The sequence below is a fragment of the Bos grunniens genome, chromosome 24 (assembly GCF_055505025.1).
Source record: "Bos grunniens cultivar Pamir isolate PY7600 chromosome 24, Bosgru_T2T1.0, whole genome shotgun sequence".
NCBI classification, from domain to species: domain Eukaryota; kingdom Metazoa; phylum Chordata; class Mammalia; order Artiodactyla; family Bovidae; genus Bos; species Bos grunniens.
This window is the reverse complement of record NC_141188.1, coordinates 37,410,849-37,482,937: the sequence shown is the minus strand read 5'-3', so window position 1 is coordinate 37,482,937 and position 72,089 is coordinate 37,410,849. Positions and strand designations below refer to the sequence as shown.

The 72,089-nt window shown below is 40.0% G+C and overlaps 1 pseudogene across 1 annotated transcript in view; it reads left to right on the top strand.

The window, feature by feature from the left end:
- Nucleotides 1-194, top strand: part of LOC147346077 (elongation factor 1-alpha 1 pseudogene) — a 1,756-nt pseudogene extending 1,562 nt beyond the window's left edge. The window contains exon 2 of the transcript XR_015153485.1: nucleotides 1-194. This exon is cut by the window's left edge and continues 1,496 nt beyond it. The product of XR_015153485.1 is annotated as an elongation factor 1-alpha 1 pseudogene (transcript).
- Nucleotides 195-72,089: the final 71,895 nt, after the last annotated feature.

Below are 72,089 nucleotides of genomic sequence, written 5' to 3'. Positions count from 1 at the left end.
GGTTAATGATAACAATGCATCCTAAAACCTTCAGAAGGAAAGGAGAACGTTTTTGTGGACCATATGTTTTGTGTGTGGCAATTTAAGTTATTAGTTTTTAAAGTCAGTACTTTTTAATGAAAACAACTTGACCAAAAATCTGTCACAGAATTTGAGACCCATTAAAAAAAGTTTAATGAGAAAAAAAAAAATAATAAAAATCAGAAAATTAAATCACAGAGGTAATCATTCCAGGATCACACAAATTAGAGGACGCTTGAGTTTCAACAAAAGCCTTTCTGATCTTAAATGCTTTTTATCTAATCTCATAAATAGTAAAAACTGTTTACTCTTTTTTTATTCATAAACAGTAAAAACTAAACTAGTGTTTTTATAATTTAAGTTTAACTTGAATTTAGACAGGTAAGAAATCTTTTCTAAAAGATTTGTAAATATTTTTCACTTATATACTTCTAAGTCACAATCACTCTTATCTCAACAGCTCAAAATTAGTATTCAAAGTGATCTTAATTATACTTTTTAAGCCCCATGCAAAAACCTGGGGAAAACTCTCTCCTAGGCATGGCAGTGGGTGAAAACAATCTCTCCCCTTAGGAAGCAAACAAATCTGAATGCAACAGAAGAAAGTTTTATAATAAAAACAGAAAACCAAAACCTGTAGCTGTCAGCCAAGAGAAAATTCCACAGGGACATCCTTTAATAAGAGCAGAGCTCCTAAAACAGAACAGAAGAGCAAAGACCTTGGCGTCAGATGAACCTGGGTTTAAATGCACGCTATGCCATCTAATACTCATGTCTGCTTGGGCAAGTCATCTTTTTAATGAAGATATATATAGTCTATATTCTATTGTATTAGTTTTGTATCGCTGCTGTAACAAATTACCACAAATTTGGCTGTTCAAAACAGCACAAATTTAATCTCACAGTTCTTGAAGTCAGAGCCTGAAGCAGCTCTCACTGGACTAAAATAAGATGTTATTAGGGCTGCTTTCTTTTTTTTTTTTTTTTTTTGGAGCTTTAGGATGAGTCCATTTCCTTGCCTTTTCTAGTTTCCGGAGACTGCCAGAATTCCTCGGCTTGAAGCCACGTCCATCTTCCAAGCCAGCAGTGACTGGTCGAGTCTCTCTCTCTGCATCGCTCTGACACTGGCTTTGCTGCCTCCCTCCTCCACATTTAAGGATCCACGGGATTGAGCCCACCTGGATAAACCAGAATAATCTATATTTTAAAGTCACCAGATTAGCAAACTTTATTCTATCTTCAACCTCACTTCCCCTTTGCCATGTAATAACCATTCACAGTTTCCAGAAGATACAAAAATTAAGGGGCAGAGGCACATCAGAGAGAGGTCTAGGATACTGTCTAGCATCCTAGAGTCCTTCCTACTTTGACATGTGTTTTTCAGCCAGAACAACAGACAGGATCTCTAAAGAAACCACACAGAGTGGGGAGCACTTAGGTATGAAAGATCTCCATTTTATACCCCCAGATAGTTGTATGACATTCATAGGGAGCCATGTCTGTTAAATTCATGGATAGTTGGTTGGGGTGCTTTGTTTGTTTCAGAATACATCTAAAGAGTCAGTCACTTTTTAATTTGTCCAAAAATTAAATGTAGATGATCTATTATGTATTCTGGGTTTTACTGGGAAAATATAAGAAATCCTCTGGTGGTTTAGTCTGCTAAGTCATGTCCAACTCTTGAGACCCCTTGAACTGTATGTAGCCTGCCAGTCTCCTCTGTCCATGGGATTTGCCAGGCAAAAATACTGGAGTGGGTTGCCATTTCCTTCTGCAAGAAATCCTCTAGAGTCTGACAAAGCAGAATTCTTTCAGAGGTGTCACTGGGATCAAAACGCCTAGGTTTTCATTTCAGTTACTAGTAAATGATAAGAATGTCTCTAAGTGTTAATTTCCTAGTCTGCAAAATAGAGATACTGTGTTGCATGAGTACTATAAGGGTAGAAATGATCCTAAGTTGCCTAATACCATTTTCAGCACAATAAGTGGCAAGCATTGCTGTATCCTAGATATTTCTACTCAATGACACAGTCTGAATTGACTTTAGTTTTATTAACTCAATTTAGCCATACTTAAGTTCAAAGCCAGGCTTCCTTGGTGGCTCAGTGGTAAAGAATCCACCTACCAATGCAGGAGACACAGGCCCAATCCCTGGGTCTAGAAGATCTCCTGGAAAAGGAAATGGCAACCCACTCCAGTATTCTTGCCTGGGAAATTCCATGGACAGAGGAGCTTGGCAGGCTACAGTCCATGGAGTCGCAAAAGAGTTGGGCAAGACTTAGCGACTAAACAACAACAAGTTCAAAGCCTCTAGGAACAAAGTCTTCATGTTTCTTAGGGGAATAAACTCCTTCTCCTCCTCTAGAATTTACTTTCTGTTCTGAGGAACGGGATGCCAATACCAGCAACTATATTGATACGGAACAAAAGTGGTGATTTATCCATGACGTTCTTCAAAACTGGCCTGGTGCTCCTTTTCCAAAGTCCTGCTGTTGAAAGGACTCCAAGCGTTCATTCATTGTGTTGCACCACAGCTCATTTTTCTTGAGCCATAGATGAGCTTAACACAATTTTCTTACAATGCCTTGTATAACCACAGTACCCCAAATCCAGCTTTCTTCTATCAGATAAGATCAGATCAGTCGCTCAGTTGTGTCCAACTCTTTGCGACCCCATGAATCGCAGCACTCCAGGCCTCCCTGTCCATCACCAACTCCTGGAGTTCACTCAGACTCACATCCATCAAGTCAGTGATGCCATCTAGCCATCTCATCCTCTGTCTTCCCCTTCTCTTCCTGCCCCCAATCCCTCCCAGCATCAGAGTCTTTTCCAATGAGTCAACTCTTCGCATGAGGTGGCCAAAGTACTGGAGTTTCAGCTTAAGCATCATTCCTTCCAAAGAAATCCCAGGGCTGATCTCCTTTAGAATGGACTGGTTGCATGTTCCAAAACTGGCCTACCTTGAGACTTCCTTATAATTTTTCTGGGATGATTCTTGTATCTAGATAACTAAAGTTACTTACCTGAATAACATTAGTCTCAAAACTGTTAGAAGAGGGAATGAAAGTCAGTGAAATAGTAAGACAGGTAAATATTAATAATACAGTAAATTCTCAAATAGTAACAAATGTGAAGACATTTATTATTTTCTGCTCCCCTTTTCTGACACAGAAATAACTCCCTCAATGTACCAGTCATCGTATCAGACCCTTTGGTCACACACTTGTTTAGAGCTGGAATTTGACCAAAGTCAAGCCAATCAAATTTCCAACATAACCACTAATCTGAAGTTTTCATGGCCATATATGAGCCACAGGCCACTGCCAAATGACTAATCTAGATCCCTCATCAGTCAAATTCCCAGAAAGAGAATATTATTGTCCATTATCAAGTAAATGCATCAAGTGGCCTGGGGTCAGGTGTCCATTATTCACTGTTGAGTTGAACAGTGAAATTGCAAAAAGAACCAGGAGTTGCCAAAAAATAAAGAGAGAGAGACAGAGAGATCCTTTAGAACTGTAATCCAAAAATTGAATGAATAAACAGGATTAAATAACTGGATTAAATTAAATAAATGGATCTAAATAGAAAGTGTAGCTCCCACAGTGGTTTGAAGTTGACTGATACTGCTTAAAATAAAAGGATGATCAAAGGTCCTTTGAGTTTTTGTAACATAGCATGACCATGGCTATGAATTACTTGAAAGTAAACTAAGGATCCTCATTCCCAGGCACCAGGCTATGCCAGAAGAATTTCCTAAAGGAGATGTCTTTCATGTGATACTTCCAGCAAAACATTCCCTGCCAATAATGGTTGGTTTTCCATGACAGTTACCTCACCCATTCCACAGGTGCATAGACAGAGGATAGCAGATGACTGAGGGTAGAAAGCCACCAGCAAGGACAGGGAAGCCCTTGCTATAAAACCATAAGAGGAAGGTCCTTAACGACCAGCAAAGACCTGGCTTTGACCACAAAGGGTCTACAGTAAGAACAATAAAGTCCCTACAATTTGCGTAGCAACAGGAACCTCAATTCTCTAGAGGTTAACAGCCAGAGTTTTTGAAGAAGTAGATCAAGACATTGCAGAATGGATCCAGAAATTAGGTTAAAGGAGCACTCCAGAGAACTGAGCCAACAGAATAACATGTGCTATATTAGGGATGACTGGCTACTTCTGGTCAGTGAGAAGATGCCAATTTTCCATATATAAAAAAGGTTTTGATGGTTTAAAAAGCTCACAATGAAAGCAAAAGGCATGTAGATAGCTGTATCTTCTTTGTAAACATTAGCTATAACATCCCACAAATTGTGTGAATCAAGAAATTCTCTTACAACCCCTTTTACTAGAAAGTACTGCCTTAAGTATCTTGTTAGTATTGTAGAACCTAAAATAGCTAAAATCTAAGTGGACCTGACCAGCAATATCCTTCCTCTATTGGTGATCATGCAAAAAAATGAATAATCCTAATTGATTGTCTCCTTGCTCCGACCTCCGGGGTTGAAAAGATAGGTTAAAATTTGATGAGGGAAGACCTATGTAAGATCTTACCATACACACCCAAATGATAATAAGAGAGGGGGCAGGAGGAAACTGGGAGGTTTCAAATATATTTATAACATGATGGTAGTGATGGTTTCATATACTTATCCCCAAACTCAAGCTGTATATGTTAAATATGCATGCCTTCTGGAGTGTCAATCATATCTCAATAAAGTGGGTTTTAAAAAAAGAAGAATCATCCAGGAAATGTTTTGTCTCTCTTCCTGGTAACTTATAATTTCTTTTAGCAGTTTTTTTCAGCTGGGATATTTAAGTAACAGGAAAAGTTGCTTGTTGCCTTATAGTGACTTCTATGAAATTCTATGAAATGCAACATTGCCATGAAATGCATCATTTATAACCTTGGATAGACAGCTTTTTGACTACATTGTGTGCTACAGTCCTAAGAAAAGATTTTTTTTAAAAATTAGCTCTGATGGGTGTGGTAAAGCCACTATCTAATGAATATATCAGCCATTGCTGCTGAGAAACCGTTTATTGTAGATCTAGCCAATCTGTGTATGCATATGAAGCAGAACATGTAAATGAATTGTTTAACTATTTTCAGATAACTTCCTACCACCTTTATCCCAACACATTCCTCTTCAAGCTTGTTTTATTAATAAGCATACTTTATAGAATGCCTTAGCATGGCTAAGGAATGAGAGACATGGGGTGGAAAGATGGCAGGGAAGATATTGCTAATACAAGCTGAATACATAAATTCATTAATCACACAGACCACACTCTATTATTCAGCAGCTGACATTACAGTGCGAGATTAGTTCAGCCCCTGGCTCCTGCTCCTATCAACTCAATACATATTTATCAAGGCCTTACTCTCACCAAGCTATCACTCTGCTGAGAGGCTGCAGAGAAGAAAGAGAGGGAGGGAAAAAGGGAGAGAGGGGGTTAGGCACTGCCCAAGGAATACTGCCCTAACTTAGTTAGGAAGATGCGACACACATATGGGAAACAACCAAAGATCACTACTTCAGTATTGCTATGTTCTTTCTTCTCTGCCCAATAATTATTTAGGGGGATTCATTGTCTACCATTGGCTTCCCAGGTGGCTCAGTGGTAAAGAATCTGCCTGCCAATGCAGGAGATGCAGGAGACATGGGTTCAATCCCTGGGTCGGGAAGACCCCTGAGTATTAAGTGGCAACCCACTCCAGTATTCTTGCCTGGGAAATCCCATGGACAGAGGGGTCTGGCAGGCTTCAGTCCATGGGGTCTCAAAGAGTCAGACATGACATGCTTTAGTGACTGAGCATGCCCGCACAATTGGCTACCATTACTACTACCATAAGGTATTTTAGAGAATAGGGACTCAGGTCAGTTATTTTCTCTTATTTAATAGATCAGGGAAAAAGCCTTAATAGGAGAGGAGGGGGAGAAACTAAAATTATTGGTAGAAAAAAAGTATGAGGTTATTATACTTTATCTATCATATTGGTAGAAAGAAAGCATGAATGTCATTTTCTGTGTCATAACAGTTCCATATTATCACAGAAAATCAAATAGCTTTATTGGGTACTATAAAATTAAAATATTCTATGTAAAATATAATATATAGATATTGTTCTATATATATATAAAGATATATATATATATATAAAGAGATATATGTAAAAGTCTCTTTTCAAGGTCCTAGTTTTCTTGAATAATTAAACTGAGTTACATATTTAGGATATAATAAACCCAAAGTCTTTAGTATTAGGCAGAACTTAATTTGAGTACTAATTCCCTAAAATCCTTACTTATGACTCATGTAATCAAGGGGAGATAATTTAACTTCTCTGTGCTTTGATTTCCTCTCTATCAAGTAAAGCTGCTGCTGCTAAGTCACTTCAGTCATGTCCGACTCTGTGCGACCCCATAGACAGCAGCCCACCAGACTCCCCCGTCCCTGGGATTCTCCAGGCAAGAACACTGGAGTGGGTTGCCATTTCCTTCTCCAATGCAGGAAAGTGAAAAGTGAAAATGAAGTTGCTCAGTTGTGTCCGACTCTTAGTGACCCCATGGTTCACAGCCTACCAGGCTCCTCGGTCCATGGGATTTTCCAGGCAAGAACACTGGAGTGGGTTGCCATTGCCTTCTCCACAAATAAAGCTAACTATAGCCAATTTGAAGGAAATGATGAAGATTAAGTGATATAGATAATTTCACCTAGTACAGAGCCAGGTTCATAACAAGTAATTAATAATGCCAGCTTCCCATCCCTGTAAGCATAGAAGTAAGCACACATATGATCTAAAGCTTCAAAAGAGAAATATCCAAAAATGGAAATTGTATGTTGTGAAAATTAATAGAACACAACTGCATTTAACTGAAAATATCAGTTATACCTCCTCTGCTTTCCAATCAGCAGATGCAGGTTTGATCCTTGGTTGGGGAACTAAGATCCCACATGCCAAGCAGTGCAGTCAAAAAAATAATAATAATAAAATAAAGTAAAAATTAAAAAAATAAAATACCATCATGAAGCAAGCATTCAAATTTAGTGAACATGACTAGGGAGTTGGTACTTAGCATAGACCTCTGTAAGAGTACTTTCTACTCTCTTTCTGTAATTAATTGTATGCATATCTGTCCACCTGAGGTGAGGAGCCGACTCATTAGAAAAGATCCTGATGCTGGGAAAGATTGAAGGCAGAGAAGGGGACAACAGAAGACAAGATGGTTGGATGGCATCACTGACTCAATGGACATGAGTTTGAGCAAGCTCCAGGAGATGGTGAAGGACAGGGAAGCTTGGATGCTGCAGTCCATGGGGTCACAAAGAGTCAGACATGACTGAGCAACTGAACTACAACAACATATCTGTCCCATCTTGCAAGGACTTCAATGAGGTCAACATGCAAATCTTATATATAACATCACCTTGTTAAATGACTGTGGGCACGTGTGAATGAACAAGTGCCTAAGAACCAGGATATAGCAATTCTGAAACCTTCTCTGTATGAATAAAATGCACATGAATAATATACAATGACAGCCTATGAACTTACTACCTAATCACAAAAATGAAGTAAAAGACATCTCAGTCATGAGGAAAATTCTTGTGTTAAAATATTAAGAGGGAAAAATAAATCTTGTATATGTGGAATAGTCACTGTTGAATTTTTTTACTATATAGTGAAGAAAAAGAAACACAAAAAAATGTTAATGGTCAAGATCAGTGCCATTGCCTTCTCCAACTGGTTTTTAAAGGACACTTTCAATGCTCATCAAATTTTGATCACTCTTGATTTGACCCTGAAATTCTTCTCACAGTACTCATTTCTCCTGGACCATCTGCCTTATTCATTTATTCAATCAACATATATTACTTAAGTGTCTTCCACGTGCCAAGCATCCAGCTAGACACCGGATACACAGAAGGGAATGAGATGGGCCAAATCCCCACCCTCACTGATCACTCCAGGAAGACAGGCATTTAGGGAGGGTGCTGAGGATTACTGAGCCCACGTGCCTCGACTACTGAAGCCTGTGTGCCCCAGAGTCCTGTACTCCACAACTAGAGAAGCCACTGCATTGAGAAACCCACACGTTGCAACTAGAGAAAACCTACACACAGAACAAAACCTCAACGCAGCTAAAAGTTAACTAATTAAAAGAAAAATAGTTTGCAACCTTCTAGATTTAAAAAACAAAACAAAAGAAAACAAAAACGGGAGAAGGGGAGGGCCACGTTAACTTCATATTTCCAATCCTCCGCTCACCCGAGCCAGAAAATTTACATTCCTCTACATTTCTCTCCCTCATCCTCCATATCTACAGGTCACTGAGTGCAATTTTAACACCTCATCTCTCAAAACTCTTCATCCCGCCCATCTTACAGTCAGAGCTCAATCCAAGGTCCTCTTTTAAAAACTGTTGGTGTGACAAATTTTGTGTATATATTTTGCCCCAGTTTTTTTAAAGAGACAAAATGAGAAGCTAGTAAGCCAATACTTTTAAAGTAGGAAGCAAGACAGAAGTATTGCCAAAGACCTGGGAGAAATTTCTGCCAGAAAAAATAACCATGAAGGAAAGCGTATATGGCAACGAGCGTTAACACCTGGTCATGTCCCCATGGCGCCACCCTGCATGTTGAAGACTGCTAACTGGGAACACCTGTGTCTCCTTGCTTACGAGCTTTTTCTAGCCATGAGAGCATCGCCACCTGTTCCTGAGCAAGCTGTAAGAGTTAATGTCCCAGGAAGCAGGGGCTTCCCTGGTGGCTCAGTGGTAAAGAATCTGCCTGCAATGCATGAGATGTGGGTTTGTATCCCCAAGTTGGGAAGATCCCCTGAAGGAAGGTATAACAACTTACTCCAGTATTTTGCCTGGAGAACTCCAAGGACAGAGCAGCATGGCGGGCTATAGTCCACAGGGTCGCAAGGGTCAGACACAACTTAATGAGTAAGCCACCAGCACCCAGGAAGAAGCCTTCAGCCACATCTGGATGAAGATAAACCTCAGCTTCCTTGCCCCTCTGTAAAGGTGGCTCTGAGGTGTGTTCTACATGCAGCCCAGATATCCTTGGTAGGATCAGGCTGCAATCAGACACCCAGTAATTTGCTAATAACACACCAGGGGCTTCCTTCTCTTCTTTCTCATTCCCCTGTTCCTTGGAATAACCTCCCAAATAAACCACATACATTTCAAGTCCTTCTCTGAAGGTCTCCTTCTGGATAAATCCAAACGAAGACAATAAAAATACAAGGTTCTGAGTAAAGTTCCCCTCACCCACAGAACAGGTAGGAAAAACACCATGGGAAACATATTCCTTTTAGTATCCAAAGAGCCAGAGTTGGAGAAAAATTAAATGATATGACACAAAATGACTTTAATACTTTGACTATACATTTAAGTAAACAACATATCAAATCATGAAGCTTAGAAGAGAGCTTTGCCATATCTTTGTTTAATAAATAGATGACTAGCTTATCCTAATGCTGAATTTATAACTCTACTGATGTAACTTCACGGAATATCTCTTCTTTTGCAGATCCCTTTGTAAACAGCTGCATAATGACAAGACACCACTGCAGCATACTTTAAAGCTTTCCTTACTTTATGTGTTAAATGTAAGCCTGCCTGGAACTGAAAGCTTGTTGAGTGCTGTGAAGTACTAACAGCATGTTTGCTATTAGCCCTGTGTACCCCTTCTGTCATAGAATAAAACATGCTGAGAAAATCTTCAGTTAAATGGTGTTTAAAAGGAAAATACCACTGTAGTAAAAGCTTAACAGGCCTCCTGTCTTCAGATTAGCAATCAATCCATATTGCCTATTAAGGCAGTTCAGCATTACTACTGGAGCAGACTAACAGATCATTGGGCTTCCCTGGTGGCTAGTGGTAAAGAATCCACCTGCCAGTGCAAGAGACGCAGGATATGCATGTTCAAGCCCTGGGTCAGGAAGATCCCCTGGGCAAGGAAATGGCAACCTACTTCAGAATTCTTGCCTGAAAATTCCTATGGACCAAGGAACTTGGTGGCCTACAGTCCATGGGGTTGCAAAAGAGTCGGACACAACTTAGCAACTAAACAACAAAATAGGTCATTGTCTCCTCTGATCTGCAATTGAAGTCTCAATATTCAACCACTTCTCATGTAGCACTAAGTCCCTGCAGTCCACACTGATCCTCGGGAAAATGTGAGTATCCGACGTGTTGCTCTAAATGAGAACTGATGTTTTCTCACTTGGCCCCATCATGCCATTCCCCAGCCTCCCTTGTGCAAATTCATCACTTCTGACAGGCCCCTTGTGAGGGACTTGGGGAGGCACCTCCTCCATCGGACAAGGGATTTAACCAACTGTTGAAGAGACAAAAGGGGAACAGAACCAGAGCAACTGACTCATACATCACAGCTTGAGCCACCAGACCGAGCTTCCACCCTGAGAGGGAGATGAATCAGTCAACAGTGATTCATCCCACCAAGGAAAATATGTTTTCCCTGTGATGGAGAAGTTCATTTTAAACATAGTAATCAGAATATGTAAAAGTTAATGAAAAGAACAGTCTGTTTAACTTCAATGGCCATGTAGATTTTTCAATTACAACATACAAATATGTACTGTCACATGATCTGAAAAAGCAAATAAAGTGTGAACATTGTTCATGGAAGTGTCTGAAAGCAACTACTAAGATTTCAGTTAAAAACATCCAAAAATAGGAAAATGTGCACCTTTACACATTTAAATTAGATAACTAAACTCTCAAAACATTTTAATTTTTTAATATTTATTCATTTATTTATTTGGCTACATCAAGCTTTTGTTGCAGCACACAGGTTCTTCATTGCATCATGTGGGATCTTTCACTGCAGCTCGAGGGCTTAATCGCCCCTCAGAATGTGGGATCTTTGTTCCCCGACCAGGGATCAGGCGCACATCCCCTGCATGGCAAGGCAGTCTCTTAACCACTGAACCACCAGGGAAGTTCCACGTATTTTAATTTTAAAAGTTTAAACCATTATTAAAGATGACTCTTTCAAAGAATCTCTTTAACCTTTGGCAAAATCACAAAAGAATTTTTAATATGAATAAATCTGGTGCAAACCACTAGCCGAATTAGTACGTTAGGTTAATGAAAATAATGACAGCTGCCATTTATTGAATTCTTACTGTGTGTCATCGGTAATTTTCGTAACAACTCTCAAATATTAACTGCATTTTATTGAGGAGTGATCAAGGAAGTTTAAAGACTTGCCCGAGGTGATTCTGTTGTGAAATTCAAACTTAAGCTATCCTGGTTCCAGAACAATCCTGACCCTTCTTCACTATATCATACTCTCTCCTACCTGCACCAGTGAACTGTGTATTGTAGGCACTCAAAGTAACATCAATGAATTGTATTAATGCATTATTTATTATCAAAAGAAGAAAATGATCTCTCTCTCTCATACACACACACACCACAGTCACACACAACCTGTTATTGGAATTATGAGTTTTTATAGCAAGCTTATTATAATTCCCTTCCAGCTCATTCAAATACTTTTACTCAATAAGTAAGACTCAAATAGAGTTGTTTAAGGTATTTTTTTAATGATTAAGAAGCAACCAAGGCTAGAAGAAGTGAATCTGAGGTCACTTACACATCTCTAAGCTGAAACTCCCAATTTTAACTCTGGTCACTCAAAGATGCAGGCACATTTATACCTCTAAAACTGTAGTTTTATTTTTAATTTGTATTATAAAGTATTTTAGCAGTGGCTTTCATTCAGGCCAAAATATAGAGGCTTTACTACACTTCTCTAATGTAAGAAGTACTATACACTAATTTTATAAAGACTTTCATACAAACAAGCCTAGCATACTTAAGACATTCCCTAGGATCCTCGGGCCAATGTGATGACGTGGCTAGTTTGGGGAAGTTAGATGGACTAGTAGGATTATCTTATATAATAAATACAACCGACCACTACAATTATTGTTGTAATAAGCACTAACATTTAATCTTCTCAACAACCCTGTAGTGTCAGTACTATTATCATCACCCATGAGTTATAAATGGAGTATGTTCAAGATGTACATCAGACCTTGGCAAGTTTAAGGAAGCAAAGCTGATATTCCAAGTCATAAATGCCTGCACTCTTAACCATGATGGTGTACCGCTTCAGTTTCCACAGAGATTTACAAGATACTATCACACCTCAGTCCCTGAGGCCATGCTTAGTTATTCATCCCCAAAACTGCAAGGTAAACATGAGTTACAGTATAACGATTATTGTACTCAAAGGTGCAGAAAGTATTCACTAATTGTTATCAAATTCAAATCCACTGCAGACTGTGGTACTGTCGCTGGCATGTCAGCAAGCCTAGAGTAACTGGGCCCAGAACTACTACTGTCCATATCTGCACTGTCAGAGGCAGGTATTGTTTTGAACACCTGCACTCAGAGGCGGTGCTGGGAGCTGTCCGTGGTGCTGAATGAAAACGCCTGGCTGGAGTTGGCTTTTACATATTTCTACTCAGATCCTGCCCGTCAGCCAAAGCCCACTCTTCCTTGTCTGTAGATCCTGCTTCTAAACAAGCTTTTATTTATCTTCCTTCCTACTACAACCTTACTTGTCCAGACCCCTGCCTGCGGACTGTGTATCTTACCTAAATTCCGTCTGTGCTGCCACCATAGCTCCATTTTCTGCTCGGATCCTTGACAAACCAGCCTAGCATTCTCTTGTCTATGACGATACTCTGTAAGAAGGAAAAATGTAAACAATATCACCTAGTAAATAGTAGGACTGTTAGGATTATCCTTGTCATTTGTTCCTTCTTATACTGCTTAAATATTTCGCCGTGTGGGGGTGGGGAGGGTCCTCTCTTTGGGAACCACAAAGTCCCTAGACAAGTGTTACTTGAAAGCTGTTATGGGAAAGGAGTCACAGAGTGAGAAGGGAGGAACTGGCCTGGGAATCACTGATGGAACTGACTCGGGCTGGGGTGAGAAGCAGGAGGTAACAGGAAAGATCCCACAGGGAAGCTAAGCCTAAATCATGTTACTTGCTTTCTAGTGGATATTGAAAGCTAAGCTTTAGGTCCTAATAAAAATAAATAAATAAAAGGGAGAAAGTAATTTATAAATGATTTTTCACAAAGGAAAATAAAAATCTGAATATTTTATCTCTGCTTAACATGCCTATTTATAGCTATATAACCTTGGCAAACATAAATCCCCAGGTCTAATTTATTAATGGATGCTATGTCTCATTAATTTAAAGTGTCTGATTTATAAATAACTTTCACAAACTAATTCAAACTAGCAATGTATGACACTAGTTTCAGAGACAGTGTGAAATTTGCTTTAAATATTGCTGCTGGCTGTCCAATAATTATACACTGTGACATTGCAGCAGGAGTCTTGCTTGGCCTCCATCTTAAATTAGAAAATGTTAAGCCAGTTTAAAAAAAGAAAAAGAAAAAGAATGATGTACCCAGCATGGCATCACTCTAGCAAATGCATAAATACATTGAAATTTATTAACTAATTACCCCCTTGATAACCAGGTATTTATAGCTTTAAACTATTTACTTTTTTGATGTTATCACTGTAGGAGTCATCCCATGGTCATTCTTATCACTACACAACCATTTATTCTAATCACAAAGATGGGTATTTTGTTGCAGATGAGTTTATCCTAATGACCACAACTCAGCACTAATAATTAGCATTTTAACAAAAGGTCAGTCCTAATAATGATCAAATAACATCTATTCTCTTTCTAGCAAGTTTCACTGATAGCTCAGTTAGTAAAGAATCTGTCTGCAATTCAGGAGACCCTGGTTCAATTCCTGGGTCAGGAATGGGCTTCCCTGTGGCTCAGCAGGTAAGAATCTGCCTACAATGCGGGAAACCTGGGTTCAATCCCTGGGTTGGGAAGATCCCCTGGAGAAGGGAAAGGTTACCCACTCCAGTAGTCTGGCCTGGAGAATTCCATGAACTGTATAGTCCATGGGGTCTCAAAGAGCCAGACATGACTGAGCAACTTTGACTTCCTTTCTAGCAAAAGTATAAAAAAATAGTGAGTGAGTGATAGTCATTCAGTCACGTCTGACTCTTTGCGACCCCATGGACTGTAACCCACCAGGTTCCTCTGTCCATGGAATTCTCCAGACAAGAATACTGGAGTGGGTTGCCATTCCCTTCTCCAAAAAAATGAGTAGAGGATATTTTAAGTTCTTAATCTAAAATAAGAAGTTTGAAGAACTCTGCAAAGAAAAGGAAAATTTAAGAGGAAAAAAAGTATCTCCTCTTCTGAGGACCTACCTCAAAGACAACAGCAAACTCTTTTGTATTGTTATATTATTTAAATGTTAAACCTAAGTTAGGGAATATAGTGCCCTCATGCTGTGCTTTCCTGTAGAGGGTCTTCTCCCACTAACACCTCCCTTTCCTTCTAGGTTCTATTTATGGTATTTTCCTGTAAGAGTGCCATAGGGATCACCCAGCATAACCTTTCATTTCGCAGATGAGCAGGAAAGACCCTGACATACGAAAGGACTTGTCCAAGGATACAGAGGCAAAACTAGAGCTCAATGCACCTGCCTACAAATGAAATGCCCTTTCTCCCATACTGCACTGCTTCATATAAAATTTGCATTTCTAGCTATATTTTAGACAAGGTTAACAATCATCACATAGCTACATTTTTTTCTTGTGATGAGAAAACACTTAGGTTGCTTCCATATCTTGGCAATTGTAAATAATGCTGCTGTAAACATTGAGGTGCATGTATTTTTTCAAATTAGTATGCTTTTTTTTTTGATATATACCCAGGAGTGGAATTGCTAAGTCCTCACCATGCCATGCTTAGTAGCTCAGTTGTGTCTGATTCTTTGCGACCCCATGGACTGTAGCCCACCAGGTTCCTCTGTCCATGGGATTCTCCAGGCAAGAATACTGGAGTGGGCTGCCATGCCCTCTTCCAGGGGATCTTCCCAACCCAGGGATAGAACTCAGGTCTTATATGTTGTAGGTAGATTCTTTACTATCTGAGCCACCAGGGAAGCCCATGAATACTGAGTGGGTAGCCTGTCCCTTCAGCAGATCTTCCCAACCCAGGAATCAAACTGGGGTCTCCTGCATTGCAGGCGGATTCTTTACCAGCTGAGCTACCAGGGTAGGTAGGTACCTGAGCTACCTACCCCACTAGGTCCTCTGATATTTCTATTTTTAGTTTTTTGAGACACCATCATACTGTTTTCCACAATGACTGCACCAATTTACATTCCCACCAACAGTGTTAGGAGGGTTCTCTTTTCTCCATATCTTTGCCAACTTTTGTTATTTATGTTTTTGATGATAGCCATCCTAAGTGTGGTGTGGTCTTGATTTGCATTTCTCTGAAGATTAGCAATGTTGAGCATCCCTTCATGTGTCTATTGGCCATCTGCATGTCCTGTTTGGAAAAATTTCTTCCACTCCATTTTTTTTTAGTCAAGTTGTTTTTTAAGATGTACGAGCTTTTTATACATGTTCGATATTAACCCCTTATCAGTCATATCATTTGCAACTTCTCCCATTCCGTAGGTTGTCTTTTCATTTTGTAGATGATCTCCTTTGCTGTGCAAAAGTTTTTAAGTTTAATTAGGTCCAATCTATTTTTGCCTATTTTCCTTTGCTTTAGGAGGTGGATCCAAAAGAATACTGCTATGGTTTACATCAGAGTGCTTTGCCTATGTTTTCCTCTAAGAGTTTTACAGTCAGATCAGATCAGATCAGATCAGTCACTCAGTCGTGTCCGACTCTTTGCCACCCCATGAATCGCAGCACGCCAGGCTTCCCTGTCCATCACCAACTCCCGGAGTTCACTCAGACTCACGTCCATCGAGTCAGTGACGCCATCCAACCATCTCATCCTCTGTCATCCCCTTCTCCTCCTGCCCCTAATCCCTCCCAACATCAGAGTCTTTTCCAATGAGTCAACTCTTCCCATGAGATGGCCAAAATACCTGGTCTTAAATTCAGGCCTTTAATCCATTTTGAGTTATTTTTGTATGTGGTGTTAGAGAATATTCTAAATTCATTCTTTTACATGTAGATGAACTGGGGAGATTTAAAACATCCAAAGTCCAAGCTTACCAACAGAAACACCAATTCAAGTGGTGAGGGTGGGACCTAAGTGTTTGCAGTTCTGAAAACTCCTCAGGTGATTCTAATGCACAGCCAGGCTGGAGACTGCTGCCTTCTTTTGTAACCACGGACAGCATGATGAAGACTAGGTGTGAGGTAATTCAGGAAGAACACAGCAGTGGCAAAAATGTTGCTCCAGGAAGGCCAAGGACCAGGTTGAGCTAATGTGCCCACTTCAGCCACAAGTGCACTCTCCACCTCTCCTGCAGGGGCCATGGGCTGCTTCGTACCCCTGGCGCCACACTGCCGTCTCCAGGTGCTCCTCTGGCTGGGGGAGGCTCAGAGATGATGCTTCAGGTTCTTGACCAGCTTATTCTACCTGCATGCCATTCATCCTGCATTTTCCACAGGAGGAATGACTTGTTCTAAGAGAAACATTTGCTTAACTTGTTCACACAGGGACATCCAACTTAGGACACACACACACAAACACATCAACCTCCTTGGTGAAATTTCTTCATTTATTTTTCTGACCAGAGAATACATATCAGAAATTGCTAATTGTAGACATATTTATGGGCTTTACCAGAAGCTCAGCAGTAAAGAACCCACCTGCAATGCAGGAGACACGGGTTTGAACCCTGGGTTGGGAAGATCCCCTGCAGAAGGAAACGACAACCTACTCCAGTATTTTTGCCTGGGAAATCCCATGGACAGACAGGCCTGGTGGGCTACAGTCCATGGGGTGACAAAGAGTCAGACATGACCTAGTGACTAAACAAGACCAACACATATTTATAGGAATGCTCCCAGGATAGCTCAGTGTCCCTAAAGTATACTTTCTCCACTATGGCTCCTTAACTGGTCCCCTTCAAGTATTCAGGGTTTTCAAGCTCTGAATACATCCCTTCCCTCTAAATTTATTCTTACAAGGTGGCTAATTGTCACCTTGACATAACTGTGTGTTGCGTTTGCTGTGTAGTCTCTTCAGACTTCAGCTGTAAATGTGGAACTCAGGGTTTTGTCTCTCTTATAAGGACTGCTTATAAGTAGGGAAGATCTCTTTTGGATGAGTAGTCTTTCTTGGCAGAACTGAATTGATACACAGAAGGAAGCTATTGAACACCTCCATGCTTAGAATACAACTAAACTAACAGTTCATTGGAGAAGGAAAATGGCAAACCACTCCAGTACTCTTGCTTGGAAAATCCTATGGACAGAGGAGCCTGGCAGGCTATAGTCAAAGGGTCGCAAAGAGTCAGACACAACTGAGTGACTAAACACAACACAAGCTAAATGTTCATTAAGACTATAAGAAGAGGAAAAAAAGATAAAGAAGAAAAAAAGGAAACTTTAGTCTGGTCCAGTTGCTTCCATTAAAAGAACTGAAATGACTTTGTGGAAATCCTAGTTTCTGCTCCTTTCCACAGCACCCAGAACCATCTTTCCTAAGTTGTCCAATTAAAAGTACTTTATACAATGTGGAAAAATGAAACTATGTGAAGAAAGGACCAAGAGATTATCAAACTTCATTTTCAAATATTTCCTGCTACAAATATGATGCTAAGGAAAACCATTTTAATTAGAAAAGCACATGGGAAAACTCATAATAAGCACTAAGTAACTAGGTTTGCAGAGAGACTTTCTTCAGGCGTGAAGCTTCAACATCAATAAATCAATCCAAAGAGAATAACTGGGATATATATTGCTACTGATTTTCTCATCAAAAGAAAAATTTAAGAGAAATATTACTCACTTTTATTAGAACAGTAACTTGGGCCAAAAATAATTATATTTACCTATTGGCTTTTCTTTGGATATCAGCTTATTTTGATCAAGTGAAGCTTTTTTCTTTATGCCATATCAGCCTTACTTTTTCTTCATTGCCTAATAAATAATTTCTCCCTCTATTCTCGTGTCATGATAGAGGGTAGCTGTATATCATGTACATGCTCATACATTATCCAGTAGCAAAGGAATTTCTAAGTGCTTTTGTGAGTCACCAAAGATGCTATGGTTGACATGTGTCTCCATCATTAGCCTTTCTTTGACTTAGCAAAACTGCTGTCACAAAAGAGAGGGTTTCTAAAGTCATATATGCACTTTGACTAATAGATACTTCAAAGGGAACTTTGAATTGAATGTATCTGCCAAGACAGAAGAAATTCTCATCCAAAATTGTGTATGTGTTAAATATATATGTATATACAATAGTCACAGACACATTTTTACACTTTTTCCAATTTCTTTCCATCAATTAATATGTATAAGCATAATAATTTGGAAGTCAATCTGAGACAGGGATACAATCTCCAGATAAGACAACACAGATGGTGGCGTGCATTCTTGCAGACTATTTTTATATTGACTTTCTTACAAGCAATCTGTTTTATCAGCTTTCCAATGAATCCATGGTATGAAAAATGCCAGAAGAGAAAAATTCCAAGATTCTAAAAACACTTGGCTGTGAACGGATTTAGTGAGTATAGCTTCTTTCCCTGCCAAGTATCTGGAATATAAAAGCATTTCCTTCCCCCATGCCATTTCAAAACCTTGTTACTGCATCGCTATATGCTGGTGTAGTCACTACCACACTGACTCTGATGAAGATAGATACATGAGCTCTGGGCTGTAAGGATGATGGAAATTTGCTAGAGTATGATGGAAATGTATTAGGTGTAAGAGCTATGTGATCAAGGAATGAGTTAACAAACAGAATAGCACCACACAAGCAATATTGTAGGGTCATGGTTCAGGAACAATCTGTCTGCAGGTTGTTATCTGAAAATGATCACAAGTGGACCAGACACAGAGCCTATTTGTTATACGCATATAGTAAATGAATATGCAATCACTAGGGTAACATTAAGCGAACAGCCAGCTTCATGTCTAACCATTAATGATCGGTAATAAAAGTGGCAGTGTTTGTTTGGGGAGCGAGGCGGGCGAGGAAGCTGTTTCCTATTGAAAAGAACACAACACAATTTAGTCAAAAGTCATTCATCTATGCAAGGATGGTGCCAACCTTGCCTAATTCAAAATAAATGAGCCTGGGGCTAAGCTTTCTACTTTCAGTGGTTAAAGATAGCCTATTTCAACATGCAGAACCTCTGATTTTTGAAATGAGATAACACAAAAACAAAGAAAACAAGTTAAATACAAATATGAAAGCATTATTAGAGACTCTAGGTTATTATCATTAACAAGAAATAATGTCAGCACTTAGGATCACACACTAACAATCTTGACAGCGCTCTTTTCTAGACAAGAAGACTGAGCTCTGTTAAAGAGCTAAATAATTAAAGAAGTTATTAAGAAGCCATTTTACCATTTAAATAAGTGACTCAATTAGTAGGCAGGCTGAGCAACTATGATATGCACAGGAAAATAAAATGAATTTTATTGGTTGGGAAAAATGTTCAAAATAAATATTAACCCTCATGGTTCCTTGGATTTCAACAGTATCTGTAAAAAAGTTTTTGTGGGAACATACTAATACTATTATACTATGGTATAAAGAAAAAGTCAAATGTTTTTAAAAGGTTTGGAAGAGAACCTGTCTGCATAAGTTAGGACATTATTTCAATTTTAACAAGCTAATCAAATCTGAAATAAATTTAATTTTTTTAAGTCAAGAAAATTACCATGGCTGGCCTAAAATTTCTGAAATCAGTGGCAAACTTAGAATATATCATTAAAGAAATATATATGTGTTCACATAAAATAGCACTATACTTCCCCTAAAATCACCAGCAAGAGTATAAATAGAGCCAGCCCCAAAAGTTTAATAGGTGAAGGTAAAATAATCACAATTTCTCCTTGGGTGCTCGATCCCTTACATTTTTCTGGCCTATAAAAGTGAGCCATGCCACAATAGGGAAAATTTGAGACATCATTTAACTAGAAAATATAGCCTGAACTGAACCATAATGACTATGCATTCATTTGATGGAACTGAAGATACTCTAGCTAAGTATGAGGGTTCAATCCCTGGATCAGGAAGATCCCCTGGAGGAGGGCATGGCAACCCACTCCAGTATTCTTGCCTGGAGAATCCCATGGACAGAGGAGAGGAGCCTGGTAGGCTATAGTCGTGTCATAAAATAGTTTTCTATCACCATCTGGTTTCATAGAATTCATCATAGTTCTAATACAGTTAAAGGTAAGTCTTCAAGTTTTAGCCTAACAAACATGGACACTTCAGAACACTGTACCAATGGACAAAAAACTGAAGTTCGGAGGCAAGACACTTTCAGTTCTGTCTTGACACTAACCAACCTTTATACAGAGCGTGAATCCCTTGACCTCTCTGTTTGTTTTCTCATCTGTACAAAGAAGAAATTAAACTAGATGATCTAAGAACATCCCACCTCAGCTCTGTAGATATAATACTTCAATCTACTCAAATATTTACCTATCCCACTTAATAAATGCTTTCTAAAATAAAATTGAATCAGTTAATATTTATTGAACTCTTAGTAAAAGCTGGGTATTAACTATGTTAATTTCTGGGGAAAACACTCCAATCTAACAATGAAATCCAAAGGACTTTGGGGTTTCAAATTTAAAAGAGGAACAGGAGAAAACCTACAATTCTTGCTTCTTTATATTCTGTAATAAATTGAAATGAGGCATCATATAAGAGAGCTTATTTTAATAAAATGTACTATCACAGTAGTCTATGCTGTTGGTTTGCACAAAATATGACCATAATTTTAAAGTATTCTCTATTATGTTTTATTTTTTTATTTATTTATTTTAATTGGAGGCTAATTACTTTACAATATTGTAGTGGTTTTTGTCATACATTGACATGAATCAGCCATGGGTGTACATGAATTAGAATGTTTCTTTATAAACTAAGATGCGTCATAAATCGAGACATAAAGCAAATAATAGATTTCAAAACACTGGGGTCATATACACTCTGGTCATAATTAATTAGAAATATAATATCAGGGGAATAAACCAAATATTTGGAAACTTTAAAACATCCTTCGAAATAATTCATGGATTAAAGAAGATAACACATGGGAAATCAGGACTTTTCAAGTGAATGGTAATAAAAATGCTTTTCAAAAATTATGAGCTAGTAAAAGCTTATAATATTTTTAAAAATTTTCTTTTTTACTTTTTATTTTATATTGGAGTATAGCCAGTTAACAATGTGATAGTTTTAGGTGGACAGCAAAGGGACTCAGCCATACATATACATCTTTCCATCCTTCCCCAAGTTCCCTTCCCATCCAGGCTGCCAGATAACATTGAGCAGAGTCTCCTGTACTACACAGTAGGATATTGTTGGTTATCCATTTTAAATATAGCAGCGTGTACATGTCCATCCCAAACTCCCTAACTGTCGGGAAGGCATATTCTTAACCACTGGACCACCAGCGAAGTACCAAGAAGGGATAGTCTTTTTAACAAGTGGTCCTGAGACTACTGAACAACCATATGCAAAAAATAAATAAATCTAAGCAATACATAAAAAATTAATTGAAAATGGATCATAGGTCTAAATGTAATTTGTAAAGCCATAAAACTTCTTAAAGAACATGGAGGAAAAAAATCTACATGACCTTCCGTTTGGCAGTAAATTTTTAGGTAAGTGACCAAAAGCCCAATCTATTTGAAATATTGATATATTTGATATATTGGACTTTGTCAAAATTAAAAACATTTATTCCATGAAAATTTTAAGAGACCCAGGGCTTCCCTTGTGGCTCAGGCGATAAAGCTTCTGCCTACAATGCGGGAGACCAGAGTTCGATCCCTGGGTCGGGAAGTTCCCCTGGCGAAGGAAATGGCAACCTACTCCAGTATTCTTGCCTGGAAAATCCCATGGATGGAGGAGCCCGGTAGGCTACAGTCCATGGGGTCGCAAAGAGTCGGACACGACTGAGAGACTTCACTTCACTTCAAAGACAAGTGACAGCTTGGAAGAAGTGTTTGGAGGTCATACATATGTTAAAGAATTTACAATAAAAATATATAAAGAAAACCAAAATTCAACAACTGGAAAATAAAAATCCCAATTTAAAAAGTGAGAACAACAGGTCTTTACCAAAAAATATATGCAGGTGGCAAATAAACACATGGAAAGATGCTTAACATCATTTTTCACTGCTGCTGCTGCTAAGTTGCTTCAGTCGTGTCCGACTCTGTGAGACCCCATAGACGGCAGCCCACCAGGCTCTCCCGTCCCTGGGATTCTCCAGGCAAGAACACTGGAGTGGGTTGCCATTTCCTTCTCCAATGCAGGAAAGTGAAAAGTGAAAAGTGAGAGTGAAATCGCTCAGTCGTGTCCGACTCTGTGCAACCCCATGGACTGCCGCCTACCAGGCTCCTCCGTCCATGGGATTTTCCAGGCAGGAGTACTGGAGTGGGGTGCCATTGCCTTCTCCACACTATTAGAATAGATTAAAAAAATTTTTAATGATAATTAAAAATACTGGCAAGGATACAGAGCACCAGGAACTATCATTCATTGCTGATGAGAACAAAAAAGAGCAAAGCTGCTTAGGAAGACAGTTTGTATTTTCTTATAAACTTAAACAGACTTAACATACAGCTCATCAATCACACTGTTAGTTTATTTACCAAAGTGAATTGAAAACTTATTTCCACACTACAACTGCCGGTGAATATTCATAGCAGTTTTATTCATAATCATTAAAAACTAAACTATCAAGATATCCTTCAACAGTAGAAATACACAATACAACCATACATATTGTGCATATATAAAGAGAGAGGAATACTATGCAGTGATTTAAAAAATGAACTGTTGGTGCTACAACCTGAATTAAGCATTTTAAAAATTAAAATTAAAAAATAAAATAAATGTTTCATAAATCTTAATCTTTCTAATTTTGAAAATTTAGTTACTCTAGCCTTTAAGTACAGAATTAAATGTTTTTGGTATTCCATATCAAGTGGTTCAGAAAATATATTAAGATATTTGTATTGCTTAAAATAAAACACCAACATGGAGGACAAAGAGCTTGTACTATATAATATATTTTTCCAAGTCAAATTACAGACAAAAATGAAGTTTATCCTATAATTAGAAATATATTATTGATATTTCATTTTAGCCCTTAAACTTGTCCATATTTGCAAACTTTAACTTATAAATTCTTCTGAATCCTGGCCAAAGATTTAGGACAGTTCTGCTATTAATAGAATACGTTGACCCATCTCTATTTATAAAGTCCCAAACCCTGGTTTGTTTCCACCTGACCGGGCTCCGAAAGGGTGAAGGCAAGGGAAAAGTTTGCATACTACAGCACTATGGAATGATACCTAGGCAGAGAGCACATTGCATAGAGGCTCAAGGGGAATTCCTGTGTGCACCAACTGACATGTGGAATAAAGCAACCCATGAAGGTACGTTTTCCAGAAAGCTTTACTTAATCCCTTCCACCATTCCTTCCTTATGTTTCAGGGTAATCTTTACAGATGATTATAGCATAAAATACTATGTGAATATACAAACAATATATATTGCGAAATAATACAGTGAGGCTCTCAGAGGACTTTGCCCTACACCGAAGACCTCAAATGGATGGATCGTTAAATATTCTATCTCTTCCTTTGCTGTCAAATTAGCCACTACCTTAAATCTTTATACTATTCATTAGCTCTATCAACTTCTGAAATGATTGTGCTTTGTCAAAACCAGAAACAGACTCTAAGTAAAAACTAAGAAACTCTATGTAGAGTCATATATATAATACAGCCTTTGATGTCAACTCTTTGCTCATAAGTTTTTTTGCTTATTCTTTCTGAGAACTATGACTATTACAGAGTTGGAGGGATTTAAATCTAATCACTAGATACTGTATTATTATTATTCATGTGATTTTTTTCTTTTCAACCAAATTCTTTTTTTTAATCCTTTCTCAAGTTTCAGGTCTTTTCATTCTTGACAAGTATTGGCATTTTTAAAAACAATAGATATGCAGAGTAAGACCAAAAGTCATTGAAAGTATTTTTGGGGAGAACATTGTAGACACGGGGATGACTACTACAATTACAGTTTTTCCAACTTGAGAGGAAGTACTCAGAAAATTACTGACCAATGATAGAGAAAATATAGCCATTTCCATCATTTTCTAGCCCTCAATTATTGACAATAAGAAAAAATTTTTGGTGAGCCCACTGTTAAACACTTAACAGCAAACCACAGGATGGAGGGTGAGAGAAGAGACAAAGACCCACCCTGTTGGGTAATAAGTACAGAGGAACCTTACTTTCAGCCAAGTTCACTTAAAGATACAGTTTTGCAAAGGCAGAACGTTTACAAAACCTCTTAATTACCAGAAAGAGTGGTAACCTGGCATGTTAAATGTAAAAAAGCAATTGGAAGTATAATAGAATGACAAAATATGCGATATAAAAAGACATCTAGCAGTTAGGTTGTAAATATGACTCAAGCTTTCATGTCAAACTTCTGAAATTCTCTTCCAAAAGTCATGTTCCCTAGACCTACCCAAACCACTGGTCCCCAGTTCTGACTTCCAAATACCGACGACGTCTAAGTTCTGCAGGTGCCGTTTACTGAGTGTTTTGGCTGCAGATTCATCATCTGTAAATATTTCAAGAGATTCTGAAAGCACAATATGCTTCAACACAACCACCTGAACAAAACAGAACCTTTGCAGAAGATAAAAGCAATTAGGGGACAGATGTAGAAGAAACACAGCATTCTCTCTCCTTCACTGGAACTCTATATTAGGGAGTGAGGTCATTGTGGGTTGGAAATATATTTGTGTTCTCTTTATCTACTGATTAAATAGTTCAAGATCAGAATGAGTGAAATATGAAGCAAAAATAGAATTCATCAGAATAAACAGTCCAGTTAAAATTATGATTCCACAAAATTTTCTGGGTGAACAATAGGAATCACAGTGTTTTAACTACTAAATTTGGAACACTAACAGTTTACTAAAATAATCAATAATATTAGCCACATCATTATGTATTTTCAAAATTAAATGTGGGACACAGGAAATCCTTTGATAATATAAGGAATTTTTTTTTACCAAAAATACTCTCATTCAAGATTAGCAAAGTTAAGATTCAACAAATAATAAATAATAGCTTGACAATAGAAATCATAAAATATTGAAAGTAAGATATGGCTGACATTTTTAAATACTGGAGAATACAGTTATGATATAAAGATAAATTTGCTTTACATAGCAATGCAACTTGATATGGAGCAAATGATTTTGTCCCTAGAGACTCTTCACTTCTTTTCTGTTTGCTATAGTAGAGATTGCTTTAAACCAAGTATTTCAATGTGCTATTATTGGATGAATCTGTTTCATTCAAGGATAGATCAAAGGTTGATTAAATTTTAACCATAACATTATAAAAAAAATGAAAAACTTGAAAGGAAAAAATTTAAATCTTCACTAGTGAACTGTTACCTCTGTACAGATATGCAATTGATTAAAAAGAATTGTATACTTCCACTTAAGGAAAACTCACTATGCAAAAATTCACTGTCAAGGAAATAATAATTTAGGAGCATGAATATTTAAAATATAGTGGATATTTTCCATTGCATGTATTCCTCTAGATCAAGAAAAGCACAAATTAACAAAATTAAAAGGCAGTGTTTATTATGCAGCTATTAACAGTGTATCTACAAAAAGTGTTAAACAGTATGAGGAATGGTTATTTAATTATTTAATACAAATAATTAAAGTTAAAGATGCAAAAATACAGATGTGACTACAAATATGAATGAAAATTCAATATGATATACACATATACACAGAAAAAAGATTAAAATATGGAAAAACATTAACAGTAGTTATTTATGTGCCTTATGTATTATGTATCTATGTGTATATATATATATACATTATATGTGACCATAGGCTATTCATAATAATAGAAATTAATACATATTAGTATACAAATTAATATATACAAATTAGTATACAAATACATACAGTATACAAAGTAATACATATCAAAAATTAATACATATTAAACTAAAAATTAAACTTGGCTAAAATAAGTCAAGTGGGCCTTAGAAAGCATCACTACGAACAAAGCTAGTGGAGGTGATAGAATTCCAGTTGAGCTATTCCAAATCCTGGAAGATGATGCTGTGAAAGTGCTGCACTCAATATGCCAGCAAATTTGGAAAACTCAGCAGTGGCCACAAGACTGGAAAAGGTCAGTTTTCATTCCAATCCCAAAGAAAGGCAATGCCAAAGAATGCTCAAACTACCGCAGAATTGCACTCATCTCACATGCTAGTAAAGTAATGCTCAAAATTCTCCAAGTCAGGCTTCAGCAATACGTGAACCGTGAACTTCCAGATGTTCAAGCTGGTTTTAGAAAAGGCAGAGGAACCAGCGATCAAATTGCCAACATCCACTGGATCATGGAAAAACCAAGAGAGTTCCAGAAAAACATCTATTTCTGCTTTCTTGACTATGCCAAAGCCTTTGACTGTGTAGTTCACAATAAACTGTGGAAAATTCTGAAAGAGATGGGAATACCAGACCACCTGACCTGCCTCTTGAGAAACCTATATGCAGGTCAGGAAACAACAGTTAGAACTGGACGTGGAACAACAGACTGGTTCCAAATAGGAAAAGGAGTACATCAAGGTTGTATATTGTCACCCTGCTTATTTAACTTCTATGCAGAGTACATCATGAGAAATCCTGGGCTGGAAGAAGCACAAGCTGGAATCAAGATTTCCGGGAGAAATATCAATAACCTCAGATATGCAGATGACACCACCCTTATGGCAGAAAGTGAAGAGGAACTAAAAAGCCTCTTAATGAAAGTGAAAGAGGAGAGTGAAAAAGTTGGCTTAAAACTCAACATTCAGAAAACGAAGATCATGGCATCTGGTCCCATCACTTCATGGGCAATAGATGGGGAAACAGTGGAAACAGTGTCAGACTTTATTTTTGGGGGCTCCAAAATCACTGCAGATGGTGACTGCAGCCATGAAATTAAAAGATGCTTACTCCTTGGAAGGAAAGTTATGACCAACCTAGATAGCATGTTCAAAAGCAGAGACATTGCTTTGCCAACAAAGGTCCGTCTAGTCAAGGCTATGGTTTTTCCAGTGGTCATGTATGAATGTGAGAGTTGGCCTGTGAAGAAAGCTGAGTGCTGAAGAATTGATGCTTTTGAACTGTGGTGTTGGAGAAGACTCTTGAGAGTCCCTTGGACTGCAACGAGATCCAACCAGTCCATTCTGAAGGAGATCAGTCCTGGGTGTTCTTTGGAAGGACTGATGCTAAAGCTGAAACTCCAGTACTTTGGCCACCTCATGCGAAAAGTTGACTCATTGAAAAAGACTCATGCTGGGAGGGATTGGGGGCAGGAGGAGAAGGGGATGACAGAGGATGAGATGGCTGGATGGCATCACTGACTTGATGGACATGAGTTTGAGTGAACTCCAGGAGTTGGTGATGGACAGGGAGGCCTGGTGTGCTGCAGTTTATGGGGTCGCAAAGAGTCGGACATGACTGAGCGACTGAACTGAACTGAACTAAAAATTTTAAAGCCTAAATCTCTTCAAATTACGGATCTACTGAAAATGCCTTAGCTATAGAAACAATGCAGAAACTAACATTTGTCCAATATTTAGCTCATGCCTTGGGATTTTAAAGGAAAACATTTATTGGGGTTACAGAAATTCAAGCTTATCCCTCATGGTGGGTAGAACTCTAAGAATGGCTTCCAATGACCCTTACACTTGTGTAATCTCTTGCGCTTAGAGTGTGAGTAGAATCCATGAACAAGTGAATATATTATCTTTTGAAACAAAAGGGAAATTAACCTGATGGGTCCAATCTAACCACATGAGCTCTTTATAAGAGTGGAGAGTTTTCTCCTTGGGTACACATGATGTACCCATGTGGCTTTGGAGATGGAGAGGACCATGTGAGAAGGAATATGGGTGGCTTCGGCTTCCCAGGTGATCAGATGGTAAAGAATACACCTGCAATGTAGGAGACCCAGGTTTGAGCCCTGGGTTGGGAAGATCCCCTGGAGAAGGACATGGCAATTCACTCTAGTATTCTTGTCTGGAGAACCCCATAGACAGAGGAACCTGGCAGTCTACCATTCATGGGGTCGCAGAGATGGACATGACTGAGCAACTAACACTTTCACTTTGAACATTTTCTAAGAACAGGGAGTAGTCCCTGGCTGATGGCCAGCAAGGACCTCACACCTACAGGAACTGGATCCTGCCAAATACCTGAATGACATTAGAAACTAATTCTTCCCCATTGCCTCTAGATAGGAAACCAACACAATGAACCTGTAGATCTGAGCCTTGTGAAACCCTGAGCAGAGAAGCCCCTCCCACCTCTGACCACAGAACTGTGAGATAATGAATGGGTGTTGTCTTAAGTCCCTGTGTTTAGAGTCATTTGTTATACAGCAACATCCCTATACTGTTCTGTCAATAAAGAATGACTTTCCAGAAGCAGAGACACACATGTAGAGAACAAATGTATGGACACGAAGTGGGAAAGGGGTGAGAAGAACTAGGAGATTGGACTGACACATATATACTACTGATACTATATATAAAATAAACAACTGATGAGAACATGCTGTATAGCACAGAGAACTCTACTTAATGCACTGTGATGTCCTAAATGGGAGGGAAATCCAAACTGGAGGGGATATATGTATATGTTAGAGAAGGAAATAGCAACCCACTCCAGTATTCTTGCCTGGGAAATCCCATCGACAGAGGAGCCTGGTGCGCTCTAGTACATGGGGTCGCAAGAGTCAGACATGACTTAGCAACCAAACCACCACCAGCACATGTATATTATGGCTGATACGTTTTGCTGTACAGCAGAAGCTAACACAACATTGCAAAGCAGCTATACTGCAATAAAAATTATTTTTTAAAAAACAACTTTTTAAATGAAAAAAATTTCCAGGCAGGGTCATTTGAAGAAACATTTAGTTCCATGAGAATAAAATTTTGGAGAAGGTATTTGCATTTTGAGACCTGAAGTAATTTCCATTTCACAAGATTTTAGTTCTATGGGTTGGCCAAAAAGTTAGTTCTTGAACAACTTTTTGGCCCACCCAATATGTTTTCAAAAAACAACAGAATATTTTATATAGAGAGCTTGTTTTGTTTCGCATTTCATGTTGAGATAAAAAAATTTCCCCAAGAGAACGTTTCCAATCCATTATGCCAGTCATGGTGAAAACAATTTCATGATCTGAAATTTGTTTTACAACCAATTTGGGGAAGAAATAAACAAATATCATTAAATAAAGCACACCTGAATATACGTATCTTTAAAAAAAATAAAATTTCAAGTATTTTTGAATTTCAGTTGTGGAGCAGATTAATAGGAAAGAGAAACAATTCTGAAAACCAACGCTTAACCCGAGTCCTAATTACCAAAATTGACTTTTCTGCCAGTCACCCCTTGGAGTCACCCATGGTAGGATATCAGCTACCCATCCAACGACTCTTTAAGGCCATGTTCTACATTGACTAGCTTTGGTGATGCTCTTCAGGGCTTCCCCGGTGGCTCAGACAGTAAATAATCTGCCCATAGTGTGGGAGACCCAGGTTTGATCCCTGGATTGGGAGGATCCCCAGGAGAAGAGAATGGCTATCCACTCCGGTATTCTTGCTTGGAGAATTCCATGGGCAGAGGAGCCTGGTGAGTTATAGTCCATGAGGTTGCAAAGAGTCAGACATGAGTGAGCAACTAACACACATACACACACGTACACACACGATGCTCTTTTAGATTTCCTTAACTTGCAGGTCTACTCATGGCTCTTTCAACTTCTCAAAACTAAGCTTCTCTAGAAGAAAACTGCACTTCACACCAAAAGCAGCTTCAAACAATGATTTTTGTTTCCAAACCTCTAAATCCATTCCTCAAATTGCAATTGGAATCCAATCCTCACTGTCTAAGCCTGTCCCAGGAGTAACATGCAGAAGATGGACTAAGTGATGCCTGAGATTCCTTCCAAATTTAATATTTGATGGATCGGGCTTTCAGTGTAATCAGCAATAAAGCTAGGATATAAATGCGTTTCCACAAGATTTCAGCTGGGAGATCAAGAGGATAACAAATGACCCCTGTCATAATATGATAAAATGTCCTTTGAAGACCTCAGGGAACATGAAGCCAATACTGGCCAGTCTTTGACCACAACCACCTACAGGCTTCACATCACTTCTAGCATCTCCTACTCCAACTAGATATGTTCAGGCTCAAAATGGGGCACCAAGAAACTATCTGAGCTAATAACCACCCTTTTTATTTTAGGTACATTTCTTTCAAATTTCTATTATCATCAAAGGGCAGGCCAGAGGAACATATATTCACCTGTTCCCAAACCTAACCAAGGGTTGTAACAAATTTTCCACTGGAATTTTAATTGATCTTTCCACAAAATGAAAGAAGAAGCTGTCTATTAGCTCCTTTCATTTCATTTAGCAGTAAAGTATTAAATAGACCAGAGAGAAGGATGAAAAGCAATAAAAGACAGCAGAGGAGCACAATCAGATTTTAAGATGTAGAATTTGGATCACTTGTAGATTTATATTACCAGACTTTAGAGAATTACCATATATTGATTGATACTTCGGGGAAATCATCAGGATATGAAGTTAATTTCTTAGCCTAGAACTTTAATTTGGCCGATGAAGAATTAAGACATAACTAAAATCAAATATCTTTTATTAGCCATAATTCTCCTTAGCAAAATTACTTTGTACTCCTGCTCACCAAGCTTCATCTCCACTCTTAAGATTTTGATTCACAATGTGATGTCATTACCTGCTTTTATTTTTAAATTGGAATAATTAATGTAATTAAACCTAACTTCATTTGCCACTCCTACCTAAAGAATCATGTCCAGAATTTAAAATAAGAGTACAGGACACTGACAGGATTTTAAAAGGACATATGTAAGGATACAATCAGCAAATTGTCAAACTGTGATTTCGGCCTTTTAAGGGTAGTTTTTTCTTCACAGGATATATAATTTTATGCCTTCAGGCTTTATAGTCAACTGATCCTCAACTCCAAAATTCCCCATCCTGAACCTTATTTTTATTAATCACACATCATTTCTCCTTTAAAGTCCAGTCCAAATGGCACCTTCTTCTGGAAACTTTGTCTCAACAGATCAAAGGTCATTTATCCTAGTTCCTACTCCTATCTTTCTTCTCACTGCTCATAGAATAAACCTAAAGTCTCAAGAGAAGTAAGTTAGGTACAGTCCCATTTATCAAGAACCTATGTAAGGGAGCCTTATAATATAAACCAGAGAAGGAAATGCTGCCTTAGCATAATAATGGTAAGAAATACTTTACATGTTTTAATTAATATTTTTAACTACTAATAATTAACATTAAAATAGTAATTTCTTATTTAGTGTGGAAGAAAAAAAACTCTTTGATAAATAGGCACCTGTTTCAAACTCGAGGAGAAAAACAGCTGCCAAACTGAGTAAAAACCCCTTGAGTTTTCTCTCCCTATCCTACACCCAGTAGAGGGCTTGTCCTCCCCCCATCCACTCTGCAAGACCAACAGAACTGAGCAGAAGAGGATGTTCTGACATTCATTTGACAGCGAAGGCAATGAAAATACAATGAGAGATTAAGTGAATTGAGACTCAGTTTTTTGAAAGGATGGAAGGGAAAAGTCTGGAACATCCCAAGATATATCTCGGAGAACAGAAGGGCACTGAGGACACCTACAGGGAACAAGTTAAAGAGAAAATGAAAAAGAGGAAGAAGAGTTAGAGAACAGTGAGCCACTTCCGTGCAGGACAGCCCTCAAGGTTCAGGCAAAGGGTCTTGTTTTGCAGGCTGCAAGAGAACATTGCTAGATGTACATGATGAAGCTAGAGCTGAATTTCTTCCCAACTCAGGGTGGCTTGGGAAAATTACCTGGACCATTCAGTAGAGAACTGCTAAAACTTTCATCTAGGTTCATAGGTATAGCTTTCATCCAGGCTTATTAGGGAAGGCAGATATCACCTATCTCCCAGATAGAGAAGGTGAAAAACTCTTGCTGTTGTCATCTAATAAGATTCCTCTCTGAAGGCCACTGAACAACAAGGTGTATCAACCACAGAATAGGACTCTACAAGACAGTCAGCAAAATTACCTCCCCTGCAGCCTCATGCTCCCAAAGGGAAGAACTCCTTGTGATTTGGTATTTGTGACTTCATACCACATTTATTTGTTTGCTTGTCTGCCTCCCCAAACTTACAGAAGTTCTATTTCCTCTTGGTGTCACACCCAGCCATTTGCCCATAATAGTTATTGGCAGTGAACACTGTTCATTACCTAACCAACATCCACATCCTCCTTCCTTTCCTAACAGAGTGCTAACTTTATTCAGGTAACTCCAGAGGGCGTCTTGATTCATTTCTAAGCCAATCAATGTATTGTATTCCCCGAGATGACTATTTGGGGTCTGGGGTCAGAATGTAACCAAAGTTGGTACAAACAGACTAAAGGAAAAGACTTGTATTCTATGCTTGGGATGGGGAGGGAAGTGTCCCTTTCTCTTTATTTTGCTGGACATGCACCAGGAAATACATGGCTTACTGACACTGGCAGCCATCTTGGAATCACAAGGGACATCATGCTTCAAATCAAGAAAACACTGAAGAAGGCAGAGGACAGACACTGAAGACACTCTGGACATTGTCGTCATCACTGAGGTCATGACCTCATCTTGCCTGTGCCCTGGCAGATCTCTGGGCTCCCAGGTATGTACAGTATGTGCTATGTTGTGACTCAGTTTGAGTCACATCTTTCAATACTTGACTATAAAATTACAAATGAATTTTTTAATTGAATAACAGTGAACCGCAGTTATTTACACATATTTAATCATACTTTTACAGAGTTGTGTTTTTAAAAAAAAATAGTAAATGTCACAACAAAGGAGCTGTGGGAGCGTGGGGGTTGGACAGATCGTGCAGGATTGAATGGAGAAAACATTAAACACTAGACCCTTAGGTATAGAAAAGATAGATGGCAAACACAGGAACTGGGTTTTAAGAGACAAGATTTAAGATCCTACAATGATGAGATGGAAAAACAAGAAAGGACTGGGATACTGGACAGAGAACCAAGACAAGGATTTAAGCACAGAGACTACAGGCAAACTTAGTTACAGATCTTGGGCTACAAGTAAATGGCTCGGTTAGATGTTTTGCAAGACATACTTCCTTGAAATAAAATATGATACCAAGACAGTTTTCATTTATTCAAGTGATATTTGAGAAGCTGCCCTGTGCCAGGGAAGATGCTAGATGCTGGAAATAGAATGGTGAGCAAGAACAAAGTCCCTACCCTCATGGATCTTATCATCTAGCAAGGAGGTAGGCATCAAAGTTTTAAAATGTAAAATGACATCAGAAATGTGAAATTAAGGAGAGCTACCCACTTCTGGGAGAACATTTAAGCTGGAGATTGACTTGAGCTGATGGGATGGCAGTTAAGAAAGGTTTCTCTGAGGTAGACACTCTTGAGCAGAATTAAGATCCATTGGCAGGACTTAACTAGGTAAAGATAGGAGAGAAAAGAGCATATGCAAATACACTGGGACAGAAGGAAACAAGGATGCTTGAGTGAGACTGGAAAGATCCTAGCGTTACTGAAGAGGAAGAGTGAAAGGGAGTATGGTAGGCGAAGAAGCTAAAGAAGTAGTTAGACAAGCTGGCAACACTGAGTCATGTAGGTCATGATCTTTATCCTAAAGGCAATAAAATCCATTGGTGCTTTCTTAGCAAACAGGATTGTGCATTAAGATTTGTGGCTTGAAGTGATAATTGCAGGTTGCCGAAGGACACATGCAGTTGAGTAGAACATAGTCGGCCAGGAAACATGATGTCTAGAGTAGTAGCAGTGAGTGACAATGGTGAAACGTGGGTGGTATGAAGTATATTTAGGTGGTAAAAAGGTTATTACATAGGTATTATTGAGCAAGAATGAAGGAAGACCAATACCTAGTGAAAGAGAAGAAAATGGAGCCATTCTTTGCAAAAGGGGTGCACAGGGCATAGGCCAGTGGGGTTGAGTTTATTTTTTGCCTTTAATGGATTATGAATTCATCAGTGGTACTAACTTGAATGTCAAGATCTGGAGGCATGTAGTACCTCCTCTCACCATAGAATAAAATCTGATTATTCCAGTTATAAGCATAATAATTTCCCCAGACTGAAATGTTCACTCATGATGGAACTCAAGTTACCAAGTCGTACATACACTCACCTCCAAGCTGACATGTTCCCTCCATTTATTTAACTCTCTTTTCTTGTTGTCAACTTTGCTTGTTGTCCCCTGACCTCTTTTTGAAACTTCTTGGGAGGCATTAGTGAAAAGCTCTAGCTCTGGAATCAGACTGAGTTTGAGTTTCATCTCTACCGGTGTGTGAGCACAAGTAAATGTCTCTCTGAGCCTCATTCTCCCATTTATCTATAAGGTAGTTTAAAGTGTCTATCATAGGGTTATTCCTTGAATTTAAGGAAATAAAATAAGACATTTAGCGCAGTGATGGCACACACCAAATGTTAGCTATATTTATTCCAAAGAGCAAAACAAGCTGTCTTGTAACTGGTACCTATTCATTCACATTGGTGCATGAATGGCTCATTGGAAAAGCACAGGATAACTCTTACAGGGTAATGAAGCTCTTGAGAATCATCCCATTTTTACTACTGTTCTCATATAGCATGACTTCCCGCTCCCACACATTGTTATTCAGTAAGAGATGGACTACAGGGATCACTATACAATTGGTTTCTATTAGTTTGTGGTCAACCCAAATCTTTTTGATATAAATAGATGTTAAGCTGGGCTTCCCTGATGGCTCAGTGTGTAAAAAAAAAAAAATCTACCTGCAATGCAAGAGACATAGGAGACATGGATTTAACCCCTGGGTTGGGAAGATCCCCTGGAGGAGGAAAATGGTGACCCACTCCAGTATCCTTGCCTGAAAAAATCCCATAAACATAGGAGCCTGGTGGGCCACAGTCCTAAGGTCACAAAGAGTTGGACACAACTGAGTGACTATACATGCACACAGAAGTGAAGCTGACTCAGTTTGTAATATTCATTTACAACTGACTTGGGAATTTAAATGCAAACACTTAAAAACAAACTTGTTAAATATCTCCTTGCTTAAAGAATACATTCACAAGGACCCTGAGATGATCCACGTGACAGACTGCACTGAAGTTTTTGGAAGTTAAAAGTTCTCATAAGTTTTCAAAGCAGGCACTAAATTTATATTAACTGCCCTCTAGAGAGGGTTGCTTTTTTCTAATGCCACGATATCAGCATATATCCACAGACGGCCGCTTGAACAAATGTAAGAATGTGGATCTCTTCAGCTATTATTGGATTCTGTATAATCCACCCCCATGGAGCTTACATATGATCATTTCATGTGGAAAAGAAAGTTCTGAATCAGTCATGTTTGCTGACATCAGAAAACAAGCCATTTACAGAAAGAATTCCTGTAAGCACAGATATTTGTGGAAAGGTTCCTCTTCAGGTGATAATTTTGACTAACATTTCTGACTTTGTGCTTTGTTAGCCAAGAAATATGCATCGAGTGTCATTTTATCTTCCAACATCCGATTAAAAGTATCCTCTCCAGGTAGATACCAAAAGTGTGAACTGCGTTGGGAGTTCTGTATCTGGTTGCACGTTAGAATCACCTGAAGAGCTTTTTAAAAATACAAAAGTCCAGGTCTCACCCTAGATGGGTTTGGTCAGAATCTCTGTGGTGGTTTTTAAAAAGCTCTCCAAGGCATTCTAATTTGAGTTGAAATTAGATGACTTCTGAGGTCCCTTTTGTTGTTGTCGTTGTTTAGTTGCTCAGTTGGGCCTGACTCTTTGCAACTCATGGACTGTAGCACACCAGGCTCCTCTGTCCATGGGATTTCCCAGGCAAGAATACAGGAGAAGGTTGCCATTTCCTTCTCCAGGGGGTATTCCCAACACAGGGATCAAACTCTCATCTCCTGCTTGGCAGGTGGATTCTTTGCCACTGCCCACAGATAAGAATTACTGGAGCCCAAACTATGAAACAGCCCAAACTATTGCAACAGAAAATCCTAAATTCAATCAATATGTTCCAATAATTTTCACGTTGTCTCTCAGAAGTCACACAGATCTTCCTAACACAGCTGTCCACTAAAGTTTTCAGAAATCAAGAATACACTAAGGGGAAAACACACATATTGAAGTGGACCAGGATGAAGGGCACTGATGCCTGTATCATACTTTGAAATGCTTCAGAAACAGGAGTGATGTATGGATAGATGATGTAGCAAAGTGACAAAGTGTAGAGCCTGGAAGGAGAGTCTCTGTGTGTTCACTCACAATTCTTTCAATGTCTCAGCATGTTTGATTTTTTTACTGAAGTATAGCTTTTGACCTGTGGTACTGGAGAAGACTCTTGAGAGTCCCTTGGACTTCAAGGAGATCAAACCAGTCAATCCTAAAGGAAATCAACCCTGAATATTCAGGACTGATGCTGAAGCTGAAGCTCCAATGCTTTGGTCACCTGATGCAAAGAGCTGACTCACTGGAAAAGATGATGATGCTGGGAAAGATTGAAGGCAAAAGGAGAAGAGGGCAGCAGGGGATAAGATGGTTGGATGGCATCACTGACTCAACAGACATGAGTTTGAGCAAACTCCAGGAGATAGTGAAGAATAGGAAGGCCTGGAGTGCTGCAATCCAAGGGGTTTCAAAGAGTCATATAGGACTTAGTGGCTGAACAACAACAATAGTTGATTTGTAATATTATATTATATTATTTTCTCATGTATAACATAGTGATTTGATATTTGTATAGATTATATTCCATTTAAAGTTATTATAAAGTAATGGCTATATTTTAAATAAAATATTGGGGAGGGAAGAATATCCTAGAGAAAAATCTGGATGCATCTCACAGACAGAATGATAAGTAGAGGAAGCCAAAAAGCCAAAGAGTACATATTTTACAATGCCAATTACATAAAGGTCAGGAATAGTGAAATAATCTGTGGGAACACAAGCCCGAGTAGTGGAAACCTCAGGAAAATATTGATTGAGAAAGATCATTAGAAAACCTTCTGCACTGCTGGAAGTGTTCTGCATCCTGATTATTTCTTGTTTTATTTTTGGATGGCTGGAGATAGATAAATAGATAGATAAGTAGATAGAAATCATTAAGCTGTGCATTATACAGCAGTAGATTGTATCTCGATTTTTTTATGAAAAAGCTTTAAAGAATTTACCAACAAAAAGTAGTCCTATGAGTTTGCTGAATTCCTTTTAATAACTCAGTGTTATTCATATGGTATTAACTTGCACTCTGGAGCAAAGAACCACTTAACCAATAGTAGAATTGTAACTCCTACAGACTTTGCCCAGGATCCTCCTTTTCCACCCTAAAGGCCTAGGCTCGGGAGACCAAGGTGAACTTAACAGGCTGCTGATCAGCCTCTCTTAAGACCTAAATAAAGATCATTCCAGAGCTAAATATAACCCAGTTTAGAAAGTCTAAATGAAGGAGGAAAGGAAGGCGAAGGCAAAAGGAGAAACAAATAGTCCACCACACTGGTCAGTGGTTATTCATTCTTTTGTGTCAGTTGTCCTTCAGCCTTTGTGCAGAAAGAACAGAAAGTCTTCTTGGTCTTTTCCTTCATTTTTCAACTGAATGCTTTCCCAGCCCCTCCCCAGGGAAATCAGATGGGACAGGATGAAACAACAGTGAGACAAGCTGCAGAGGGGATGACAAGAAAGGAGCACCCTTTCCCATCAGTATTTTTCATCTAAAAATTACAGTGATTATATGTAAATCCTAAACAGCAGGCAAACCAGATCACTTTTTACTGACCTATTTATCATTCTGAGATTTTTTGATGATGAAACAGAAGAGGAAACACAACACAGGGAGGCAGAAAAGTATGATTTATGATGTTCATAACAACCAACAGAGAGAAGGATCTCTTGAAAATCCAAGATCGGTTATAGGACACAAACTGTGTAAAACGTGTAAACCATGTGTAAATCTCCAACAATCACTATAAAAGGTTAGTCACCTATGCCTCTTGAAATCTTCAGAACTCTATGTAGCCTCAAACTTCTTTCACCCAAATCTTAAGCAACTTGAGGACCAGATATTTTTTTCCTTTAAAGCAAAACTCCAAATCAAACTGCAGGCAAAAAAATTTTTTATATTTTCCCATTCCTTAGGGAAAGAGAGAAGTTAATGAAAGTTCTTAATTCTTTGCCTGAATGCTAAAAAGATTCTGAAAATATTTTTACTTGAGGGGAGAAATCCTCTGGAGGGAAACTTGATATTTGCACCAAAGGAACAAGATGAATATTGTCAATCTCTCCCAAATTCTGCTTTATTCAGCTTCTTGCTTTTCAACATGCAAAGTATGATCTCAGATTGTCTGCTATGAAAAGTTCCCCAAAATTCTACAATAATCAGTGTGGTTGTTAGACTCTGAATCAAACTGGGGAGAGCTGAGCTTTCAGGTGTCAGAGTAGCCAAATAAGACGACAAACCAAAATGAAAATGTTATAACAGTCAGGCCTTTAATCACTTACTGCAACACTATTAACAACAGGCCAAATCAAAGTGTCAAGTCCTCCCGTTCCATCTTCCCCCCAGAATGTCACCCCTGGTCAGTCACCAGTTGAGGGTCAGGTGAATAAGCACAGATCGGGTCGTTTCATTGCCAAAGGAGCCCCAAATAAAAGGTTCCTGCAACTTTACGGGCCAGAGGATAAGGAGAAGGAAGTGGGAAGTGCCAGGCACGGAAAAGTACTAAGAACTGAGTCACAGTGGAGGAAAGTGTCTCTAAGGTCTTCCCCTGCCTTCACGAGAAAGAAATCTTTGCCGAAGGCCTCGACAAAGAGGTCTCCAAATGGAGGCAGCCATGGCTGCCAGCCATTTTGTTCATCTCCCACATTGACCTTTAGGTTGTAGAAGAAATTAACTGTCGCAAAGTTTGGAAAGAAAAGAAAGAATACACACACACACACACACACACATATATATATATATACGATAAATTTTTCACAAGTACACAAAACCTGCATTAAAAATATATCATTTCCTTAGAAGTTAAACCTAAGGAAATGAGAGAAAATAATGAAAATAAGAGCATAAATGAATGAAATTAATTTGGAAAAATTAGAATAAATGTGTAAGATGGACAATTATCAAAGTCAAAATTTGGTTCTTTGAAAAATGGTGATATTCAGCAATCATTAAGATTAATCAGGGAAGAAAATAAGAAAAAATAAATTAGTGATATCAGGAGTAAAAAAGGGACAACATCACAGATCCTACAGACATGAAAAGATAGTACAGATGGGAAAACTAACAAAAGATGAGAGTATTAGTATTGCCAATAAATTTGACAATTTGGATGAAAGAAAAATTTCTCCAAGAATACAATTTATCAATGCTATCAGAAGAAAGAGAAAAATCTGAAAAGTGTGGCATTCATTAATAAAATCGAACTCATGATATAAACACACACATGTACACTGTGAATTCTTCCAGAGATTCAAGGAACAAAACACAAATTTAGCAAAAGTTTTTCCACAGAATAGAAATATGAGAAACACTTTCTAATTATTTTTCTAACGACAATAAAATGTTTACTCAAAAATTTTTTGCTCAGATTTTCTTATATTGTTATTGCACTTATTTTCTTTTTTTGTTTTTGTTTTTTTTTTTTAATTTTTACAGTGTTGTGTTGGTTTCTGCCATACAGCAACGCAAATCAGCCATAACTGTATGTACATCCCCTCCTTCCCTAGTCTCCATCCCCTCCTCCCATCCCATCCCTCCAGATCATTACAGAGTGCCAGGCTGGCTCCCTGTGCTATACAGCAACTTCCTACCAGCTATGCATCTTACAAAATGTTTTTTAATTGCAGATCTAAATATAAAAGGTAAAAAAAAGAAAAAACTTTTAGCAGAAACATATATTATCACTTTGGAGGAAAAGACTGCTTAAAGAAGATATAGAAAACACTAAAGCATAAGAGAAAAACTGACATTTTGAAGTATAAAAATTGAGAATTTCTATTCATTAAAAAGTACCATTAAGAGTGAAAACCAACAGGCAAACTCAGATATTCACAATGCTTACTATTTCCACCATACTCATATTCAAAATACCTAGAGAACCTCTCCAAGTTAATAAACAAAAGGTAAATAAACCAATGGGGAAAATGGTCACTTCACAAAAGAGGGTGTCTACATGGCTTATAAGCATATGACAAGGTTCCCAACATCATTAGTCATCAAGGAAATGCAAATTAAAATCTCAGAGAGAACACTTGCCAGAAACTAAAAAGATAGAATGAGATAACACTCACAAAAAGACAAAAATAGAAAACACTTTGGCATTGTTGAGGAGGCAATCAGAACTCTATGGGTAGGAATATAAGTTGGTACATCTATGGAAAACTATTCATCCAGCAAAGTTGAACATGGGCCGTTTCTATAACCCAGAAATTCTACTCCTGGCTATGTGTTCAACTGAAATGCACGTTATATTCACCAAAAGCTGTGTTACAGAATATGTATAGCAACATCTCTCCCAATAGGTAAACATCCACTAGCAATAAAACAGATAAAGAGTGGTATGTCCTTACCTTGTAATACAGCAACAGAAATGGACATTCTACAAATATACCCAACAGTATGCATGAATCACGCAAAGAAAATGCTCAGTAAAATAAGCTAGACACCAAAGAGTATATATAATGACTATCTATATAAAGTATAAAAACATATGAAACTAACCTATATTGTTAAAATCAAGGTGGTAGCTACTCTTGGAAAAGTACTGAGAAAGGACTGGAGGAGTGTTCAAGGTGTCAACAGTGTTCTGTCTGGATACAGGTTACACCGAATGTTTCGTTTATGAGAATTTCACACGCTGCACACCTAAGATATGTGCACTTGTCTGTGTATTATATCCAGAGAAAGAGTAAAAAGAAGAAACCGCCTACATATTTAAAAGATAGGATCTATTAGGATTTGTGTGTGTGTGCTCAGTCATGTCCAATTCTTTGAAACCCCAGAGACTGTAGCCCTCCAGGCTCCTCTGTCTGTGGAATTTCCCAGACAAGAATACTGGAGTGGGTTGCCATTTCCTCCTCCAGGGGATCTTTATCATCCAGGGATCAAACCTGCATCTCCTGCATCTCCAGCATTGGCAGGCAGATTCTTTACCACTAGCGCCACCTGGGAAGCCCATAACTATTCAAAAGGCATCATATAAATTTGCAATAACGGTTGCCTTTAGGGGAAAAAAAAAAAAACTGGGAATTCAAAGACAACTTAGGATGGGATTAGTATAGTTCTTAACCACAAATCTTTCTGCATTATTTAAATTTTTATCTTTTGTACATATTTCAACTTAACGAAAATTTTAAACACACCATCAGTTCAGTTCCGTTCACTCATCATGTCCAACTCTTTGTGACCTCATGAATTGTAGCACTCCAGGCCTCCCTGTCCAACACCAACTCCCGGAGTTCACTCAGACTCACATCCATCAACTCAGTGATGCCATCCAGCCATCTCATCCTCTGTCATCCCCTTCTCCTCCTGCCCGAAATCACTCCCAGCATCAGAGTTTTTTCCAATGAGTCAACTCTTCACATGAGGTGGCCAAAGTATTGGAATTTCAGCTTTAGCATCAGTCCTTCCAAAGAACACCCAGGGCTGGTCTCCTTTAGAATGGACTGGTTGGATCTCCTTGCAGTCCAAGGGACTCTCAAGAGTCTTCTCCAACACCACAGTTCAAAAGCATCAATTCTTCAGCACTCAGCTTTCTTCACAGTCCAACTCTCACATTCATACATGACTACTGGAAAAACCATAGCCTTGACTAGACAGACCTTTGTTGGCAAAGTAATGTCTCTGCTTTTGAATATGCTGTCTAGGTTGGTCATAACTTTCCTTCCAAGGAGTAAGCGTCTTTTAATTTCATGGCTGCAATCGCTATCTGCAGTGATTTTGGAGCCCAAAAAATAAAGTCTGACACTCTTTCCACTGTTTGCCATGAAGTGATGGGACCAGATGCCATGATCTTAGTTTTCCAAATGTTGAGCTTTAAGCCAACTTTTTCACTCTCCTCTTTCACTTTCATCAAAAGACTTTTTAGTTCCTCTTCACTTTCTGCCATAAGGGTGGTGTCACCATAAGCAACATTAAATCATGTTGCTAAAGTACATGCCACCAAGGTCAGTAAGCACATGAGAAGATGCTCCATATCATTAGTCTTCAAAGAAATGCAAATTAAAACCACAACAAGATACTGCACGACCATTAAAATAACTAAAACTAAAAAGACTAAAAATAACAAATATTGGCAAGAAGGATGCCATGCAACAGAACCCTAGTTCTGCTTTGGGAGTGTAAAATAGTTCAAACACTTTGGGAAAACATTTTAGTGTCTTTTAAATCTAAATCTACATCTCCTAATGTGTCCATACAAAGACTTAATCATTGCAGCTTTATTCATAATAACCAAAAACTTAAAGGAAACAATTTGAATACCTTTCAATAAGTGAACAGATATACAAATTGTGAAATAACCATATGAGAGAATTCAGTTCAGTTCAGTTCAGTTCAGTCGCTCAGTCGTGTCCGACTCTTTGTGATCCCATGAATGGCAGCATGCCAGGCTTCCCTGTCCATCACCAACTCCCGGAGTTCACTCAGACTCACGTCCATTGACTCAGTGATGCCATCCAGCCATCTCATCCTCTGTCGTCCCCTTCTCCTCCTGCCCCCAATCCCTCCCAGCATCAGAGTTTTTCCAATGAGTCAACTCTTCACATGAGGTGGCCAAAGTACTGGAGTTTCAGCTTTAGCATTATTCCTTCCAAAGAAATCCCAGGACTGATGTCCTTCAGAATGGACTGGTTGGATCTCTTTGCAGTCCAAGGGACTCTCAAGAGTCTTCTCCAACACCACACTTCAAAAGATCAATTCTTTGGCACTCAGCTTTCTTCACAGTCCAACTCTCACATCCATATGTGACCACTGGAAAAATCATAGCCTTGACTAGATGGACCTTTGTTGGCAAAGTAATGTCTCTGCTTTTGAATATGCTATCTAGGTTGGTCATAACTTTCCTTCCAAGGAGTAAGTGTCTTTTAATTTCATGGCTGCAGTCACCATCTGCAGTGATTTTGGAGCCAAAAAAAATAAAGCCTGACACTGTTTCCACTGTTTCCCCATCTATTTGCCATGAAGTGATGGGACCGGATGCCATGATCTTCGTTTTCTGAATGTTGAGCTTTAAGCCAACTTTTTCACTCTCCTCTTTCACTTTCATCAAGAGGCTTTTTAGTTCCTCTTCACTTTCTGCCATAAGGGTGGTGTCATCTGCATATCTGAGGTTATTGATAGTTCTCCCAACAATCTTGATTCCAGCTTGTGCTTCTTCCAGTCCAGCGTTTCTCATGATGTACTCTGAATACCACTCAACAATAAAAAAGAACAAATTACTGGTATTCAAACAAATATGGTTGAATCTCAAAAGCATTATGCTCAGTGAAAAAAGTCAACTCAAAATAGTGAAAGTTTTTAAATGATAACATCCAGAGCAGGATTAGTTGAAAAAAAATTAGATATTTATATCACTGCCCATCAAACATAACTGAAGTGGTTACTAAAGATAATGTATTAATGTATATCATGAGTCTTAAAAGTACCATATTTTTGATCCAGTAGTCTTTATTTTAGACAACAATCTTAGAGAAAATATAAAAGATTCAGACAAATACACATATAGAAAGTCATTGAAAATACTTTTAAGTTGCATATAATTTACATGTCCAACGATAACAGAGTGATCAAATATGACACACTCAGGACTACTTTGAAAAAGTTTTAATGGGATGCTGCTGCTGCTGCTGCTAAGTCACTTCAGTTGTGTCTGACTCTGTGTGACCCCATAGAGGGCAGCCCACCAGGCTCCCCCGTCCCTGGGATTCTTCAAGCAAGAACACTGGAGTGGGTTGCCATTTCCTTCTCCAATGCAGGAAAGTGAAAAGTGAAAGTGAAATCGCTTCAGTCGTGTCCGACTCTTTGCGGCCCCATGGACTGCACCCTACCAGGCTCCTTTGTCCATGGGATTTTCCAGGCAAGAGTCCTGGAGTGGGTTGCCATTGCCTTCTCCTTAATGGGAGGGGAAAATATTAATTGTAAGTGTCACGTGAAGATAGCAGGATTCTCACCTTAGCATGCATGGTGTGATTCTCAAGATATATTTCTTCTTAAGGAAACTCCTCACCCAAACCAACTGGTTAATCATTCAGCCCCAATCCATATATTTTTGTAAAACTCAAAGCACAAGTGATCATTGAACTTCATTAGACTTTACCCTGAAAACAACTGTGGAGCAAGTCAAATATTGACAGTCATTTCTTGCAATTGAGAGAGTGGTGAGTACCGAGGGGCTGGGGCCTTGCCACCCTCCTCCCTGCCTGTCACAGCAGCCTCTGGAATAGCTGGGTGTGTATACCCAGTTTTCTCCAAACAGTCAAGGGAAGACAGAGTGCAACCCACTACCCTCCAGCTTAATTCTTTTCAACACAGAATGCACTCATTGCAAATCAGCAGTCTTCTATTCAGAGGCCATGAGCCCTCACTGGAAAACTGTCGCTACTTAGCAAGAATAAGAAGCATTCAAATACATGAAAAGCAATCTACCTGTTCACTCCTTCTCTATAGGAAGTATGGGAACAATTCAAGGAAGATTGTGTCATTTGTCATGGGCATAACATGCTGAGAGTTCCAAGTCTGGGGAACACAAAGTATATTTCATATGCCTTCTGAACTTACCCATTATACAATTGCTTATCATGACATAGCATATCTGTGTTACGTAGGTCATGCTATATTATTATTCCAGATTAAGAAATTAATTTAAGCTCTGATGAACTGAAAGAGGCAATGTGCCTGTCCTGACTATTCAAGTGTATAAAAAACAGTGTGAAATTAGTGGAGAAAGGGATGCTTTCACCCAACGTTATGTTGCCCAACATTACTGACGGTGAAATGGAGAACAAGATCCAAATTAAAGACCTAATTGATGTGGAACGAGAAGCTTCCAAAGAAGGAAACAAAATGTAGACTTTAAAACAGAACTGCTGTGGCAACAAATGGTTGGCACAGAGTTCTCACGTTGTGTCCTCACTCTTGTAGAATGATGCATAGAACATGACATTCTGAGGTACACAGAGCGCACAGCAATTAGAGAATTCGCCCCCAGCCTGACGAGTCTATCCTTGTCACAGTGATCAGCACACTGCTCATTCGACAACCTGTGCACCATCGGATTCCAGTGCTCAGCATGGAGTAGGCATGAAATATATGTGCTGAGTGATGATTCAGTTCAGTTCAGTTCAGCTCAGTTCGGTCACTCAGTCGTGTCCGACTCTTTACGACCCCATGAATCGCAGCATCCCGGGCCTCCCTGTCCATCACCAACTCCTGAAGTTTACCCAAACTTATGTCCATCAAGTCAGTGATGCCATCCAGCCATCTCATCCTCTGTCGTCCCCTTCTCCTCCTGCCCCCCAATCCCTCCCAGCATCAGGGTCTTTTCCAATGAGTCAACTCTTCGCATGAGGTGGCCAAAGTATTGGAGTTTCAGCTTCAGCATCAGTCCTTCCAATGAACACCCAGGACTGATCTAGTGATGATTACATGAATGAAATGAAATCGGTGACTGACAGGCCCAGGTCTAACTTGAAAAGCCTTTGGTGTGAGGCTTTCAGTTTTATCCTAGTGAAGATCTGTTTCCAGAAGTTAACTCTGTTTGGCCAGAACTAACTGTCCAAATGGTTCTGTTTGAAAGTGAAGTCGCTCAGTCGTGTCCGACTCTTTGACCCCATGGACTGTAGTCTACCAGGCTCCTCCGTCCATGGGATTTTCCAGGCAATAGTACTGGAGTGGGCGGCCATTTCCTCCTCCAGGATGGTTCTGTTTGCTATTCTCCTATTATGTCAACAGGGCTGATTATGCACACAGTAGGCCAGTTAACTGTGCCAAGTTCCAAGGACAAAGATTGCAACCTCTCAATTGACTAGTTCAACACAGGTACTCATTTGGAATCATTAAAATTTCCTAACTTATTAAAATATCAATGACATTTATGTGACAATGAATAGCTGAGTGTGGATTTTGAACTGTTTCTCCTTTAGTTCATGAGTCAGGTTGATTTGTGGGGCAATTGGATGAAGGTGGGCAAAAGGTACAAACTCCTGGTTATAAGATAAATAAGAACTGGGGATGTAATGTATAATATGATGGCTACAGTTAACAATGCCACATGTATAATTGGAAAAAGAGTATTCTCCTCACAAGGGAAAAAATTTTATAGCTATATGAGATTACAGATGTTAACTAAACTTGCAATAATCATTCCATAACATCTACATGTGTTAAACTATTATGCTCTACACCTTAACAGTGCCGTGTGTCAATGATATCTCAATACAACTGGAAGGTAGAAGGAAGGAAGTAAACACATACATACATATATACACTTCTAGTTTGACTCTGCCTGATTTAAATTGATTTTTGTTCAAATAAACTCTAAAAATTGGAGAAAAAAAAAACAGCTAACTCATTTTCCAGTATCTCATTTTAAAAGATGTTCAAGGAGAAGCTAGCAATTTTCTTTTGGAATACCAATTCTGTGACTATCAATTCTTGTCATTTTTTTAAGAGTACATTATGAAATATAAGTGGAAATATTTAATATTTGGGGCTTCCCTGGTGGCTCAGATGGTAAAGCATCTGCCTGCAATGTGGGAGACCCAGGTTCTTAAATATTTAATATTTAAGACTATCGGGTCCCTTTTAAAAGAAAAATAGCAACTATAGTCAGAATAAAAGAGAGAAGTAGATTCTAAGTCAGTTCATCTCAAGGGCTTTCAATTACTGGGACAATTATTGTCATCAATAGACCATCGCTCAAAGAAGCTCCCTCCTAGCTTGGCAATTGCTTTTCAAACCAAGTGCCAATTTGAAATATATAACAAGACAGCTCCTTTCTCAGATGTAATTTTCCATATTTTACTTCTGTAAAGCTTCTTTTAGGAGTCCTGAGTTCAGTAAGAAGATAACATAGAACCAGTAGAACCAAATCTTTCTAAACTTTATATGGAAATATGAACACGCAAACGGCCAATGAATTTTCACAAGCTACCTTGAGACCAGATGAAAAAACAGATTATCAGCACCCCTAGGAATGCCAACCTGTGCTCTCTTCTAAGAGCTAGTCACAAGAATGGTGGTCACTATCCTAACGTCTGACATCTAGGTATGTTTCATCTGTTCTGTATTTTACGTAAGAGAGTCATCCATGTTGTAATTTGCTGTTGTAAATTCTCTGTTCTTGTTGTTGTCTAGTCTTCCAGTGAATATATGGAATATACATTTATCAAGCCTACTGTGATAGGCATTTGAGTAGTTTCCAGTTTGGGGCTTTGACAAATAGTGTTGCTATGAATATTCTAGTACATATCTTTTGGTGAACATATGGACACACTTCTGTTGGGTATATAGCTAAGTGTGAAAATGCAAAGTCATAGGAATGCATATCTCCAACTTTAGTGAGTAATGCCAGTTTTCAAAAAAGGTTGTACCAATTTATACTCTACAGTGTCACAAGAGACTTCCCTTTTATTTCACCTCATGTATTTAAATAATCAATGTACAAGTACATCTCCTTAAGTGATTGGTACCAGGATGAACGGTATGATGGAAAGACATCATCAGACACAAGCAATGGATAAAAATCGATCTATCTGTGTGAAGAACGGTAGTTATCTGCACATAGAAAATGAAACAGTATAGGGGGACAGCATAGTCCTAGGTGAAGGGAGGAAAAGGCAGGCAGGTTTCCATAGCCAAGAGTCTCCAACAAAGCCCCCAGTGGCCAACAACACAAGCTGAGGTTCTACCATGAACTCCATCCACCTGGAGGAGCCTGGCGGGCTACAGTGTACGGGGTCGCAAAGAGTCATCCATGACTGAGCGACAAAGCACAACAACAACCCCATCCTCAGTGGATCTTGTGGGTTCCTGGGTCACCACTGTTCTGGAAGCTCTGGCTAAATATTTTGTCTGCTCACCTTTGGCAGACAACTGGAAATTACCTGAATCCCAATACATACCTGAGTGTTTATTATTATTGTGAGAATTGGAAACATCAAGGCAATTCCTCAGTAAACCATATTCTTAGCAAAAAGCCCACCTGAGACACTTTCTCCAGTGAACTATAAACTCCTCGAGTGTAGCATCTTGGTTCATCTTTTATCCCAAATATTAACACACTGTATATAACACGGTAGATTCTCAACAAACGCTTTCTGAACTGAACTAGGTAACAGTTGCATGTACGCTCAGTTGTGTCCAACTCTTTGCCACCCTACAGATTGTAACCCACCAAGCTCCTTTGACATGGGATTTCCCAGGCAATAATACTGAGTGGGCTGCCATCTCCTCCTCCTCCAGGGATCTTCCTGACTCAGGGATCGAACCCACATCTCCTGCATCTTCTGCAGTATCATTATTCCCACTTTACAGCTGAGTATAGAGCCAGGCACACAGTAAGTCCCCAGTGCTGGCGCTTCAGTGAAGTCTTACCCCAAAGCAATGCCCTCTCCACTACACCACTCTGCTTGACAATGCCATGCTGAAAATCAGTTTATTTTGTGTGACCCCAAGCAATAAAATTGGGGAAACAGATTTCATTTCAATACAAAAACATCTCTAATAGGTGGAGATGTCTAAATATCATTTGCTTCAGGGTGAAAGGGTTAATTACTCGTCGTGTCCACCTCTTTGCAACTCCATGGACTGTATGTAGCTCACTAATCTCCTCTGTCCATGAAATTCTCCAGGCAAGAATACTGGAGTGGATAGCCACGCCCTCCTCCAGGGGATCTTCCCAACCCAGGGATTGAACCCAGGTTTCCTGCATTGTAGGCAGATTCTTTCCCATCTGAGCCACCAGAGGGAAGCAGGGGTTACTACTAATAAGAGTTACTTAGGAAGCACTTCCTATGCTCACTCCACAGAAGATATGTATTGCACACAGCATACATGGAAAACCAGAAACGCTTCTGGTTTGTGTGATCATCAAAGTGACAGCAAATGGATAATCCCAAAAGTGAATGTAAAGCTGTAACTGTGAAAAAGGTACATGGTCTATGATATAGTACAGGGGTGAAAAGGCTGAAGCTAAACTCCCACTTTCCCTAAGAAAGTGATATTTAAAGTTGACATCTACTGACTGGTTAACTAAAAGACAAAGACTGGTGGTCGGGGGAGCTGTTCCAGGCAAAGGTGGTTAACCAGAAGGAAGAGTGAAGTGTGTGAGGAACCACAAGGAGACTAGCATGACTGGAACAGAAGGCTAAGAGGGCTAGATTGGGCCAAATCACAAAGGATCTCACAGGCTTTATTAGGGATTGGGGGCTTTGTCCCGGCATAATGTCCTGGCTCTATCCATTTTTGGTAAGCAGCAAGCAGTAATAAGGACACAGAAAGTTAGTAAAGTGAGGAATTTTAAAATTCTGGTGAAGACTTGGTTGTAATGGCTAACCCTGGGATCAGTGCCAGTAAGGAAACAAATTAAGTCTGAAGGAGCAAGTAATGAGAGGCAGACAAAAACGTCAGACTGTCACCATGTACAAAAATAATTCAATCAACAGTAGTAAGTGAAGGTGGTTGCAAAGGTAAGGTAACAATTACCATAAAACAAAGTTTCAGACTCTACCCAAATTCAGAATCATTTTTACTGAGAAGCTCAAAGTGATATGAAGGTGACTAGAGTTAAGAACCGGAGAAGGCAATGGCACCCCACTCCACTACTCTTGCCTGGAAAATCCCATGGATGGCGGAGCCTGGTAGGCTGTAGTCCGTGGGGTCGTCGCTAAGAGTTGGACACAACTGAGTGACTTCACTTTCACTTTCCACTTTCATGCATTGGAGAAGGAAATGGCAACCCACTCCAGTGTTCTTACCTGGAGAATCCCAGGGACAGGGGAGCCTGGTGGGCTTCCGTCTATGGGGTTGCACGGAGTTGGACACGACTGAAGCGACTTAGCATAGCATAGCATAGCATAGAGTTAAGAACGTCAAGAAAATATTATGAAGCCATAGTGTTAGAAGGACTGGCACCATAAAATCAGAACCACTGAAGAAGACTTAGGAAAGAAAGAAGGATAGAAGAAAGAAAGAAGATAAATTTCAGATAGATGGTGAAGTCACTATGAAATGTGATGAGGGTTTCTTGAAGAACAGGGGGTCTGAGTGATAAAAGATGGAAAAGGACACTTGAGAATTACCAAAAAGTATTTAAGATATTGATCAGACCTTCTCAAATCAAGTGTTAGCAATCAAGTCACAAGGGCAAATAAATAACACCTCTTAGAAGAAAAATTTTCAAATATTAACATAAAAAAGGCTATGACTATAATTTGAGGAAGTTTGTTTTCTTTATTCAACTTCTTATCATAGAAATCCAAGATTGACAAGTTATTTGTTTGTTTTTAGTTGTGGGTAGGATATACACAGGCATCTTTGGTGGCTCAGACAGTAAAGAATCTGCCTGTAATGCGGGACGACCCTGGTTCAACCCCTGGTTCAGGAAGATCCCCTGGAGAAGGGAATGGCAATTCTCCACTCCAGTTTTCTTGCCTGGTGAACTCCATGGACAGAGGAGCCTGGAGAGCTACAGTCTATAGGGTCACAAAGAGTCAGACATGACTGAGCGACTAACACACACACACAAGATGTAAACAACTAACTTTTTTCAATTATAGGAATTAGAATATACAACCCTCAAGTGATCTAAAGAAATTCCACTAAGTATTCTTTTTTTGTTTTTAATTTTTTCCCCATCCCTCCTCCCCACCCCCTCCCACACCATCCCCCCAGGTCATCCCAGCACACCAGCCCCAAGCATCCAGCATCGTGCATCAAACCTGGACTGGCGACCCATTTCACACATGATATTATACATGTTTCAGTGCCATTCTCCCAAATCATCCCACCCTCTCCCTCTCCCACAGAGTCCAAAAGACTGTTCTATACATCGGTGTCTCTTTTGCTGTCTCGTATACAGGGTTATACAAGCAATAAATGCTGGAGAGGGTGTGGAGAAAAGGGAACCCTCTTACACTGTTGGTGGGAATGCAAACTAGTACAGCCACTATGGAGAACAGAGTGGAGATTCCTTAAAAAACTGGAACTAGAACTGCCTTATGACCCAGCAATCCCACTGCTAGGCATACACACCGAGGAAACCAGAATTGAGAGAGACACGTGTACCCCAATGTTCATCGCAGCACTGTTTATAATAGCCAGGACATGGAAGCAACCTAGATGTCCATCAGCAGATGAATGCATAAGAAAGCTATGGTACATATCCACTAAGTATTCTTCATAAAGAACTCCATCTCTTGTGCATTTCAGGCTGCAACTTCTAGATTAGAGTCATCTTGTCATTTTTCTAAAATGTATTGCAACATTGCCGAGAATGAGAAAAGAGACAAAGGTGAAAAACCCCATCTGAAATGAGACCATTTTAGTATCATCTGTGTAAGAGTGAGAATTCCACACTTTTTTTCAAGTGTGAAATGGATGGTAAGAAAGGGAATCTCTGGAAAGTAATCATCTGCGTATATGCTTTCTTGACCAGATAGAAAGGGTTGCTGCTGCTGCTAAGTCACTTCAGTTGTGTCCAACTCTGTGCGACCCCATAGACTCTAGCCCACCAGACTTCCCATCCCTGGGATTCTCCAGGCAACAGTACTGGAGTGGGCTGCCATTTCCCTCTCCAATGCATGAAAGCAAAAAGTGAAAGTGAAGTCGCTCAGTCATGTTCGACTCCTAGCGACCCCATGGACTGCAGCCTACCAGGCTCCTCTGCCCATGGGATTTTCCAGGCAAGAGTACTGGAGTGGGTTGCCATTGGTCTATGTATATCCAAAATATGAACTCTTAATGGAAAATAAGCAATGTGCTCAGGCTGCCTAGTAGATGGTCCTCTGCCACACGACTTACACATTGTAAACCTACACTTGCCCAAGGACATCTCAGAAACTGCTCGAAATGCAGGAAGTGTCTGTTTCCAGCCGGCACATTTGTTCTCTGACTTCAGCTCCAGGCATTCCATATTTCCTCTGAGGCCAAGGCTTATAAATCAGATGAGATTGGTCATCTTGCAACAAAATGGATTTTTAAAATGTGATTTTGAAGAGATTGGAAAATGTAATACAACAGGTTTTTCAGTCTTCAAGGCTGAGAAACGGTTGTCTTATTGACGGCTCTTTTGAGAATGTAGTATTACTTCAGACACATGTAGACCTGTAACAGTAACACTTCCAGGAGCCATACCATTAGATGTTTTATTCCAGGGACTAAGTATCAGACACCAATTACATGATTTACTCCAAAAGATAAAATAATAATGACTTAAGGACTCCAATCACTGCTTTTATTTTTGAGTTCATCACACTTTGATATATCCACAAAGAAAAGCCTTACTGATAAATTCCAGTGAAACTGAAGTATTCCAATATAGGTACATGGTAAATGACAATATAGTTGTGTGGTTCCCACTTTAAATGTCACTATCACCAAAGAAAAAAATCCAAACAAGTGCATTATAAAATGGTTCTGTATTTGCATCTGCAGAAACAATGCACTTCTAGTCTTTAAATTAACATACACAAAGTAAGAAACAGTTTTACAAAGTCGATACCTTGCTAAATTAATTCATTGCTGTCTTTTCAGATATTCAAGCGCTAGATGGCCTTTCACCTTTTCCCCCCATAACAGATTATAGGATACTCATTTACCCCTTCTCCTCACCCCCTGGTTTGCATTTGATGAGTAGAATTCATGCAAACTGGCTGCTCTTACGGGCTCATAAGGAGATGGCGAAATCTGGAACCAGGTGGAGGATGGCCAGTTAATTGGCTCTTTCTTCACCAAACACCAGGGGACAGCTGGTTTGCATTGTTGTTCTAATGAGCTACGCTGAAATCGAAGCTGGGCACATTAGTTGGGGCTCTTCTGGTGCTATGTGCAGTCTTGGAAATCACGCTGATCACTGCCAGAGGCTTTTGTGGTGAAAAGAATAGTTTCTATATTTTAAAAATTGCAATCTGATCCTAGGAGAAGGCTGCAGTGTTTCTAGGTTGTCCCATCTCAGTCCTCCTGTTTCTAAATGGTCATTTCTTCTGCCACTGTTCCCTTGCATGGGCACATGTATCTGCTATCAGTGCACGTGTCTGAGCACCACAACACATACACTTTGTGGGGAATCTCCGGGAGACAGGGCAGCACGGGTTCAACAGAGGAAGAATGAGTTTAAGCAGGCCTGGTAGCCAAAGCCAAAGGCCAAAAGCCAGTTTAAAAATAAGAATAAAGCACAACTACTGAGTGGGCTTCCCAGGTGGCGCAGTGGTAAAGGGAGATGGGAGGGAGGTTCAAGAGGGAATGGATAGGTATACTGATAGCTGATTCATGTTGATGTTTGGCGGAAAACAACACAATTCTGTAAAGCAATTATCCTTCAATTAAAAATAAATTTTTTTTTAAATGAATCTGCCTGCCAATGCAGAAGAGACTAGACACCCCAGTTTGATCCGTGGGTGGGGAAGATCCCCTGAAGGAGGAAATGGCAACCCACTCCAGTATGCCTGCCTGGAGAATCACATGGACAGAGGAGCCTGGTGGGCTACAGTCCGTGGGATCACAAGGAGTAAGACAGGGCAGAGCGCACATGGAATAGCTTTGTAAATCATCTCTTTGCGGGGCTGCCCAGTGTGGTGTTAACATCTTTCTTAAATACTTTGGAATAAAAGAAGGGGAAATGATTGGGACGTTCCCATTATAAATGTAAGATTTAGGAAATGTTAGTTAACTGACAAAAGTCCAGAATCATAAGATTCTCTCCTCTCCCGATAATCCAATCTCTCAGGTTCCTCACTAGTTATGCAGGTAAAGGCTCAACATTTGTCCAGTCCCCTAACACCCAGTATGACTGGATCCCTGTTTTTCTTTTAATTTTTAGGAGAGACATGAGGTGCCTTATTTTTCTTCAATCAATATGAGATGTTAAAATGGTTCCAAATGGTATCAAAATACAAAAGATTTAATAAAATATTTAACCTTTGAAACATTTTCTTTTCAGGACAGAAGTCACACAAAGAATGAAGTTAAGCAACTATAAAAATATTGACTTGATGAAACTGAAGTTTTCCAGCAATAAATTGCATTGGTTCCTTTTCTCTTGCTTTCACAAATTTCCTTTGCTTTTCTCTTTTACTGTGAAATTTAAGATCTTTGTATTTCAGCCTGGATCGAGTAAGTCTTCCCCTAAGCTACCTAGAGGAATGAGGTGTCCTCAACATCCACATACCTCAGCCTGCAACCTTCCATTGTAGGAGACTCATCTAGATGATAATGAGCATGAAAAATTGATTACCTCCTATGTTGAACTGGTCTTTGTGCTTTTCAATGCACGAATCTTAATAGTTCTAGACAAGGTCTCAGAGCATAAACATGCCAGCATTTCAATTAATAGAATAATTAGAAGCAAGTCTATAGGATGTTACCTATTTTCAGCAAAGAACTTCTCAAATAATTGTGATTCATATCAGCAGTTCAACAGAAAAAGGGCCAGTGTGAATTTTTAACTCTCTATTTAAACTTGCATGTGGACTGTTTTCCTCAAATCCTCTATCCAAGGCAGAAGATAGATCACAGGGTTTTCAGGCATTCCAAAACATGAATTGCAATGACCTAGACCTCTAATAAATAACCTCACAAAAATATCTGATGGAAATGGTAGTTATGTGTTGGAGTTTTCTGGATCTTCATCTTCCTTCCAATTTTCTGTCCTTAATTTTTTATATTATCCCCATTTAAAATGTGTTCCCTCCAAGATTTCAGCTGTATTCTATGACATCTCCCAAGCTATGGCTCTAACCTTAATCCCTCTACAAATCCAAGTATCCACAGGAAGTCTCCACCTGTGTTGCATTCTACCAAATCATGTTCTAATTTAGCATTCACAAACAATATCCTTCTCCTGGTTTCCCTGTTTCTATGAATGATGCCCATTCATTTTTTATTATGCTGTAGTTCTCTCAATCATAACATATTCTGCTATTCATGATTTTCTGCCTACTTCTATGGGCACCACTGCATTGAGACCTTCAAGGTAAGCAATGCTTTAAATAAACTCCTAGAAATTCCTTTTTTATATCCTTAAGTATTGTTATTTAACAATGTTGAATGAACAAATATATAGATGAACCATTCTATGGCACTTTATTAATGCTACTACTATGGAGTTATCAAGGGATTCCCTGGTAGTTCAGCTGGTAAAGAATCCATCTGCAATGCAGGAAACCCCGATTCAATTCCTGGGTCGTGAAGTTCCCCTGGAGAAGGGATAGGCTACCCATTCCAGTATTCTTGGGCTTCCCTGGTGGCTCAGATGGTGAAGAATCCACCTGCAATGTTCCCACAGGTAGACCTGTGGGTTGGGAAGGTCCCCTGAAGGAGAGCAAGGCAACACACTCCAGTATTCAGAATCGCCATGAATAGAGCAGCCTGGCGGGCTACAGTCCATGGGGTCACAAAGAGTCAGACACAACTGAATGACTAAGCACAGTACAGCACATGGGGTGTCACATTCAAGTTTGAAAATGAATATGAAAACTCAGCAATATCACTATCAAAAGTGGATAACAATTGGCAAAATATGGATTGAATGCTTGATAATATTAATATTAACTTTCCTAAATTTTGTTATTGCGAAATGTTAGAATGCTATGTGGTTGTACATTAGAATGTCCTTGTTCTTGGGAATTATGTGCTAAAATATTTAGGGGCGAAAATGTTTAGAAACTACTGATCAACTTAGCATGCGCACACACAAGTCACAGGGTAGCTATCAGTACGGTTGATGCTGGAAGTAATGGCTTTATCTTTAAAATAAAACTGCTAAATAATGTGCTAAATTCAGATTCTGTAGGATCTGCGCTGTGTGTACTAAGTCGCTGCAGTCGTGTCTGACTCTTTGCTACCGTATGGACCATAGCCCACCAGGGTCCTCTGTCCATGGGATTTTCCAGGCAAGAATACTGGAGTGGGTTGCCATTCCTTCCTGCAGGGTATCTTCCCAACCCAGGGACTGAACGTCCCTTACATCTTCAATCCCCAGGTCAGGAAGATCCCCTGGAGAAAGAGGTGGCAACCCACTCCAGTATTCGTGCCTGGAGAACTCCATGGACAGAGGACCCTGGAAGGCTACAGTGCATAGGGTCACAAACAGTTGGACACAACTGAGTTACTAATACACTTGGTAGACTTTAGGGACCATGTTGGGAAGTAAAGGATAACTTGACCACTGCTTCCTCCTGAGCCATCCTATTAATATTTTTACCTGCTTTGTATATTGAGGCTCTGGGTAATATTTCATTTGAAAAATTAGGTCCAGTCCAATCGTGAAGATGACAAAACTGAGGCTGGAAATGTTGAGTGACTCCACTATTATATTAAAAATGGAACCAACAAGATTCTACTGTATAGCACAGGGAACTCCATACAATGTTCTATGGAAGCCTGGATAGGAGGATAGTTTGAGGGAGAATGGATACATGTATATGAATGGCTAACTTCCTTTGCTGTCCATCTAAAACTATCACAACATTGTTAACTGGCTATACCTCAATATATTCAATATTCAAAGTCTTCCTAACTGGTCAATGCAAATAACTAGGGAAAACAATAGAATGGGAAAGACTAGAGATCTCTTCAAGAAAATTAGAGATACCAAGGGAACATTTCATGGAAAGATGGGCACAATAAAGAACAGAAATGGTATGGACCTAATAGAAGCAGAAGATATTAAGAAGAGGATGCAAAAATACACTGAAGAACTATACAAAAAAGATCATAATGACCCAAATAACCACGATGGTGTGATCACTCACCTAGAGCCAGACATCCTGGAATGCAGAGTCAAGCAGGCTTTAGGGAGAATCACTACAAACAAAGCTAGTGAAGGTGATGGGATTCCAGCTGAGCTATTTCAAATCCTAAAAGATGATGATGTCAGACTGCTGCACTCAACATGCCAGCAAATTTGGCAAACTCAGCAGTGGCTACAGGACTGGAAAAGGTCAGTTTTCATTCCAATCTCAAAGAAAGGCAATGCCAATGAATGTTCAAACTACCACACAATTGCACTCATCTCAGATATTTGCAAAGTAAATCTCAAAATTCTCCAAATGAGGCTTCAACAGCACATGAACCAAGAACTTCCAGATGTTCAAGCTGGATTTAGAAAAGGGGAGGAACCAGAGACCAAATTGCCAACATCCGTTGAATCATAGAAAAAGCAAGAGAACTCCAGAAAAAACATCTACTTCTGCTTTATTGACTATGCTAAAGCCTTGGACTGTGTGGATCACAACAAACCATGGAAAATTCTTCAAGAGATGGGAATACCAGAACACATGACCTGCCTCCTGAGAAATCTGTACGTAGGTCAAGAAGCAACAGTTAGAACTGGACAGGGAACAGCAGAATGGCTCCAAATTGGAAAAGGAGTACGTCAAGGCTGTATATTGTCACCCTGCTTATTTAACTTATATGCAGATTACATAATGCAAAATGCCAGACTAGATGAAGCCCAAGCTGGAATCAAGATTGCTGGGAGAAATCTCAATAACCTCAGATATGCAGATGACACCACCCTTATGGCAGAAAGTGAAGAAGAAATAAAGAGCCTCTTGATGAAAGTGAAAGAAGAGAGTGAAAAGCTGGCTGAAAACTCAAAACATTCAAAAATCTAAGATCATGGCATCTGGTTCTATCACTTCATGGCAAATAGATGGGGAAACAATGGAAATCATCACAGACTTTTTTGGGGGGGCTCCAAAATCACTGCAGATGGTGACTGCAGCCAAGAAATGAAAAGACGCTTGCTCCTTGGAAGAAAAGTTATGACCAAGCTGGACAGCTTATTAAAAAGCAGAGACATTACTTTGCCAACAAAGGTCCATCTAGTCAAGGCTATGGTTTTTCCAGTAGTCATGTATGGATGTGAGAGTAGGACCATAAAGAAAGCTGAGCGCCAAAGAATTGATGCTTTTGAACTGTGGTGTTAGAGAAGACTCTTGAGAATCCCTTGGACTGCAAGGAGATCCAACCAGTCCATTCTGAAGGAGATCAGCCCTGGGATTTCTTTGGAAGGACTGATGCTGAAGCTGAAGCTCCAATACTTTGGCTACCTCATTTGAAAAACTGACTCATTAGGAAAGACCCTGATGCTGGGAGGGATTGAAGGCAGGAGGAGAAGGGGATGACAGAGGATGAGATGGTTGGATGACATCACAGACTCAACAGACATGAGTTTGAGCATGGACAGGGAAGCCTGGCATGCTGAAGTCCATGGGGTCACAAAGAGTCACGACTGAGCAACTGAACAGAACTGATACTTCAATACAAAATAAGTTTTTAAAAAAGGTAAGTTTTTTTTTAAAAAGGAATGTTGAGCAACTTATCTAGTCCACACAGCAATATCAGAGCAAGATTGGAACCCAGAGAGCAGATACTGAAACTCTCTGTGCTCTTTCCACAGCAGCAGAGATTCCAAGACCTGCCTAAGCATCTAAATGACCTAGAGAGCTCATTCAAGGAAAAACTCCTATGCCTCCCTCTAGGGATTCCAATTCAGCAGGTTTGAGCTGAGGTCTGGGAATATGTATTTAACCAAATGTCCCACGTGATTCTGATTCAGCCAGTCCACAGGCCAGCATTTAGGAACCACCAATGCCTCTAATAATTCATGCATTAAATCTCACAAAAAATGCAATCTGTACTTATCAAAGCCAAGAACAGGGCTCAGCCTTTTGCCACTCAGGATCCTGATTTCAGCTGGTTCAGGAGTTCAGAAGTCTCAAAAGTTAATTTAGCACCAATGAGAAAGTGATTTATAGTTTCCCTATGTATCCTAAATCAAATCCCTTATGATTAGACAGTGGAAGTGAGAAATAGATTTAAGGGCCTAGATCTGATAGATAGAGTGCCTGATGAACTATGGAATGAGGTTCGTGACATTGTACAGGAGACAGGGATCACGACCATCCCCATGGAAAAGAAATGCAAAAAAGCAAAATGGCTGTCTGGGGAGGCCTTACAAATAGCTGTGAAAAGAAGAGAAGCAAAAAGCAAAGGAGAAAAGGAAAGATACAAGCATCTGAATGCAGAGTTCCAAAGAATAGCAAGAAGAGATAAGAAAGCCTTCCTCAGCGATCAATGCAAAGAAATAGAGGAAAACAACAGAATGGGAAAGACTAGAGATCTCTTCGAGAATCTTAGAGATACCAAGGGGACATTTCATGCAAAGATGGGCTCGATAAAGGACAGAAATGGTATGGACCTAACAGAAGCAGAAGATACTAAGAAGAGATGGCAAGAATACACAGAAGAACTGTACAAAAAAGATCTTCACGACCCAGATAATCACGATGGTGTGATCACTGACCTAGAGCCAGACATCCTGGAACGTGAAGTCAAGTGGGCCTTAGAAAGCATCACTACGAACAAAGCTAGTGGAGGTGATGGAATTCCAGTTGAGCTATTTTAAATCCTGAAAGATGATGCTGTGAAAGTGCTGCACTCAATATGCCAGCCAATTTGGAAAACTCAGCAGTGGCCACAGGACTGGAAAAGGTCAGTTTTCATTTCAATCCCAAAGAAAGGCAATGCCAAAGAATGCTCAAACTACCGCACAATTGTACTCATCTCACACGCTAGTAAAGTAATGCTCAAAATTCTCCAAGCTAGGCTTTAGCAGTATGTGAACCGTGAACTTCCAGATGTTCAAGCTGGTTTTAGAAAAGGCAGAGGAACCAGAGATCAAATTGCCAATATCTGCTGGATCATGGAAAAAGCAAGAGAGTTCCAGAAAAACATGTATTTCTGCTTTATTGACTATGCCAAAGCCTTTGACTGTGTGGATCACAAGAAACTGTGGAAAATTCTTCAAGAGATGGGAATACCAGACCACCTGACCTGCCTCTTGAGAAATCTGTATGCAGATCAGGAAGCAACAGTTAGAACTGGACGTGGAACAACAGACTGGTTCCAAATTGGAAAAGGAGTACATCAAGGCTGTATATTATCACCCTACTTATTTTACTTATATGCAGAGTACATCATGAGAAATGCTGGACTGGAAGAAACACAAGCTGGAATCAAGATTGGCGGGAGAAATATCAATAACCTCAGATATGCAGATGACACCACCCTTATGGCAGAAAGTGAAGAGAAACTCAAAAGCCTCTTGATGAAAGTGAAAGTGGAGAGTGAAAAAGCTGGCTTAAAGTTCAACATTCAGAAAACTAAGATCATGGCATCTGGTCCCACCACTTCATGGGAAATAGATGGGGAAACAGTGGAAACAGTGTCAGACTTTATTTTTGGGGGCTCCAAAATCACTGCAGATGGTGACTGCAGCCATGAAATTAAAAGACGCTTACTCCTTGGAAGAAAAGTTATGACCAACCTAGATAGCATATTCAAAAGCAGAGACATTGCCAACAAAGGTCTGTCTAGTCAAGGCTATGGTTTTTCCAGTCGTCATGTATGGATGTGAGAGTTGGACTGTGAAGAAGGCTGAGTGCCAAAGAATTGATGTTTTTGAACTGTGGTGTTGGAGAAGACTCTTGAGAGTCCCTTGGACTGCAAGGAGATCCAACCAGTCCATTCTGAAGGACATCAGCCCTGGGATTTCTTTGGAGGGAGTGATGCTGAAGCTGAAACTCTAGTACTTTGGCCACCTCACGCGAAGAATTGACTCATTGGAAAAGACTCTGATGCTGGGAGGGATTGGGGGCAGGAGGAGAAGGGGACGACAGAGGATGAGATGGCTGGATGGCATCACTGACTCGATGGACAGGAGTCTGAGTGAACTCTGGGAGTTGGTGATGGACAGGGAGGCCTGGCGTGCTGTGATTCATGGGGTCACAAAGAGTCAGACACGACTGAGCGACTGAACTGAACTGATGTGTGTGTCTGTGTCTATGTGTGTGTCTGTGTGTATGTGTGTACTTGCTTCTGTGTGTGTCTGTGTGTATGTGTGTATTTGTGTGTCTGTGTGTATGTGTGTCTGTGTGTGTATATGCATGTGTGGGTCTGCATGTGTGTCTGTGTATTTGTGTGTGTATGTGTCTGTGTGTGTCTGTATGTGTGTATATGTGTATTTGTGTGTACATGTGTATGTGTCTCTGTGTATAAGTGTATGTGTCTGTGTCTGTCTGTGTGTGTGTCTGGTCTATGTGTATGTGTGTATGTGTTATTTGTGTGTCTGCTTGTGTATGTGTGTGTGATTGCATGTATGTGCATCTGTGTATGTGTCTGTAGGTATATCTGTGTATTTGTGTGTATGTGTGGTCTGTGTGTATGTATGTGTCTGTGTCTGTGTGTCTGTGTATTTGTGTGTGTGTGTCTATATGTGTGTATATGTTTGTGTGCATGCACACACATGCTCCCTAAGGATAGCTCTCAGAGGCTAGGGAAACAGCACATCTGCCTTGGCCTTAAGGCCTCTTCCAGATGGCTCCTAAATGCGATGGAGGAATCAGCAGCAGCCTCTCAAAGTCCTACGTATCCCCCCACACTGATCTAAGCAACTGGGTACTTTTAATGAGTCTCTGGAATAGGAAAAGAACTTACTGGGTGCAGGAGACAAAGAAGAATGGCGCCAACTGTCCCCCGGCTTTCCCCTGCTCCCTCCTCTCTCAATGTGAGCCCTGTGGCCGAAACTCTCAGGGAGAGGTGTGGCTGATCACCCTTACCAGGTGTGCATCACGTGTTGGCAACGCTAAACTGGTAATATGGTCCCTCCTGGGGATGAAAGGAGAAGCACGTGGGGAAATGCCAGTCACAGCAGCCCCACCTCCAGACACGAGCCTCAGTCCTTTTATCAGGGACGGTCCACTGGGTAAGCATCACTTGCGACCAATAGGGCACAAGTAGCAGGGTCTACTCTCACTCCTGGGAAACTACTCTGCCCAGCCTCCTTGCCGTCGGGCAGGGTCAGTGAATGTGTGCTAAGTTGCTTCAGTTGTCTCCAACTCTGTGCAGCCCCACACACTGTAGCCTACCAGGCTGCTCTGTTCATGGGATTCTCCAGACAAGTATACTGCAGTGGGTTGCTGTGCCCTCCTCCATGGGATCTTCCCAATCCAGGGATTGAACTCACACCTCTTGTGTCTCCTGCCTTGGCAGATGGGTTCTTTACCATTTGGGAAGCCAGGTCAGTGAGTAATTCTGGCCAGTGAACTCTATGTAGAGGTACCACAAGTCCCTTCCAGGTAAAGGCAGGGAGAAGCTTCCACTCAACCCCCTGGCTCTGTCTTTCCCTGTCACTGTGCGATGGAATCCATGTGCTGATACACAGAAATGCCCAAAAGCAGCAGGTGGGATTCTTAAATTGCTGCTTAGGACAGAACAGAACTGCCCTATAGAGCATCAGGGTCTGCAACATATTATGCATGATCAGGAAATGATTCTTCACTGCATCAACCCACTGAGACTGCACAGTTAGTTTGTTTGCTGAGTAATCCTTAGCCTGTCCTGACTCCTCTCCTCCTCACCCTAACCCTATCCCTCCCTGCTCCTATGTGTCTCCCCAACACTGTTACATCAGAATCAGGGGCTTCATTCTCACTGACCAGCTCCTCTTTTAAAAATGGGATCTGAAGTACTACTGGATCCCCTGGTTTGTGATGTTATCTATCAAGTCAGGGAATGAAATTAAGACTAAACATCTGTTTTATCTTAATCCACAGGTCAAAGAAAACAGAAAGTAAAAGAGACAGAGGTCCCTGTGAAGTCCCAACATGATGACTCTGGTTTCAGGTTCTGAAGCAAGACTGATTGTCTTTTCTTAAGAAATGCCAGCTCCATCACTAAAGTAGAGGCTTAAGGCTGCTCTAAATCAGGTCCTTGGACAACAGTCCCCAACCTTTTTGGCACCAGGGACCAGTTTCATGGAAGACAGGTTGTCCACAGACCAGCTAAGGGGAGTTGGTCTCAGGATGATTCAAGTGCATTAGATTTATTGTGCACTTTCTTTCTATTATTATTATATTAACTCCATCTCAGATCATCAGGCACTAGATCCCAGAGGTTGGGGACTCCTGCTTGGATATATTCAAAATCCTTCATTTCACAACAGACGCAAATACAGGCTTAAGCCATTGTGAGTTAAGTCTTTCTGTTCACAGCGGTAATTCACAAAACTCCCACGCTTCCCTATACAAAGGTAAACCCCGAGACCCATGCCTGTCTTAGAAGTGGCCTTTGTAGGACTCAGAAAATAGACATAAGACATGTTGATATCCTTTCAGAGCTACACCAATAAGCCCAGGTGTGCTCCATCAAGCCTTCTGAGCAGAACCTACACAGAAAGTAGATGACATCCTTGCAAGTGCTGTGGGGTTAAGTGAAGGAACCACAGTTCATACATGTAAGGAAAACCCTCCAAGATGAACTGCAGCAGGGCTTCACACACCCAGTATAACCATGACCCAACAAAACCAATGACAGCAGAAGTCCCATATAAAGGTGGTCCAAGAGGTGAGGAGAAGGACCTTGTCAAGGTAGGCTTGCAAGCAGCTGAAAGTCTCAGTCGACAGTAATCACACAGCTGTTTTAGCCCTCTCTCCCACAAACAACAGTGATGCCGACCACAACTGTGAAATGTTGCAGACTGTTGATGGGGAACAAACGAGGGATTGACTTCTCCTGCCCTGCAATGTGATCCACAGTAGTAAAATCAATTTCCAAACACTAACCAAAACCAACTGTTTGTGTGTGTTCAGTCATTCATGATGACTCTTTGCATCCCCATGGACTGTAGCCTGCCAGGCTCCTCTGTCGATGGAAACAGGCAAGAATACTGGAGTGGGCTGCCATTTGCTCCTCCAGGGGAATCTTTCCGACCCAGGGATCGAACCTATGTGTCTTGCATCTCCTGCACTGGCAGATGGGTTTTTACCACTGAGCCAGCAGGGAAACCAAAACCAACTACATATATGGGAAAGGAGCCGTCACTCAGATCCCAGTGCAGGAGCTCAGGCATCACCACTGTGGCTCCAGGTCTCAACTCAAATCAAACAAGTGCATCACCTTCGTGGGAAAGTCCATTCTCCTAGGACAAGGAGTCCACCCTTCTGAAATCAAGACTACTTTGTCCTGAAAGCGAGGGCCAGCCACAGTCCCAATTCCCAGGAACATTCCTCTAACTTCTCCTTTTCAAGGTAACTCAAAGTTTAATACGAGGACTAAAATCTCAGATAGCTTTAAGCAAAGAAAGAAATACAGGGGGAAACTCTAAGGTCCTCTTCTAAAACTTAGGACCTAGTGTTCTATGACAGGAGCTCGATAACACCTTGTGCTACTTTTCATGATTGGAAGAAGCATTTTCTGCACATAACTCTACCCACATTTGGATACACACAATACATCTGCTCAGATTTCTGCTAAGTCATGATGAAATTCAAATCTAAACCTCGTGCTGAGGGATCATATATTACTGGAGTCTTCTGATTTCAAAGCCCCTTCACCAGGCCAACTCTGTTTTAGTTGAATAATTATTTAAATGTGTGCTCATAGGAAATATTATCCAATTACAGAGAATGAACAAATGCAATTAAATGAAGCTATGGCTCCTCATGAGTGCATAATGATCTGAGATGTTTGGCCCCAGGAAATGTGCAGGGAGTGGACATTAATCTCTGTCCACTGATTCAGGTGTGCAAAATAATCAATTTTTTAATAAATAAACTTAATTTCTGGCTCGGTCCCCATCCTGAAGCCTGGTGAGGGATGCCCCATCCTCCAAGGTCATGTGGAGGTCATCTGTCTTGCTGCCTTCATGAATTATCACCCACTGTCATGGATTACATCATCCCGTAGGATCCAGAAACTTCTTGTGGCTTCTATGCTCTGCCAAAGGTAGAGAGATGCTCGTAAAGATGGACACTCCAAGCCTGAGGTCAGGCCCTCTCCTTTGTACCAGGCAGTCTTCTCTTTGGAATTTCGCTGCCTCACAATTACCGCATGAAAATGGGCCTGGGTCCTCACTGCTTCTGGACTCACAGGGCCTATCCGGAAGAATTACATCTTCAGTCTCGTAGAAGTCCGTATTTCCCTCCTGCTTCTTCCAAATCAGCCCTTCCAACCTTCCCTTCTCTTCTCCTTCTATCACCTCTGCAAACCATCTCATCCTCTTGTGAACTTAGATTTTTAGCTACAAACATAATAATGCATCACAGGCTATTTCTGTGTTCAGTGATCTGACTCAAAGAACAAAGTATCTCAACCCTTGAGGTAAAAACATAAAAGCAAGTCCAAGCATATAGAACATTCTCTAATCTGTTGTGATATATTCCAATAAATACTAAACTATTTTTACAATCTGACCACAGAGCACTAAATAAGAAGGGTAAAATATCAGAGGTAAATTAGGGGGTAAAAAAAGAATTTTGAATAATTACAATGCACAGCCTATTTGATTGCCTTTTTTTTTACCAATTAGTGTCACTCAATTAAATCAGATGAATTTTCACTTAGTCCACTGGATTCAAGACTCATTAAAACAACTGAATGACTTCCATTGAGGGTTTTTTTTTTCCTTCTTTTTTTCCTCGTACACACCCCATCAGATTGGCTCACATCCCCACTGAGAGGCTGTTGGCAGCTCCAAATAAACTATATTCAAGTTATTCTCATAATTCTGCTAATTCAGCCTAGTTGTTTTTTGGTTTTTTGTTTTTTTGGCTAAAAGATAGTATCTCCAAGTGTTCATAAATATGCATGTAGGAGAACTTTTAAAACCTAGATTTTTTTTTTCAGTCTTCTAGGAATTTTCAAAGTCACAGATCTCTGGCTAAGAAAAAATACAAGTAGTCAGTCACCATGTCAAATTTACTAGCACTCAAAGAATTGCATGATCAAAGAACAATGAGACACCTACCATTTACCTCCTATGGAACTGGCACTTTTTTAAGCACTATGGACACCTCATGAGACTGAAGGGAATAAGGAAGGGCGCTTTCATAGGCCGTTGGTGGAGAACAAGTGAGCTGTAGATAAGGAAGCACTAGGTACTGTAAAGGATAAACCCCTGATGTCAATGGCTTTGCACAATGAGTAGCTTTTACTTAGATAGAGTTTCAAGTGGATAATCCTGATCGGTGGTAGGGTTTTCATCCTTTGACTTGGAAAAAGAATGACAGAATCTCATGGACAGAGTCTCCACCATCTTCTGTGTGGCTTCCAGGTTAACACAGGCATCAACACCCAGCTGCAAAATGGGAAAAGAGGGAGACCATGAAGAAGGTACACCAAGAAGTGACACATATAACTTCAGCTAGGAGTTCAAGGATGAGAATCAGCCATATGGGTGTGCTGAGATGCAAAGAGGGCTGGGAACTGCTGTTCCCCAGCAACAAACCTATGCCATGGATAGATGATGTCCAATGGTCCTACATGCCATTTCTGCCAGGGCTCAGAAATATGCTGGGAACCATTTCTCAAAGGTGTGTAATTCTGTTACAAGTATGATGCCCAAGAACCCTATGAAACTGTGTTATGATTCTCCTACTGGTACATGTGTTCGTGCACGGTAAGTAGCTTCAGTCATATCCAGGTCTGAGACCCCATGGACTTTAGCCTGCCAGGCTCCTCTGTCCTTGGGATTCTCCAGTCAAGAAAACTGGAGTGGGTTGCCATGCCCTCCTCCAGGGATCTTCCCCACCCAGGGACTGAACCTGCTTCCTCTGTGTCTCCTGCATTGGAAGGCAGGTTCTTTACCACTAATGCCACCTGGGAAGCCTTATTGGCTCTTGCCATAAATTGCACATGATATCATTTTTCATTACTGAAACCCCTATCACCAGAGGGTCTGCTGAGATACATGGTCTCACGGGCCAGGTTGCCTGAACTGCAGCCCAGATCTGCTGCATAGCCCTTTCCTGCTCTGATCCTAATGAAAAGCTGACAACTTTTCCTGCCCTATGCTCAGTTGCTCGGTGGTGTCTGACTCTTTGCAGCCCCATGGACTGTAGCCTGCCGGGTTCCTCTGTTCATGGGATTTCCAAGCAAGAATATTGCTATTTCCTTCCCAACCCAGGGATCGAATCCGTGTCTCCTGTTTGGAAGGAAGATTTTTTTACCACTGGGCCTGTTTAATGTATAGAAATACCCAGAAGCTGAGAGACTGACAGGACGACAGAACAGCCTATTGAAAGCACAGCTGAGGTGCCAACTCAGAAAAACTACCAGCCAAGAGCCATGCTCCAGGATATGGTACGTATTTTAAATCCTTGATGTTCCCATGAGTAGTGTGTCCATAGCAGGTGGAATAGAGGGTCTGAGAACTAAGGAGTAGAATCGGGAGTAGCCCCACGTACCATTATTCCTAGAGTCCCATTTTGGGAATCTATATTTTCTGGCCTCATAACTTAGGGCTTTGTGGTTTTACAGGTCCTGGTACCCAAAGAAGGAATGCTTCCTCCAGTGGACACAGCAGGAGTTGCCTTGAACAGCAAGCTGTAGCTTCCCCCTGGGCACTATAGGTTCCTCATACCAAAGGCTTAGACCCCTTAGGAATGAACGTCTGGGTCACAGCAGCAAGTAAAGCCACTAAGACCAGCAAAGAGATCGTTGAAAGGTGGTAGGAACTGAGAATAGAGAGTAGAGGAGGGTGATGATGAATATCAATTGTGGCCCTAAGACTTGCTATACGTACAGGGAAATTGCTTGTCAAATTACCTTTCTTTTTTAAGTTTACATCACGGAGGAAAAAGGCCCACTGGAATCCTGGAGGAGTTGCTTCCAGAACTAACACTAGGAAGTGGATGAAAATGGCCCAAGGGATGGACTGTGGTGACTGCTAGGATTTGCTACCCAGACCCCCATAGGAATGCAAGACTTACTCCCAGCCTCTGCGAGTGCTGAAAGCAGAAGCCCTCAGCTCTCGGACACCTATGTAGACCTGCCTCTGCTGAAGACAGCTGTCTCCCCCAAGGTCATACCTCCTTCCTGGGATGGCTAGGATCTGACAATTGATTGACATTGAAGTGTATTGACCTGGTCCCTGGTTCACCTCAGGACAACTCTCAAGAATCGTGCCAGGTTCAGAACTCTCCAGAGAGTTGCCTGAGACCTCTGCTGAGATGCATCACAGTTCAACCTCTCCCTCTGCCCAGTCCTGATTCTGGAATGTTCCTGTTTGCTCCTCTTCATCTCAGAGTTTTTTTCTCAGGGAACTCAGCCCATGATATATACCAAAATACAGGCAACCAAAACCATTGTGTACAACAGACAAGTTCTCTCCTTTGAATGGTACTTGATAAACACCAATATGTTCATTGTCCAACTTGCTTACATCATTCTCTACTGTTAATAATAATCATTTGATCCCTGGATTGGGAAGATACCCTGGAGTAGGAAATGGCAACCCAGTCCAGTATTCTTGCCTGGAAAATTCCATGGACAGAGGAGCCTAGCAGGCTACAGTCCACAGGGTTGCAAAAAGCTGGACGTGACTCAGCACACATACACACAATAATAGACAAGCAAAAATATAACTGAGTTGTCATAGTTTCTTTTTGTTAAATATAAATATTTATGAGACACCAGTTACTGTAAGGGGTCAGTAAGGGGTCATCTTTCAAGGTGGTTCCAGATTTCCAGAGTTTGACTAGACTTCTTCTTCAAAGATGACTCACTATCAACCTCAGATAAAACCCCTGATTCATTCTTGCTTTGAAAGTAAGTAACTGCCAAAACTGTTCCAAACTGGGAAAGGAGTACGTCAAGGCTGTATATTGTCATCCTGTTTATTTAATTTATATGCAGAATATATCACAAGAAATGCCAGGTGGGCTGGATGAAGCACAAGCTGGAATCAAGATTGCCGGGAGAAATATCAATAATCTCAGATATACAGATGACACCACCATTATGTCAGAAAGCAATAAGAAACTAAAGAGCCTCTTGATGAAAGTGAAAGAGGAGAGTGAAAAAGCTGGCTGCAAATTCAACATTCAAGAAACTAAGATAATGGCATCTGGTTTCATCACCTCATGGCAAATAGATGGGGAAACAATGGAAACTGTGACAGACTTTATTTTCTTGGGCTCCAAAATCACTGCAGATGGTGACTGCAGCCATGAAGTTAAAGGATGCTTACTCATTGGAAGAAAAGTTATGACCAACCTAGACAGCTTATTAAAAAGCAGAGACATTATTTTGCCAACAAAGGTCCGTCTAGTCAAAGCTATAGTTTTTCCAGTAATCATATACAGCTATGAGAGTAGGAGCATAAAGAAAACTGAGCACCAAAGAATTGATGCTTTTGAACTGTGGTGTTGGAGAAGACTCTTGAGAGTCTTGGACTCTCAAGGAGAATCCCTTAGACTGCAAGGAGATCAAACCCATCAATCGTAAAGGAAATCAGTCCTGAATATTCATTGGAAGGACTGATTCTGAAGCTGAAGTTCCATTACTTTGGCCACCTGATGCAAAGAACTGACTCCTTGGAAAAGTACCTGATACTGGGAAAGACTGAAGGCAGGAGAAGGGGATGACAGAGGATGAGATGGTTGCATGGCATCACCGACTCAATGGACATGAGTTTGAGCAAGCTCCAGGAGCTGGTGATGGACAGGGAAGCCTGGCGTGCTACAGTCCATGGGGTTGCAAAGAGTCAGACATAAATGAAAGACTGAACTGAACTGCCAGAAATATTAATTACACTTCCAGTGGGCTTGCCCTTTCCATTACTGGTTTTCAGCAGCAGTACCTGGGGTCAGATCATGGCTTGTGATTTCCTGAAGTTCCGTTTTAAGATCTCCCATCTCAACTGTCCTAAAAAACAAAAGGTACAGAAGAACTCTCTTCAACCTCCTCAGTTCATTTTTTCCTGCAAAGCACTATCCTATTACCTAGGTTGGTCCTCTACCCACATAAACACTCTGGATCTTTTAATTTCTAGAAAAAGCAAAAGAGCTACTGTTTTCTAACCGTTCTTATCTCTGTTCCCTTAACATGGCACTTCCCCTAAAAGATTGCTGTCTTTTCCAAACTCTGGAAATACATGAATTTATATGTCAATTAATTTCAGGTAGAAAGACAGTAATTCAACTAGATGTGAAACTACAAATCTGTACAAATAACAGAAAGTTTCAAGTACAACCCAGCCCTCTCCATATCAAAATGGTGCCAGAGAAATTAGGTAACTAAGTTTAGAGGAGAAGAGATGAGATGATGAAAGGATAGTTCTGTGTGCTGTACCATTTTTGTCATCCAGGACCTACAAATGTCCCAGTGTTGAAGCCTTTTCATTAAGAAATGGTCCTGTTCATAATCAAAATGGTAGTAATAAATGAATGGCTTCTCTGTTTTCTCCTCCACACCAAAGCAATGCCTAGACTAAAAACAATCAATAATCCTGATATAAAATAACCAGAGTTGAGGAGTTTAGGGGTCTTGGTCCAGACATGCTGCTGAAGCTGACCAACTTGCATCTCCCGACATCTCCTTTTCATCATCTGTTTACGAAAATGGGGAAAAGAGAAAGTGAAAGTCGCTCAGTTGTGTGCGACTCTTTGCAATCCCATGTACTATACAGTCCTTGGAATTCTCCAGGCCAGAATACTGGAGTGGGTAGCCTTTCCCTTCTCCAGAGAATCTTCCCAACCCAGGGATTGAACCCAGGTCTCCCGCACTGCAGGTGGATTCTTTACCAGCTGAGCCACAAGGGACACCCAAGCATGTGTTGCCTTGTAGAGGCAATAGTTTTAAAATGCTTTATTATTTGAAAAATAAACTTTAAAGGTAATTTCTAAGTTTCTATCCAAAGTTAAAATTTTGTGAACTGACCTGTAGTTATGGTGAGCTAAACTGAGTTAGTTAATCAATCCCAACCCATGTGTGTGCTTAGTCACTCAGTCGTGTCCAACTGTTTGCAACCCCATCGACTGTAGCCCACCAGGCTCCTCTGTCCATGGGATTTCCCAGGCAAGAATACTATAGTAGTTGCTATTTCCTTCTCCAGGGGATCTTCCAGACCCAGGGATCAAACCCACATCTCCTGCTTGGCAGGCAGATTCTATACCAGTGAGCCCACTTAAGCCACCTAGTCTATGGTATTTGTTACAACAGCCCAAGTTAACTAAAATACACTCCATTTTCTTTGCCTAGTTAACTCCTACTTTTCCTTCAAATATCAGCTCAAAAACCACTTTTCCAGGGAACTATTCTGTGACTCACAGGCTTTCTGTTACAAGTTTTCATGGTACCTCATACATTTTTTTATACCACTTATTATAGCTTGTAATGATGAATGAAGGAAGTTATTTATTCAGTATTTCTCTTTCTTACCAGAAAGTTTTATAGGGCTAAGACTTCATTTGTTATTCGTTTTACTCCTGACACTTCACTCAGTGCTTGGCACATAACAGGCACACAATAAATATTTCTTTAACAGATGGATGAATGGATAGATGAGTAAAAGCAGGGGAAAGCAATGAGGCATTTTTCTCATTTCTTTTGCTCAAAAACCTACACATTTTTTACTTTTAACTTTATTACACTGTGACTGTGAAGAAATAATTTGTGACTGCTGTTCAAATTTCATCAATTTTAGAGGAGAAAAGGTATCGTTTCTACTTATCAAATTAAACTGTTAAGAACAATCACTTGCTACTTCCATGACAGTTATAAAATGTCAAGTAAAATTGCCAGTCTTGATAGTCTTTCTGGGGAAATT